At 33.1% G+C, this 72,089-nt stretch overlaps 2 long non-coding RNA genes across 2 annotated transcripts; both read left to right on the top strand.

Annotated features, from left to right (window-relative positions):
- Window positions 1-24,378: 24,378 nt before the first annotated feature.
- On the top strand, window positions 24,379-36,181 carry LOC111055701. The gene is made up of 3 exons (XR_002606392.2): window positions 24,379-24,581; window positions 24,879-24,995; window positions 35,561-36,181. It is a non-coding gene; the product is annotated as an uncharacterized LOC111055701 (long non-coding RNA).
- Window positions 36,182-36,427: 246 nt separating this feature from the next.
- Window positions 36,428-43,673, top strand: LOC120349870. The gene is made up of 2 exons (XR_005570472.1): window positions 36,428-36,847; window positions 42,880-43,673. It is a non-coding gene; the product is annotated as an uncharacterized LOC120349870 (long non-coding RNA).
- Window positions 43,674-72,089: the final 28,416 nt, after the last annotated feature.

Genomic DNA, 72,089 nt, shown 5'->3' with positions numbered 1-72,089 from the left:
CCCAAAAAGTTTCAAATTCTGATTTATACGATAGTCTAAATGTAGCTAGGAATTAAAAATATATAAGACGGAATTCATTTTGGTTTGGAATAGTAGAGAAATGGCAAATAATAGAGCAAGGTTCAGGAATAAAATGATATTCAATATTTTCGTAAATAAAGCCTGCTATTGTAGCAAAAAAAAAAATATGTGGAGCTTTTGATAAGATAATGATACATTTATTTAGGATGATGGATAATGACTTCCAAGTCTCAATAAGATTTGGCAACGTTAAGCAGCTATTAGCCAGAAAATCTATTTTTGAATCAATAATTTATGAATAACATATACAAAGAAAATTTTGTCCATTCCAAGTGAAGAGTTTTATAGTTTGCTCCATCATACTTACTTACTCTTTGTAATAAGAAAGCTCTATACACAGTACTCTACTACTAATGCTGTGTAATACGTACTCGTACAGTATCTGAACCATGACTTGTAGCATAACCACCTCTAATACAGAGGTAGTATTAGATATACAATAGCGTGTAGATATAGATATATAATAAAATATATCTATTATATAGATATATAATAGTGTGCTAGCTGTGTGTTTTGGTTTGAAGAATCGAAGTTTGCGACAACAGTTCAGCATTATTTCCGCACCAAGTACACTAAAGATCCACCTAGTAGGTCACCTCTAATACAGAGGTAGCCACACGTCTAATACATACCACCTCTGTATTAGGGTTGGCTATGCTTGTAGTCGTTGAATAAATAATACGAACGAGAGAAAGTTGTAGACATGGAGATCATGCGCTCTGTTCAACTAGATGCTATATTATTATTCTGGAATGAAATGGAGTGCTTTCCAATTTTCAAGCTTTGAAGCGTGATAGGTGTTTATTTCGACCCTCTTCTAGAAAATGAAGGTAACGCAGTCTTTATACATAGTATACCTCAAAAATGGTGTATTGTAGTCCGCCAATACTTCAAACAGAAACGAAATGGATGACACAAGCTATCACAACTGAAGAGAATTGGCTTTGAATCTCACTTATAATAGGTTCAAATTGCTATTAAAACCCCACTCAACTTTACTGGAAATCCATCTTTCACAGTATAGGAGTCTTCTGAAATTCAAACTTTTTTATGTTCAATGATTGAGTAGTTGATGATCTGAAAGTGGAGAGCTGATTGAAACACTGTCTTGCTATTGGAATACAGTCATTGTCAATCAATCATGATTTCGATTATTGACCGAGCCGAGTGAGGTCTAAGATTCAAGTCGACGGTTTGGCATTTCTCTTAATGTTTAAATGTTTAAATGTTTAAATGTTTGAATGTTTAAATGTTTAAATGTTTAAATGTTTAAATGTTTAAATGTTTAAATGTTTGAATGTTTAAATGTTTAAATGTTTAAATGTTTAAATGTTTAAATGTTTAAATGTTTAAATGTTTAAATGTTTAAATGTTTAAATGTTTAATGTTAAATGTTTAAATGTTTAAATGTTTAAATGTTTAAATGTTTAAATGTTAAATGTTTAAATGTTTAAATTTTAATGTTTAAATGTTTAAATGTTAAATGTTTAAATGTTAAATGTTTAAATGTTTAAATATTTAAATGTTTAAATGTTTAAATGTTTAAATGTTTAAATGTTTAATGTTTAAATGTTTAATGTTAAATGTTTAAATGTTTAAATGTTTAAATGTTTAAATGTATAAATGTTTAAATGTTTAATGTTTGAATGTTTAAATGTTTAAATGTTTAAATGTTTAAATGTAAATGTTTAAATGTTTAATGTTTAAATGTTTAAATGTCAAAATGTTCAAATGTTTAAATGTTTAAATGTTTAAATGTTTAAATGTTTAATGTTTAAATGTTTAATGTTCAAATGTTTAAATGTTTAATGTTTAAATGTTTAAATGTTTAAATGTTTAAATGTTTAAATGTTTAAATGTTCAAATGTTTAAATGTTTAAATTTTAAATGTTTAAATGTTTAAATGTTTAAATGTTTAAATGTTTAAATGTTTAAATGTTTAAATGTTTAAATGTTCAAATGTTTAATGTTTAAATGTTAAATGTTTAAATGTTTAAATGTTTAAATGTTTAAATGTTTAAATGTTTAAATGTTTAAATGTTTAAATGTTTAAATGTTTAAATGTTTAATGTTCAAATGTTTAATGTTTAAATGTTTAAATGTTTAAATGTTTAAATGTTTAAATGTTTAAATTTTAATGTTTAAATGTTCAATGTTTAAATGTTTAATGTTCAAATGTTTAAATGTTTAAATGTTTGAATGTTTGAATGTTTAAATGTTTTAATGTTCAAATGTTTTCATATTTAATTGTTTAAATGTATAAATAATTAAATGTTCAAATGTTCAAATGTTTAAATGTTTAATGTTTAAATGTTTAAATGTTTAATTGTTTAAATGTTTAAATGTATAAATGTTTAAATGTTTAAATGTTTAAATGTTTAAATGTTTAAATGTTTAAATGTTTAAATGTTTAAATGTTTAATGTTCAAATGTTTAATGTTTAAATGTTAAATGTTAAATGTTTAAATGTTTGAATGTTTGAATGTTTAAATGTTTAAATGTTAAATGTTTAATGTTTAAATGTTTAATGTTTAAATGTTTAAATCTTTAAATCTTTAAATGTTAAAATATTTAAATGTTTAAATGTTTAAATCTTTAAATGTTAAAATATTTAAATGTTTAAATGTTTAAATGTTTAAATGTTTAAATGTTTAAATGTTCAAATGTTTAAATGTTTAATGTTTAAATGTTTAAATGTTTAAATGTTTAATGTTTAAATTTTAATGTTTAAATGTTCAAATGTTTAAATTTTAAATGTTCAAATGTTTAAATGTTTAAATGTTTGAATGTTTAAATGTTTAAATGTTTTAAAGTTCAAATGTTTTCATATTTAATTGTTTTAATGTATAAATAATTAAATGTTTAAATGTTCAAATGTTCAATGTTTAAATGTTTAATGTTTAATGTTTAAATGTTTAATGTTAAATGTTTAAATGTTTAAAAATGTTTAAATGTTTGAATGTTTAAAATGTTCAATGTTTAAATGTTCAAATGTTCAAATGTTCAATGTTTAAATGTTTAAATGTTTAAATGTTTAAATGTTTAAATGTTTAAATGTTTAAATGTTTAATGTTTAAATGTTTAAATGTTAAATGTTTAAATGTTTTAATGTTTAAATGTTTAAATGTTCAAATGTTTAAATGTTTAAATGTTTAAATGTTAAATGTTTAAATTTTAATGTTTAAATGTATAAATGTTTAAATGTTTAAATGTCTAAATGTTTAAATGTTTGAATGTTTAAATGTTAAAATATTTGAATGTTTTAATGTTTTAATGTTTTAATGTTTTAATGTTAAAATGTTCATATGTTCATATGTTGCGCATTCACGGCGTAGCGCGGTAATAGATTTCCATTAAATTTGATGGGTATGTTCCTTTTTTAATCGCGCGTTGACGTATATACAAGTTTTTTGGGAATTTTGCATTTCAAGGATAATATAAAGGGGAATCCAGCCTCCTTCATATGCTAATATTATAGTAAAAATCATATAATATAATTATCCATCAGAAATCAGCTAACAAGTGACTACACAGATGTGTGGAGAAGCCAGTCTATTGATGTATTTGTATTGATGTATTAGTAATTGACCAAGCGAAGTAAGGTCTAAGATTCAAGTCGACGGTTTTGCATTTCTCTTTATGTTCAAATGTTTATAATGTTGCGCATTTACGGCGAAACGCGGTTATGGATTTTCATGAAATGTGACAGGTATGTTTCTTTCTAAATTGCACGTCGACGTATATACAAAGTTTTTTGGAAATTTTGCATTTCAAGGATAATATAAAAGGAAAAGGTGCCTCCTTCATACGCCAATATTAGAGTAAGAATCAGACTATAGAATCATTCATCATTAATCAGCTATCGAGTGGATTATGAATTGCATGCAATTCGTTATCTCAATGTAACTTAGTGAAAAATCATCTGCTGTGTGCACTATCAATTGCATGCCTTATTGAATGCAATTTTCATGCAATATGAGATGAACTATTGATTGCATGCAATAACTCATGAAATTAATAACATAGTATTGTCTCTCGACCTTTCTTTGTTTTGAATTCGGGCTGTCCTGTTGCCACTATGTCTTGGAGGAGATTAGCTTTTGATGTTAGCATTTTTGATACACCAACCCCAACAGCCATTAGCCGTTTTCGCCGACACAACATACAGACAGGATTTATCTCTTTTCTGTATAGGGGTACTTTTATAGAAATAGAAAGAAAAATAAAAATCTTAGTACTCTGTCACGTTATTTTTCATATTTAAATAACGATTAGCCTCCTGCTTGGCATCAGTCGGTAGAGCATGAAATATTTTAATAATTACAAAAATTGGGTCGTGGTTTTTCATAGGATACAGTCTCATAAAAATCTTTATAGGCCCAGATATGAGCTTCCACAATAATTCTGATAATTCATTGAAAAATATATATATAATACTTATCCTATAGTATTGAGGAATTAAAATAAATCGCACACCATAAACAATTTGATACATATATTAACAAATATTGCAAAAAATAAATCAGAGCAAAAATATATAGAGCGATAAAAAATATATAATATAAAATAGAACAATAATCGAAATCAATAAAATATCACAGGCTAAATACTATTCTTAAATTCTACAGCACGAAACGTTACCATGTGCTTTCATTTTATGATCATATGCATCTATTTGCATGTAGCTGCAATATCAGCTTGCTAATACCTGTCGACTTGGACAATTCCATTAAAAATAGATTTCTTAAAATCAGTTTGATAAATTGACAACCAATAATCCAAATATATATATTGAATTCTATGGTACCTAATAGATTTCTTTGTAATGAATATATATTTTTATCTCAGGGTGCAAGATTCGGCACCTAAAAGAATAAATAGAGCAATTCATCTAGTGAATCAGAGCTACAACAAACTATCGCAGATTATATTGCAGAAATTAAAGATCATATGAATATGTATTAATAGCCTAGATTTTATACTTCTTTGATTTATAGAACTTCTGATATGTATTGACTCGTTACTTTTCTAATAAAATACCTTTAATACTACATTTACTTGCGCAAGTATTTTTTACTAAATTCTTAATTTATAAGAAAACCCTTCCGACGAGCTAGCTTCGATTCTCATGTAATTTCGAAGCACTGAGGGCGCCCTATCACTATTTCAATAATAATAATTATAATAATAATAATTCAAAAAATCTTTATTGACATCAACCACAACAACAACAAAAAAATATATAATAACTTGATAAATTTTATACAGCAATGGCCTTCAGGCCGTCTGCCAGGAGTTGACTACTATTAGATTCTACAAAAATAATTAATTATGTAATTAAGTCAGGAGAAAGATTGCATTATCAAGTGTTGAACTCCTCAATCAGGTGAGATCGGTACCTCCAGGCTATTCTTATGAATTTTATCAATTTCTCCCAGCTCTCCCCGTTCAATACATCAATAACCTGTCGCTCGTTTAGCTCTCGCATTCCCCATATATTAAATCTGAACTCCGACAAAACTGAACACTTACCCAAGAAATGGATGATATCTTCATTTTGTCCGCTGTTGCACATCGAGCATAGCAGCTGACGACCCTCCCTTCCCACTCCATAATTTAGAGGCCATAGTGCTGCTCTTGACTTGACTATCATGGCTATTTCTGCTCTATTTAGGTTGGCATGAATATAATCGTTGTCTCCCAAATCGTGCTTCAATTTCACATATATGTCATGGATTGTAGCCCTTCCCGCTCTCTCCCAGCATTTATTCCGAAACTCTTGAATCATACATTCCCGGAGCCTCTCCAATTCCGCAGCTCGATCGAGAACACTAATAGGACATACACCCACCTCACATTGGTATCTGTTGTTAAGAATTCTCCATTCCTTGAACCAACCCATGTTTCTTTCAATCATTATTTCCGCCAGAAAACGTGTCAGTCGTAATGTTGGCAGCCCTAATACTTTAAGAATATATTTATAGTGCATCTTGAATGTGTAAAAGAATAGCAGATCCTCCTTGTCTCCAAATACAGAATGTAATTGGGGGTGCTGCGAGGCAGAGAGAATAATCTTTTCATGAAATACCTCTGAAAAATCTCCAACCCCTCAAACATTTCAATACCCCAGACTTGCGCGCTGTAACTAACAACTGTTCGCAGAGCTGCGTCAAAAACCTCCCACTTTGCCTTCACTGGAATTATATTATTAGTAATGACACTACTCCACACAGAATTAAGTCCACATTTAGCGGCTGTCACTCTTTCGGCAATATGTGTTCGGAACTTCATAGTGGACGTAAAAGTCACTCCTAGATATTTGTAAGAGTTGACAACTTCAATTTTCTCTTCTCCCCAATACCACTCCTCGTGCCCCGCCAATCTTCCCCCTTTTCGGAAAACCATGATTTTAGATTTATCCATATTTATATTTATTCCCCATTCTTCACAGTAGCACTTTAGTCTATTCATCATTCTCTGCAAGGATTTGGGCGCATCTGCCAACATCACCAGATCATCCGCATATAGCAATCCTCTAACGTTTCTGTCACGAATCCATAGCCCTTCACCAACATATTCCAACAAATCATTAATAAATAACGAGAAGAGCATGGGTGACAATAAACAAACCTGTCTCAAGCCACAAAATGTCTCAAACTCGCCAGTAAGCCCATTCGATGTGCACACTGCAGATCGCGTACATTTATATAATTCTTGTGTCATCTTGATCAGTTTCGAAGGTACTCCCATTTCATGCAACTTATACCAGAGAGCCCTTCTATCTATAACGTCAAATGCAGATTTGAAATCCACGTACATGCAATACACTCTACTTCTTCTTTTTGCTGTTTTCAATGCGACTATACTTCTCAAGTTGAAAATATTATCTACCGTTGAATACCCCTTTCTAAAACCAGCTTGACTCTCTGTTAATACGCTATTTTGGCTCACCCATTTCTCGAATCGCCTCAGTAATATCCCCGCAAACACTTTTACTCCTGCATCTATGAATGTTATACCTCGATAATTCTGAACTAGCGCAATGTCCCCTTTCTTATGTATAGGGAAAATGATAGCTTTTCCAAAACAGGCTACTATTTCAATATTTCTCACTCACGTGTCGAAATTTTCTTATGAGCTGCTGATGTCGATCCACCTCCTGGTGGTCCTGGACTATTGCAGCCGGAGTCATCTCTTCCAAGGGGTACAAAATTATTTAAAAATAAAAATGACTTTTGCTTTATAAGAGCATCACAAAGTCTTATAAGAAATTTAGTAATTCAATTTAACTTTAAGTTATTACAAGATATAGCAAGGTATTACGCTCTATAATTTTTAGGGACCTCTCATGGTGGCGTTTGGCAGGCGAGTGTTGGTTCTCCTTTCTCAATTTTACAATTCTCATTTCCGATTTCTAAATTTACATAAAATTTGAATATCCTAGTGCTCCGCCATTCAAGGTTCAAATAGATCATACTAAAATATTAAATTATTACTTATGTTGTATATTTAATAATTTCTTTGCCTTCGGGCCATATCCAAAACATAGATTATACAACTATATTATACAAATTCTATTTATTTGTAGAAATATATACAAATATTTTTCAATCGGCTCACTATTGCCGCCTATCAATTGCCATTATGTGATTGGTGCATGCAAATTGTTACAGTATTCATGCGCCTGGTAACCTCCTATTTCCTTGATACATTTAATTATTTTTATTGGGTTTTTTAAATATGCTCTCTACATGCTAGTTAATTTTTTTTATGTTATTATTTGTCTCATGCATCATAACAATTAGCCACGTGAGACCTTTAAGTTCCTCAAATTGCATACCGTTTTGCCACAATAAATTTCTGCCAAGGTGTTTGGTCAGATTCTACGTTGTATGGCTCGGTCGATCGTTAGGTCGCCGATCACTAAATGTTTATGCCTAACCTCAATTTTCAATATTTTATATAATATTATATATTAGCAAAAAGTTATTTCAATTCTTCTTAAGCTGTTGTACAGTTGTTAGCCAGGAGTTCTTAAGCTGTTAGCCAGGACGATCTGATATTATCTAATCTTTATGTTATCTCTTCGGTGATATTAGACAATTACTTCACTTAGACCTATAAATATTTCAGCTAGGCTTCTTATTTATCCATTCGAATTACAATATGTTACAACTCTTAGACAGGATTTACTGTGATGGAAAGTATAAGAGGAGGCTGTTGTTTATAACTGCGCGAGGACTATTGTTCATAGAACTACTATTTTATTAACAAGAAATATACTGTTTAATGAAGTTTTTTTGCTATTCCAAAAGTTTTTGCTATAATGGAACTCTTAAAATATATTGAACTATCCAATCACAACTCAAATCATAGAGTATAGAATTTTACATACTTAAAACATGGAATACTTACTTACTACATTCTCATTTTATTACATACCTATTACATTTTATACTAATTGCTTACTATAGGAAGTTTGCAGCCTTATTCTATTGGATTCGCATTCTATCGAACATAACCTGATTTGTTCAAGATACTGTAAAGCTCCTTGTGGGGGTTTCGATAATATGCCGGAACTTTAGGCGTCAAATCATTTAACAGCCATATACGTCCAGTGCCTCACGTTGTGCTGGCAAATCAGGTACCGTATCGATAATGTTTGAGTAATGCACCAGTTGGAGACGTCACACGTATGAAAAATCTTATACTGAGTCCTCGGTGTTATAATTTGAAATTTGTAAGTGTGTGAATGAACACTATAAGAACACCAGACTGAGTGAGTCAGTTCAAGATTTAATACCATCGTCCAAATCGCAGGAGACATAAACTCTCCCACAACCTTGATTCGTCAAATCACTGATTGTATGAGATAATATTCTTTTGAAAATGTAGGCTAGAGTGTAGCAATTGCTAGACACTGGGTTCGATGATCTTAAACTATTACCTGTGTTGAAAACGGTACATAAAACCAGACAGGTCTAGCAAAAACCTCGATGCACATAATTTGCGGGACTGTGTCTCTAATTAATTCTGAAGGACTAGGATAGGTTCAATAAACCAAATGTCGTTCAGAAAATACTTCGAGACCAGAATCTTTTCAAACTTTATGCTCTACTGCATGGAATTATTACCTCTATCTGCATTTGCTCTGTAGTGGGAGATTTTCTCCTAAGATGAAGTTGGGCACAGATAAAAGCTGATACATTAGCAGGTAAGGACAGAGAATATTCAATCTCGATCTGACTCCACTCAATATTTCCTTTTGCATCTGTTCCTTTATCCAGATTTTGATCAATTATTTCAATGATCGTCCTTGATTGGCTCCTAACAAGTGTGGACGTGCCAGGCACAAACATTGAAGGGCTAAAGAAATAATCGAACTCAGGAAGCAGATAATTAAATTCGAAATATAATGAATTATAATAATAATTTGCAAACAGTGCAGTTTCAGAATTTGATAAACCGGTTTCAAATAACTTAATGTCGACAAAATTAATTGAGCTTGTGCTATGCTGTGCTATCATGCACGTTTTTACAGACTTCAAAAAAATTCTTATGTAGGAAATTAAATTTCTAAAATAATTCAATAAAAGAGATTACAATATTTAAGACTCAATCAAGGTCGTGGTTCAGGCAGATGAGGACAGTTAATCAACCACAAGAAATTAGAATTGTAATCCAGTCTGATTCTTATAACTATAGTAATTCTAATAAGCGCTTGTTGACGTGGCCATTTATCTAACTAAGAAAATTGAAATGATTTCTGCACTTTTTTGAAGCGAAGGGTGGGGCCTCATAAATGAGAAGATAACTCACGTGATATTTCCTGGTGTTGTGGTTTCTTTGAATTAATTTATATAATCGGTGGCTTGTCCTAGCTTTGGTCTTCAGTACGTGGGGAATTTTGAAATGAATTATTCCCTTCACCGATTGAATAATGAACAGTAGAATTTAAATTTCCAGAAAGCAATCAATTGAAAAATAATTAAAAAATGTAATGAATGTATCGCCTCAAGTATTGGCATACAATTGAAATACATCGAATTTAACGTACAAGAATCTCACTGACATTATTGGTAACTTCTAAATAAGGGTCTCCATCGTGAAGGAATCGAAAAGGAAGTGTGTGTCTTGCTCCTTTAAGCCTTTGGCTGAATAGTTCCGTTTTACTCAATTTGCATAGAAATCCTGCTATTGGTAGAACTAGTATGATGTGGACATCACATCACAGACGAGTAAGATAATAGTTCTTGTTTGCAATGAATAAACTTAAATTATCTGCTTTTATTGATAAACTAGCAGGGCACCCGTGCTTCGCTACGGGAATTGATAGATGAGATTTTTTTGTGAAATATTTATAATCTGAATATTCTACAAAAATTGTTATAATCATTTTTTGAGATTAGGCCACAACTTGGCATGAAAATTATTAAGTCAAATCATTTGAATAATTATTGATGTGTTGGAAGTGCTCTGTAGAATAGTAGACTAATTGCTGCAAATTTTGTAGAATATTGGGCGGGGCTCAAGAGTCAACCTTGACTTTATTCATTTCCAATTAATACTTCCCGTTGATAGTTATCAAATTAGCAGTGATCAGGTTATATTTGCTTTTGTTTGATGCAATTGAAAATTAAATTCCAAATTGAGTTCATTTGAATTAGTTTACTCTGGTATCCATAGATCTCTTGCTTATTCTGGAATTTTTTACGTAGCCTATCACTTACCTTTCGTCTCACTTATCTGAAAGTGTCAAATCAGCCAATCCGCTGATTCTTTCTTTCATGGAAGTCCATTCATATACAAAATAGTCCATTCATAATAGTTGAAGTGAAATTTATTGTGGCTGATTTCTTATGTCCTTAACTTTAGCCTACTATCATAAATATTAAAGTGGGATCATTTTAATGTGAAATTGCATAAATATGAATGGAGTTTATTCAATCACTTTGATTATTGACTACCATTCTATGATTTATTTCTTTGATCTTTGCTTGAAACCAAAAGCTTAGTGATGAAAATTTGGATGTAAATTAATATGTAACTCAATTTAATTCCTATCAAAATTGACAACTTTAATATTTACTTGTGATCCATCAATATCAATAGGTTAGTCTTGTGTCATGAAATGACATCATGAAAAGAAATAGAAGCAGCTGAAGGAATATTATGTTTTTATTTCGATTTAGTTTTTAGCTGATTTTGAAACATGTAATTATCAGGCCCAGTTGCACAAAAGCCTGTTCAATTTCAATCATGATCAAATTCCATGACAATTAATCTGAGCAGGGGTTTTTTTGATAGAAGGCCTCTCTGATTGGCTCTAGTGGTATTTAGTCCGGATTGGGAATTAACAGACAGTGCAACTGGCTCTCTCAAGGCTATGACTGCGTACAAACATAGAGCAACAGAGGAACCAATACAACAGAAGCTGAAGAAATTAGTCGCATTTCTATCAATTCACAATGAACATTACATTCAACTAACATAATTATGTTTGGAGAGATTGATTTTAAATTTCTTTTGCTATCATCCGGTCACTTTCTGAACCTTTTCTCCCAGATGTTCCATGAATACTGCGATGTTTTAAAATAAGGTCACCAAATTTGGTAACTCAATTACAGCAATTATAATTATTCTTTTTCATTTGCTCACACTCTCTTACGTTTTCAACAGACTATGGAAAACTTCTTTCTGATCAGCTGCTACTTGAGGGACCGATAATCCTTTCTCAAGGAACTTTAGCGAGTTTTCCACAGAGTTGAGACCTGTTACAAAATAATGTTTCTTGTCGCAAACCCACTATATTCCTGATTCAATCAAAATCGTTAGAACCGTTTTCGAGATCCGACCGACATACATACATATCCACAAACACACATATTCAAACAGAAATAAATTGCTCTCTTGGTATAATTGACTTCAATGCTTATGATTCCATTCAATGAGAGCTTATTTCACATAATAAATATCGGGGAACCGAGCTTCGCTCTGGAGTGTAAATGCATGGAAAATTTCTAACAAAAGATTGAATTCATAGTTTATATATATTTATTCATTTTTTCAGTTGAACAATCATTTTTACAGTTATATGAGAAGGTATAACAGGCTTATGCCCAAAACTGTCTCTTTCCAAATTTATACTATAGTCCAAATCAAAATCCAGGTTGAGCTACTATCACTTATCAAAATAACAATTTATTCAAAAAACAAACACATCATCAATTACAAATAGATATACTATGAATTCGATTTATAATGATGTATGCTACAATATTTGTTAATATAATATGTACTATTCTACACTAACAGCATCTATTTACCATTTAGGACTTTCTGAAGTAAACATGTTTTCTAAAAAAGAGAAATAAACAAAAATGAGTCTCTCTTGCTGGATTATTTTTCTCGTGAGATCAGCTGAGGTATACTCGTTAACTCACTTCCATTACGGTATCGACAGACAACAAAATTACTAGCTGTTTTTCCAAGGACGTATTCATCTCTTCAATGTCCTTCAGCGAGTTATCCCAGGGTTGAGACCTAGTGCAATCAAATTTTCATATCATAAACCTACTTTGTTCCAAATTTCGTGAGAATCGTTAGAGCCGTTGTCGATATCCGGTCTTATACAAATATTTAAACATCCAAACATATAAACAGAAATTGCTCGTTTAATAATATAGGATAACAGCTGGCATGAAAAGCAAAAAATATGTCAAACATGGAATTGAAACAGAAGCGATCATCAACATTAGGTTATCATCTTCATCTGATCTGAAGTAACCAAATTATAGTAAGATTCACACCAATGTGTCAGCATTGTTTGAATAGGGAGCATTGATGCTATTAATGAGGTATACTGACAGTATCAAGTAAATAACACCCTTTCTTTCGCCCAACTTAAATTTTGACCGAATTTCCTCATTCTTTGCAAACATATTCCACAACGGACACTTCTGAAGTTTTAAAAATACCCTCTTTATATCATATCAAATTATTAAAATTTCATCGAAATTTTTTAAGCAGTTTTCGCGATCTGTCGGATATACAAACAAAATTAGTCTTGATAGAATAGGATCAATTATTGATAAAAGCAACTCCCGTCATAAAAGTTTGTTTTATGAAGAATTAAAATTATCTATACTCTCAGGCTCTTACATTAGCTCTGATTGAAGCTCAATTTGTTCTCGAATAATACATTTTAATTAGTTCTTCAACTTGGTGCCAACCTAATAAAGTCAACTCAACTTGATGCTAACCTGACAAAATTATTAATTTAGTTGCTAGTCAACAACTGTTTCGAAGAGGTACTCTCTCTAGATTATAGTTCTATGGTAACATATGATGTGGACATTCCAATAATAATCAAGAGATTGGGAGAAGAAGAATACACATCATGCTAAAAGACGAACTTTAAACCCTTAAAAACCACCCTTCGAGTTGAAATATCGCCAAAACATTTCTTAGTGAGCACCTAGGACTTATAAGGAAGCTATATTCCAAGTTTTGTTGCAATCCATCCAGTAGTTTTCCAGAAATAATGATCAGTAAGTGAGTCAGTGAGTGAGTCAGTGAGATAAGAGTTTTATAAGTATAGATAATTCTTCTTCATTGATATTTCCCCTTATACAGCATACATGTGTTACCCTACATATTATGATAAAACTAGTTTAGTCGCTCATAACGAGTCAGACCACCATGTTTGAATGTCATCCATTTTTGGTGTAATTTTTCTGACTTATGATTGGCTTAGACTGGCCACAGAGATTCATACATCAATCAGTTTTGTTAATTTCACAATAATCATTTGATATTATTGATATTTCACATTGAAGATTCTTATTAATAATCATAAAAACAAAAAATGAATATTACTGCTCTTATCAATGATAATGCTTGTATCATGATCTTGCACATTTTAATTACATTTAAACATGTTATATATTTCCATCAATAAATAATTTTCACAATACTGAATATTATTTTTATTTTTTGAAATTCTCATCCTTTTCACAATAGTTCTTAGTTTCAGAAGTAATTATATTTTTATTTTATCTCAAACGTGAAGTCAGTAGTACAAAGAATCATTTAGCTAATTTTTGACTGCATTCAAAACAGCTGTTCAATAATGTAAACAAAATGGTAACCTCTAAATTTGATGGTTAACTTCATAGAATTTATAAATTATTATTCGCAATGAATCACAATTTTCAATAAATAATTCCTTCAAAATATGCTATATAGAACGGGTGCTCTTATCTCAGTCTCAGCTGTTGATTAGTGAGTTTTATCGCTCAGCAGGTACAGTACATTCGATGCTCTTTCTAACCTTGACAATAACGATACCTCTTGTCTCATCAATATATTTCCTTTCATAGTTTTCAATAAATTTAAAATGTCAAAATACAAAGCCAAAAAAGTGACTGCTCAATCGGTACAGTGATGCCTGATAGCAAGGCTAAAAACCTAACTGATTCATATCTAAATTCGTAGAACTAATCCTGATAGATTTCTACTCACAAGTACATTCATGTTTTACCCTACATTGGAGAATAAAAAATAATGGATCTTAATACAATCTGTTTCTTATTTCCTTTCAGTTGAATGTTGATTTTTAAAATGGATGTTTAAGTGATGAGAGTGAGGATTGAAGGATTATGTAATGCTTCTTTTGTGGGAAAAGTGATCAATAATGCAGAAAGACAGACACAACTCAGGTGAGTTTTTTCTCCGTTAAGCTCTAGTGGAAAAGTAACGTTGCTGCGGTTTGGTCCTTAGCAGATGTTTTACGAAACAAGGAAAGTAGCAGAAAACATATAGAAATCCCTGAAACGTTTTCAATAAGTGATGAGCTTAGAGCACAAAAGTAGACGCGGAAAGCTTCTCAGGCTGGGCAGGTCAGGTGGCTTCAATCGCACGAAGATTTTTACTTGTTGTCATGCAAATATCTGCTTGTTGTATGTTATCGGTCGTACAAATCCTGTCAAAGTGGCAATGCAAGTAAGCTGTGAAATTTTCGGGTCGGGTTTCCTTATCCAGAGGACACCTCAGACATTCTTATTGAAATGGTTTTCAGAAGAACGCAACCATTTTCACAGAAGATTTCTACTATTTTTATGTTCGTTGGAATATAATATTTTTCATATGAGTTCATGTCTCATTAGAAGAAGGACATCTACTCAAGAATTTATCTGGAATGGAACTCAGCTTTATATTATGTAATTCTCATGCAATGTTTTCTACTGGCTACTTGACCTTATTACGTGAAGCACCAAGTTGACCAGTTCAATATTTATGAGCAATGCATTATGTTTGTACTACTATTGTCTCGAGGACTCTCGATGCTTCTCAAATTGGAAAAATTAATTCAAAAGATGTTGCACAAAATTAAAATTTTGATAAGGAAGCCACATAGGCCTAGACCAGCTTGGATTTTAATGAACAAGGTTGTTATCAATGTCTACATCTCCAGAATCACTAGCATCACTAAAAGGGCTTGATAAATATATTTTTTTTATGAAACCTAACATTGACCTACTTACTTTTCATCCGAAACATGAACTGGAATGACCATCAAATATTTTTCTTTGATTACATGGCGTAACGATGACTGCTCATGGACTGGTTGGTTATTCCTTTGAGCGTCAGCTATGCCCTTTCAAACTTTTTTCCCGCTCCATAATGGTAATGGGATTAGCACACTATTATGCACGTTTCCTCTATCTCTCTCAACCTCTCTACCCTCCCTCTCACTCCTTATGCTTTCTTTTGATTCCATTTTCCAGCTCGTTGGTTAGATATGTGGAAACGAAAAAATATAATCTAGATGGCATATATAGTGGAACGCAATGCAATTCTGCTGTGCTATAAGCTCGCTGGATCGTTTATCACCCCATAAAGGAATGCTACTGGTGTTATTCTACGAACAGAACAAGCTTGTATGATATGAATGATTGTTGCTGTTCGCAAATTGGAATATCGCAAAGGTCAAACTCTTTTAAAACGCCATCAATTATCTTTTCAGCGTATGACTGTTCATGAGATTTCAAATTTGATGCTTCCCAATTAGTAACATTTTTTTTTGCTATGATCATCATGTTAAATAATTTTGGTCCATGTGAGTATGGGGATATTTCGAATGTTGCTAATTAGTACAATATTTAGATAAAACGAGACTACAAATGATCCATGAGAGAACTACATATTCAGACGTACATTAGCCGTTGATACTTCAAGCACGACTTGATATTAGTAGGAAAATTCATATTTTTTTGAGGGTTTGCTCCTAAACTGTGTAAAGTATTAAATTTGGGTAGATAAAAATTCCTAACAGAAACAGTAATAGGTCTGAAAATAAAGTAACTGGCTAATATCGCCAAATAGATAATAACTAAGATTAGATAGCATCAGCTTGTTCTGGCTAAATGGTACAAAAACCTAAAAAGGATTTGAAGGAATTTTATTGCTCATAAATAGATTATTATATAAAATATTTGAAGATTGAGGTTATGTACATGTATTCACGGATCGGTGACCTAGAGATCGATCAAACCGAAAAACGTAGAATCTGACCAAAACCCCTTGGCAGAGCTTTATTGCAATCAGATGGTGTGCAATGTGAAAAAACATCTGATCACGTGGCTAATTATTAGGTAGCATGGAATTAATATTAATGTATAGAATATTAGCTAGCATGTAAAGAGCATAAATAAAAAACCAAATAAAAATAATTTAATGTATTCAGGAAATAAGAGGTACCAGGCGCATGAATACCGAATAAAATTTGCATGCACCAATAGTAAAACGGCAGTTAATAGGCGGCAACTGTAGGCCAATTCAAAAATATTTCTATATATTTATATAAATGTACTAGATTTTGTGTTAAAACTTTGTATAGTCTATGTTATCGATATGGCTCGAATGCAAAGAAATTATTAATCATACAATCTAAGCAATATTTTGGCATTTTTTGTAAGATCTATTTGAACCTAATGGCGGAGGACTAAGATATTTAAATTTTATGCTAATTTGAAAGTCGGAAATAGGATCTGTAAAACTTGAGAAAGGAGAACCAGCACTCGCCAACCAAATGCCACCAGGAGAGGACCCCAAATATTTTAGAGTGTAGTACCTTGCTAATGATTTTGTAAAAGTTAAAGTTAAAGTAAATTATTAAATTTCTTAAAGGATTTCGTGATGCTATTATAAAGCAGAAGTCATTTTCATTTTTAAATAAATTTATAACCCCTTGGAGGAGACGATTCCGGCTACCATATTCCCGGACCACATGGAGTTGGATCGACATCGGCGGCTTACAAGAAGATTTTCGACACGTGAGTGATAAATTTGAATTAGTGATGGGCGCCCTAGTGCTTCGAATTAATCTGATGATCAAAGCTAGCTCGCCGAAAGGGTTTTTATTATAAATTAAGAAATTAATAAGAGTAATACTTGCGCAAGTGAAATTATTATTAAAGGTATTTTATTAAAAGAAAAAAGATGGATCAATATTTCAGAAATTTCTATTAAATCAAAGAAGTACAAAATCTAGGCTATTAAAACATATGCATATGATATTTAATTTTTTGCAGTATAATTTGCGATAGTTTATTATAGCTCTAATTCACTAGATGAATGGCTCTACCTATTCCGTCAGGTGCCGAATCTTGCACCCTGAGATAAAAATATATATTCGATATAAAGAAATCTACTAAGTACTAGAGATTTTAATATATATATATTTGGATTATTAGTGGCTAATTTATCAAGCTGATCTTAAAGCACATATTTTTAATTGAATTGTCCAAGTCGACAAGTATTAGCAAGCGCATATCGCAGCTCATGCAACAGAATGCATATGATTTTAAGATAAAGGCACATGGTAATGATTCGTGCCATAAATCTAGAATATAAAGTTTAGCCTGTGATATTTTATTGATTTCAATTATTGTTCTATTTTTATATTATATTTTTTATCGCTCTTTATATATTTCTTGCCTCGATTTATTTTTTGCATTATTTGTGTAATATATGTATGAAACGTTTATGGTGTGCAATTTATTTATTATTCCTCAACACTATTGTATAAGTATCATATTTATATATATTTATTTTTTATTTAATTACAAGAGTTATAGGAGAAGCCCATACCTAGGCCTATCAAGATTTTTTAAGACTGAATACTATTAGAAAACCACGACCTAATTATATAATTATATCAAATCTCATGCTTTACCGACTGATGCCAAGCAGGAGGCTAATCGTTATTTAAATATAAAGAATAACGTGACATAAAAGACATGGCGCCCCAACGTGGGGCTGATGATGAGAGCCAAGCTCATTGAATAATTATTTGAAATTAAGTCAATAACCATATTGAAAATTATAGATAACTTATACGAGTTTTGAGGAAAACTGGCGAAGTGAAATTTGTATTACTTTTTGGGGAATCAATAGCTTTAAATAAAGAGAAATTATATGTTTTAAAGAAAATTTTATATTATTAGTACTGTAAAAAATACATGTTTATAGAGAGAGATTATATTTTATAAGCCTAAACTGCTATTACTTTCTAGTCAAAAATATATTATGTGTTTAAGCCGGTTGGAAAATAAGTCACAGCCTGTAAACTAGCCAAGAATAAATTAAAACAAAACATTGGGGGCGCTAGAGCAGTATAAAAAACTTAAGTATAAATACCTTGTCGTAGGAGTATCCAAACACTTTACACATCACTGTTTCACTGTAAGTCCCGGTTTGTGTCTCTTTTTTAAGCATTTTCGCTTATCATTTTTATCACTGTTTAATTAGCATTTATCATATTTGACATAATGAATCACACTCCCGCAAACTCTGAATTTTCATATATGTACGGCGGTTGCACAGATCCCACTTTGTCGACTCCAAGCACATCAAACCCCACCACGGTAGATGCCAATATGCCACGAGAAAGGGAACCAGGAAGCGTCGGGTCGATAGTCTTCGATCCACAAGGTATGCAACCTCTATCATCCACTCGAATCGACGCCGCTGACACACCATTGAATCAACGGATAGCAGAGATCAACTTTGAAGGGGGCGAGGAGCAGCCTGCAGAACCCGCATCGCCGGAGGCCGAGTCACACCTGAGCAAACAAAGTATATTTTCAATCACAGAGTTGGATCCGCTTCAAAAGGTAATAATGGAACAAACTAGCAGTACTTTCAATATTATGTTACAAAAAACAATGGATAATATGATGCAGGAGATTAAAAAAGAGATTGCTACAGTAAAAGAGGAAAATAAACAAACAGTGGAACAGGGCATGAAAGAGACCGCAGGCGCTATAAAATCAGTAGAACAACGGTTGGATAATATTGAAACTAAAGTAGAGAATCATAGGGAAGAATTAAAAGCAATGATAATTCTACAAAACGAAAGTCAGGATAAAGTTACGGCAGGATTATCCGAAAGGTTGGATACGGTTACATGTGAACTCAATGAAAGGATAGATAACCTAACCACACAAATCACTACACCCATTCAGGATATAACAAATAACATTAAGGCCGATTGCCACCAAGAAATCCACAAACAAATTACCGTTGCCAATCAAACCTTAACAACTACAGTTGACAAAAATATTAACAGTATTAAAGAAATACAAAATAAACAGATTAATATGTACACAAAAATGAACCAACTGCAAGGTAGCATAAATCAAAATACAGAAACCTGTAAAGCTTTAAACGGAACTCTACTAATTCAAAATCCACTCTGACTCAATTAAATCAAGAAATAAACGCAAATAAAATTACACATAATAGTCAATGGCAGATAACACAGGAAAAAATAATAGCATTAGAAAATCATATTCAACAACGACCTCAAGGGATTCAAACAGACACCTCAACGTACATAGTATATTACAAGGACTGGGAAAATTTGATAATACTGATCGCCATTTGCAACCTCAACCATTCATTGATCAGATAAAATTAGTACAACTCTTGCACCTACCTCTTGGAATTTTTGGCGTCTTCGTTTGACTAATTTATTGATTGGCGAACCCCTGATGTTCTTTCGGAGTAGAGCCCATGAATTTACATCATTGGATGAGTTTGTAGCTGTCTTCCTGGAACAGTATTGGAGCAGAAGTAAACAGTTGGACGTGCTAGCGGACATCATATCATGCAATTTCAACCCTAACTTAGACGGTGCATGTACCACTTTCGTCACTGCCCTACAGTTTAAAAATTCTCAATTGAGCGAGCCCATTAACGAATCGGCATTAGCAAGTATTATTTTAAAGAAGCTACCGTATCAAGTTAGAATGGCACTCGCCACACAACCCATCACTGATTGCAAGCAGCTGATAAATCATTTATATGGCATACAGTCTGTGATGGCAATATCAAACCACCGTTCAGACCAGAGATACGCACCAAATCAACATAACTCAAAATTTAATCAGTATAACAGCCAAAATTATGAACCGGTATCATATGATCGCTACCGATCTGCTCCTCAATTTGAACGCCGCTATGAGCACAGGCAAAATGGTAACTGGAATAATGAAAAATTTCAAAATCGCACAACCAACCACTATGCCCAGCAGAGCAATCGTAAGAATCACTATGATGGCCGTGATCGATTAAACTCACATAATAATCACACACAAAACAATTACAACAGAAATTATAAACCGCCACCTCAACAAGTAAGTACAAATTATACATTAGCACATGCAATAGGATTGAATCAACAAAAACCCGGAACCCAGCACCCAACGACCCGCCACCAGATATACAGAAAACTACAGCTAATAAACCATGACTATATGATACCCCCGATACAGCAAGCACAAACTCAAGTGAAACAAACCAAGAAAGGCTGGATATTTCAACATCATACACCACATTCAGAAATGATTTACCGGAGACTTTGTTAGAAGAAACGGAAAAAGAAAGCAGGCTACCAGATATCTAAATGCAAGCGTATATCGATATAGAAATATATGGAATGAAGGTTCAAGCATTAGTAGATAGTGGTTCACAATGTAGCCTCATACAAACAGACATATTTCAACGTCTGAAAGAAAAAACAAAATTAGCTACTCTACCGTTAACCAACGTATATGTATCAGGTATCAGTCCAGGATGGCGAATACATATAACTACTCAATGTTTACTGGAAATAAATCTTCAACAACAACGATTCGCATATACATTTCTTGTATTACCTGTTTCCGGTCCGCACATAATAATAGGTACAGATTTCCTACAACACTTCCAGGCCTGTTTAAATTTCCAAACCTCGAAATTTCATGCATTTACCGAAACCGAAGCATACAAAGTTATAGTACCCCTTGATCTGAAGAAATGCACTGAAGGAATCGCTGAGGTACATTTCGCTCACTACATGGAAGGCGTGCCGAGGGAATGGGGTATCCACGGAATGGAAAATGCTATGGAGTGTATGGAGGTATTAAGCTTAACAACGAAGGACGCTACATATTGTCAAGATACCAACCTGAGATGTTTCGCCGTAAAGAGTGGAGAAAGCATACCATATCCTCCCAACATCCAACCACGAATTCATACTGCCATGTTAACACCTGAAAGAATCCGTATCGCTCAATATGAAGACCCAAGACTGTCCCGGATCCGTGAACTGATGGAAGAAGGAGCTGCCGAACCGCCCGACTACCTGAGACAGTATACCCGCTACAAAGGATTTATGTTTCACCGACCAGCTAAAAATACTTACGACTGGCGCCTAATCATCCCCGCTAATATGGAAACAGATTTGATAAAAGAAGCTCACGAACGCATTGGACATTTTGGAACTACGAAGACCCTCCACCTACTAAAAGAAAGCTGTTATTTTAAAAGCATGCATAAAAAAGTGGCCAAAATAGTGAAAGCTTGCGATATATGCCAGAAAGCCAAATACCCGCGATACCATATCAGGGGTGAAATGAATCCCATTCTCCCCAGCGCACCATTGGAATTGATATCAGCGGATATATATGGTCCCTTGCCCATGGCACAATACGGAAAAAAATACATATTCGTGCTTACATGTGTTTTTTCAAAATATACCATGCTATTTCCCATAGGTAAATTGACCGGAGAAGTTTTGGCCCGATGCATAACGGAAAGATGGACAAGTGAAGTAGGAAAGCCCAACGAGTACTATCAGACAACGCAACCTATTTTTGTAGCAAGCAGTGGAAAGAAATACTTCACCTGGCTAATATTAAATGGTCGAGGACATCTCTTTACAGCCCCAGCGCTAACCCGGTAGAGCAACGTATGGCAGAGATCTCTCGTTTTATGCGGACGTACTGTAATGAAAAACACCAACAATGGGTTAGGTATATACCATTTTTAGAAGAATGCTATAATAATAGCCTAAATGAAAGCACCGGTCGTACGCCTTACGAAATCATATTGGTAAAAGGAATAATACATTTATCGAAAAATTAATTGATTTTCCAAGCTCAGAAGTGAATAAGTTAACAAACCCTAATATCCATCATCTCGTAAGGTTAAAACTAGAGCAGAAGGCAAATAGCAGAAAGAGATTCCACGACCGAGCATATAAAATATTTTCATATAACGTTGGAGATGAAGTCTTAGTAAAGAGCCACAGGTTATCAAATGCTTTGGAGAAAGTAACTCGCAAATTCTTTTAATTTATTCAGGGCCATTCACTATAGTAGCCATATCGCAGCATAACACAGTTCAGTTACAAGAGAGTGAGAACACGCACATTGTTTGGTGGGAAAATGTAGCCAATATTAAGCCATATCACAGAATTTGAAATAAATATGATAAGAAATCAAGGAAAACATTATTATCAAACCGATTACTAACCTTCCTTAATAAATTTAATCTTGGCATAGGACCGCATGGCAACAATCCAGTATTTTAATTCCTTCCAGCCGTTAGAAGCCTGCAATAAGAAAAAGAATAATTTTTAAATGTGTAATTAAATTAGCTACATCCACTAAAAAAGGACACAAGCGGGGATAGTATATTTAAAATTTGTAAATTACCTTTAAAGAGAAAAAATGCAGCAGTTAGGTTAATTATGAAATTCGACAGCAAAAACGTAGAACCAGTGACCAGCTGGGCAAGGCCACCTGAATCAAATATGTAATGCCTGCAAACATATGATTATGAAAAGTATGGTTACCCCAAAATTATTATTTATTATTGTTATTTATTATTGTTATTTATTATATTTATTAATGTCGGTATATTTATTTATATGTTTTATATTTATTACTTTTAATTATGCCACGTTTGTTACCTGAAAAAACCTAAAGTGAATGCAAGCTACCAAAAAACCAAAGAGCCATTAGCAAAAGAAAAGTATTGTACCTGATGTATAGAAAATTATTTATATTAAGACCTAAGGAATACTATAAGATATAAGCCCAGAAGTTTTGTGAATCGAAATTATTGTCTAAAAGGAATCATTTGTGAGAATTATGAAATGTGTGTAGTTAGGTTGGCAGCCCTGCAAGCGGCGAATTTAAAAATTACTATGTTTAAGTGTTGTCAGGAGGAGTGCGTTTAGAAGTTTATATTTATGATATTTTATGTGTGTTGAGGAGAAGAATTTGTTATTGTATTTGATAAAGGTATAAAGGAGATGCAGCAAATATGTCTGCGAACTGTGATAGAAGTATGAGAGTATAATTTATAAATAAAGTATAGTGTATATCGATGTATTGAAGGGTGGGTTTTCATTAAAAACATTATGATTCTCATATATTTTGAATTCAAACCCAGGGGCACGTGTAAAGTATCAAATTTGGGTAGATAAAAATCCCTAACCGAAATAGTAATAGGTCTGAAAATAAAGTAACTGGCTAATATCGCCAAATAGATAATAACTAAGATTAGATTAGATTAACTAAGATTTTTGGTGTAATTTTTCTGACTTATGATTGGCTTAGACTGGCCACAGAGATTCATACATCAATCAGTTTTGTTAATTTCACAATAATCATTTGATATTATTGATATTTCACATTGAAGATTCTTATTAATAATCATAAAAAACAAAAAATGAATATTACTGCTCTTATCAATGATAATGCTTGTATCATGATCTTGCACATTTTAATTACATTTAAACATGTTATATATTTCCATCAATAAATAATTTTCACAATACTGAATATTATTTTTATTTTTTGAAATTCTCATCCTTTTCACAATAGTTCTTAGTTTCAGAAGTAATTATATTTTTATTTTATCTCAAACGTGAAGTCAGTAGTACAAAGAATCATTTAGCTAATTTTTGACTGCATTCAAAACAGCTGTTCAATAATGTAAACAAAATGGTAACCTCTAAATTTGATGGTTAACTTCATAGAATTTATAAATTATTCGCAATGAATCACAATTTTCAATAAATAATTCCTTCAAAATATGCTATATAGAACGGGTGCTCTTATCTCAGTCTCAGCTGTTGATTAGTGAGTTTTATCGCTCAGCAGGTACAGTACATTCGATGCTCTTTCCAACCTTGACAATAACGATACCTCTTGTCTCATCAATATATTTCCTTTCATAGTTTTCAATAAATTAAAATGTCAAAATACAAAGCCAAAAAAGTGACTGCTCAATCGGTACAGTGATGCCTGATAGCAAGGCTAAAAACTAACTGATTCATATCTAAATTCGTAGAACTAATCCTGATAGATTTCTACTCACAAGTACATTCATGTTTTACCCTACATTGGAGAATAAAAAATAATGGATCTTAATACAATCTGTTTCTTATTTCCTTTCAGTTGAATGTTGATTTTTAAAATGGATGTTTAAGTGATGAGAGTGAGGATTGAAGGATTATGTAATGCTTCTTTTGTGGGAAAAGTGATCAATAATGCAGAAAGACAGACACAACTCAGGTGAGTTTTTTCTCCGTTAAGCTCTAGTGGAAAAGTAACGTTGCTGCGGTTTGGTCCTTAGCAGATGTTTTACGAAACAAGGAAAGTAGCAGAAAACATATAGAAATCCCTGAAACGTTTTCAATAAGTGATGAGCTTAGAGCACAAAAGTAGACGCGGAAAGCTTCTCAGGCTGGGCAGGTCAGGTGGCTTCAATCGCACGAAGATTTTTACTTGTTGTCATGCAAATATCTGCTTGTTGTATGTTATCGGTCGTACAAATCCTGTCAAAGTGGCAATGCAAGTAAGCTGTGAAATTTTCGGGTCGGGTTTCCTTATCCAGAGGACACCTCAGACATTCTTATTGAAATGGTTTTCAGAAGAACGCAACCATTTTCACAGAAGATTTCTACTATTTTTATGTTCGTTGGAATATAATATTTTTCATATGAGTTCATGTCTCATTAGAAGAAGGACATCTACTCAAGAATTTATCTGGAATGGAACTCAGCTTTATATTATGTAATTCTCATGCAATGTTTTCTACTGGCTACTTGACCTTATTACGTGAAGCACCAAGTTGACCATTCAATATTTATGAGCAATGCATTATGTTTGTACTACTATTGTCTCGAGGACTCTCGATGCTTCTCAATTGGAAAAATTAATTCAAAAGATGTTGCACAAAATTAAATTTTGATAAGGAAGCCACATAGGCCTAGACCAGCTTGGATTTTAATGAACAAGGTTGTTATCAATGTCTACATCTCCAGAATCACTAGCATCACTAAAAGGGCTTGATAATATATTTTTTTTATGAAACCTAACATTGACCTACTTACTTTTCATCCGAAACATGAACTGGAATGACCATCAAATATTTTTCTTTGATTACATGGCGTAACGATGACTGCTCATGGACTGGTTGGTTATTCCTTTGAGCGTCAGCTATGCCCTTTCAAACTTTTTTCCCGCTCCATAATGGTAATGGGATTAGCACACCATTATGCACGTTTCCTCTATCTCTCTCAACCTCTCTACCCTCCCTCTCACTCCTTATGCTTTCTTTTGATTCCATTTTCCAGCTCGTTGGTTAGATATGTGGAAACGAAAAAATATAATCTAGATGGCATATATAGTGGAACGCAATGCAATTCTGCTGTGCTATAAGCTCGCTGGATCGTTTATCACCCCATAAAGGAATGCTACTGGTGTTATTCTACGAACAGAACAATCTTGTATGATATGAATGATTGTTGCTGTTCGCAAATTGGAATATCGCAAAGGTCAAACTCTTTTAAAACGCCATCAATTATCTTTTCAGCGTATGACTGTTCATGAGATTTCAAATTTGATGCTTCCCAATTAGTAACATTTTTTTTTTGCTATGATCATCATGTTAAATAATTTTGGTCCATGTGAGTATGGGGATATTTCGAATGTTGCTAATTAGTACAATATTTAGATAAAACGAGACTACAAATGATCCATGAGAGAACTACATATTCAGACGTACATTAGCCGTTGATACTTCAAGCACGACTTGATATTAGTAGGAAAATTCATATTTTTTTGAGGGTTTGCTCCTAAACTGTGTAAAGTATTAAATTTGGGTAGATAAAAATTCCTAACAGAAACAGTAATAGGTCTGAAAATAAAGTAACTGGCTAATATCGCCAAATAGATAATAACTAAGATTAGATAGCATCAGCTTGTTCTGGCTAAATGGTACAAAAACCTAAAAAGGATTTGGAGGAATTTTATTGCTCATAAATAGATTATTATATAAAATATTTGAAGATTGAGGTTATGTACATGTATTCACGGATCGGTGACCTAGAGATCGATCAAACCGAAAAACGTAGAATCTGACCAAAACCCCTTGGCAGAGCTTTATTGCAATCAGATGGTGTGCAATGTGAAAAAACATCTGATCACGTGGCTAATTATTAGGTAGCATGGAATTAATATTAATGTATAGATATTAGCTAGCATGTAAAGAGCATAAATAAAAAACCAAATAAAAATAATTTAATGTATTCAGGAAATAAGAGGTACCAGGCGCATGAATACCAAATAAAATTTGCATGCACCAATAGTAAAACGGCAGTTAATAGGCGGCAACTGTAGGCCAATTCAAAATATTTCTATATATTTATATAAATGTACTAGATTTTGTGTTAAAACTTTGTATAGTCTATGTTATCGATATGGCTCGAATGCAAAGAAATTATTAATCATACAATCTAAGCAATATTTTGGCATTTTTTGTAAGATCTATTTGAACCTAATGGCGGAGGACTAAGATATTTAAATTTTATGCTAATTTGAAAGTCGGAATAGGATCTGTAAAACTTGAGAAAGGAGAACCAGCACTCGCCAACCAAATGCCACCAGGAGAGGACCCCAAATATTTTAGAGCGTAGTACCTGCTAATGATTTTGTAAAAGTTAAAGTTAAAGTAAATTATTAAATTTCTTAAAGGATTTCGTGATGCTATTATAAAGCAGAAGTCATTTTCATTTTTAATAAATTTATAACCCCTTGGAGGAGACGATTCCGGCTACCATATTCCCGGATCACATGGAGTTGGATCGACATCGGCGGCTTACAAGAAGATTTTCGACACGTGAGTGATAAATTTGAATTAGTGATGGGCGCCCTAGTGCTTCGAATTAATCTGATGATCAAAGCTAGCTCGCCGAAAGGGTTTTTATTATAAATTAAGAAATTAATAAGAGTAATACTTGCGCAAGTAAAATTATTATTAAAGGTATTTTATTAAAAGAAAAAAAGGGTAGGTCATATGTTGTAAGAAAAAGGTGTAAAGTGGGTCAATCAAGTGAAGCTGTGAACTTTTCGGGTCGGGTTTCCTTATCCAGAGGACACCTCAGACATTCTTATTGAAATGGTTCTTAGAAGAACGCAACCATTTTCACAGAAGATTTCTACTATTTTTATGTTCGTTGGAATATAATATTTTTCATATGAGTTCATGTCTCATTAGAAGAAGGACATCTACTCAAGAATTTATCTGGAATGGAACTCAGCTTTATATTATGTAATTCTCATGCAATGTTTTCTACTGGCTACTTGACCTTATTACGTGAAGCACCAAGTTGACCAGTTCAATATTTATGAGCAATGCATTATGTTTGTACTACTATTGTCTCGAGGACTCTCGATGCTTCTCAAATTGGAAAAATTAATTAAAAAGATGTTGCACAAAATTAAAATTTTGATAAGGAAGCCACATAGGCCTAGACCAGCTTGGATTTTAATGAACGAGGTTGTTATCAATGTCTACATCTCCAGAATCACTAGCATCACTAAAAGGGCTTGATAAATATATTTTTTTTTATGAAACCTAACATTGACCTACTTACTTTTCATCCGAAACATGAACTGGAATGACCATCAAATATTTTTCTTTGATTACATGGCGTAACGATGACTGCTCATGGACTGGTTGGTTATTCCTTTGAGCGTCAGCTATGCCCTTTCAAACTTTTTTCCCGCTCCATAATGGTAATGGGATTAGCACACCATTATGCACGTTCCCTCTATCTCTCTCATCCTCTCTACCCTCCCTCTCACTCCTTATGCTTTCTTTTGATTCCATTTTCCAGCTCGTTGGTTAGATATGTGGAAACGAAAAAATATAATCTAGATGGCATAGTGGAACGCAATGCAATTCTGCTGTGCTATAAGCTCGCTGGATCGTTTATCACCCCATAAAGGAATGCTACTGGTGTTATTCTACGAACAGAACAAGCTTGTATGATATGAATGATTGTTGCTGTTCGCAAATTGGAATATCGCAAAGGTCAAACTCTTTTAAAACGCCATCAATTATCTTTTTAGCGCATGACTGTTCATGAGATTTCAAAGTTGATGCTTCCCAATTAGTAACATTTTTTTTTGCTATGAGCATCATGTTAAATAATTTTGGTCCATGTGAGTATGGGGATATTTCGAATGTTGCTAATTAGTACAATATTTAGATAAAACGAGACTACAAATGATCCATGAGAGAACTACATACTCAGACGTACATTAGCCGTTAATACTTCAAGCACGACTTGATATTAGTAGGAAAATTCATATTTTTTTGAGGGTTTGCTCCTAAACTGTTATAGGAATATCCGTCTTGATACGGATCATGAAGTACAATTACTGAACAGTATGATATTACGGATTGAATTGGATACGAAAATTAGAAAATTCAACTCGTTTGGTTCAAAAACAGATACATTTATGTTAGAAAGGACAAAAACTCTAGATCACACACTGTACACAACTTGCCAGACCTTCTGAAACTCATATGAACTATAAAAATTTACACATCATCTAGGCATGAACTTTCTTTGGGATTAATTTCTATATTATTCATTGAATTTTTGATTAATTGATTATTCTGTAGTTTTCTATTACATCATTGAAGTATCATGGACAATTATTAAGGCCATACTACGAGGAAGGAAGAATATTATACAGACTTGTTTTGTATTGTTTTTTTTTTCAGAATGGACTAGAGTTTTTTCATTTTGGTTATTATATATTTGTTTAATGCCTCAGAACAAGGCACATCTATTCACTTCAGAATAGACGCTAAAGCTAAAATTGTTTTAAAAATTATTTAGTTTCTCATAGAATATTTCTTTTTCTTTCTTTGAAAAGGTTTTTTTTGTTCTCAAAGTACTTTATCTTTTGCTATTTTGTAATTAATGAATCTTGAAGGGATTGAAGATCCAATCATATACGGCAATGATAAGGAAACAATTGAAGTTAACGATTTATTTTCTTAAGACCCATGTAATTATCACGAACAGACGGGTACATTCTTCAACATTAAACACATGAACATACGTAGTATAGACAAAAACTTTGATGAGTTTCTTCATTATATAAGCAACAGTAATGTTGAATTTGATATCATAGTTTTGACAGAGACGTGGGTTCATAGTTCTTCTGCTTTCAACTTCAATATTGATGGCTATTCCGTTGTCAATGAAAACAATAAATTCACGAAATGTGATGGCCTTTGTTTTTTCGTAAATAACGATATTAAATTCAGTAGAATATCACAATAGACTTCACAAACACAATCTGTCTGGATTTTGAATTTGATAGCAAAATGTACAAATTGTTGGCTCTTTATCGATCTCCGTCCTTAGCTGTTAATAGTTTTCTTATCAGTTTGAATTCTTATCTGCAGTCTTTACGGCCAGACAATTCGGTCATCTTGATAGGAGACATAAATATAAATATTCTTGACAATGATAATTCAAGTAATGAATATCTAGGTGTCATGCAGCTAAATGGATTCAAGTCATTTATAAATAAATCCACTCGAGCTCAAAACTATAGCAGCAACTGCATTGATCATATACTTTTCAAAGCAAGAACCGTTAGAGTGATACATTTGCAACTATTATAAAATCTACTATCACTGACCACTACTGTACCTCATTCCATATAAATTGCCTTTCTAATTCTATTCAGAATCCAAATATGATACACTCTGAGTGCATTGATAAATTGGTAGACGTTTTTATTGACAAATTAACCTATTAAATAGATAGACTCACTGATATCATACACATATCACATAAGAAGGCCATTAAAAATGGATTACACAGAGTATGGTGAGTGCAATGAGCAAAAGAGATAGAATGGCCCAAAAACTGAAAAAGCAGCCTTTGAATACAGTTCTGAAAAATCATTATAAAAATTACAGAAACACCTCAAATAACATTGTTAGAAATGCAAAAGTTGGATATTTTAATAATAAGTTTGAATTGGACAAAGGTAACACAAAAAAGACATGGGAAAATATTAGAGAAATTTTAGAAATAGAAAAAACTCAAAGAAAGAACCAAAAATAGATGCTGGAATATTCAATGATTATTTTGTAAATGTTGGGAAAAATATGCATAAGCACTAGATAACAATAGGAATACATCTCTCCTACTATCATTATCCATAACTTCTATAAATAGTCTATATCTACATCCAACAAATGCTGTTGAAACTCACTATAAATTCCCTGAAAATGAAGCTTCATGCACCTGGAGAGGATAAATTCACTGGTCGCTGCCTGAAATAGATCTCCCCTTTTATTGCTGGCCCACTTGAAATAATAATAAATACATGCTTTAGTGAGGGTTACTTTCCAAAACGTTTCAAAATAGCCAAAATGATATTAATCCATAAAATAGGCGATAAGAGCAATCCAGCAAATTATAGACCAATTAGTCTACTTAGCAATTTTGCTAAAATAATAGAAAGACTGATTAAAAAAAGATTGGTTGACTTCCTAAATAAAAAAAATTCAATTGCAAAAAATCAGTATGGTTTCCAGTCTGGTAAATCAACCAAAGATGCTGTTATGGTATTGATTGATTCAGTTAACAGGAATTTCAATAAGAACGTTAAAACACTGGTTTTTTCCTAGACTTGACCAAAGCTTTTGATACTAATACCTCATTCGACATAGATAGATAAAGTCAATGGATGTGGTATCCGTGGAGTGGCAAAAACATTGATTACCAGCTATCTGCAGGACAAACTATGACATTGAACAATAAAACTGATACAAGAATTCTAACATAAGTTTTGGTCTTTCTCAAGGAACGGTCTTATCGCCAATATTATTCTTGATTTATTTGAATGATCTTCTCAAATTAAATATCCCGAATTCCACTAAGATATCTTTTGCTGATGATACAGTATTGTTGTTTACTGGATCATCATGGAGAGGCATATGAAAACGCAAATGAAGGATTAAGCATTGCTAAGCGATGGTTTGACGAGCATACTCTCACATTAAATTCGAATAAGACTAAATTTATTGCTTTTACTCCAACAAAAACTGCTGAATCATCTATTGGATTGGATATAAAAATTCACAACCATGACTCTCATATGGTCTCTAGACCCAATAATTGTATCTGTGGAACAATCGAAAAAGTCAATTTCTGAGAATATCTTGTAATAAAAGTTGACAGTCACTTCAAATGGAACTTTCATTTACAACACATAATATCTCAATTGAAATATCTAATATACATTTTCTATTAAATTAATACTCTGATGGATATCAAAATCATAAGAACCATTTATCATGCATACGCTTACTCCTTGTTCCAATATGGAATAGAATTATGGGGGGGTACCTTTGAAACGCACTTGAATAGAATATTTACCCTGCGAAAGCATTTAATTGGATCCACTCTAAAATGGCCTAGACTGTATCCTAGCAAGAATTTGTTTGTTGAATTTGGGGTTCCAACGCTACGACAGGTCTTTGTAGGGAAAATCATTACACTCATGCCAATAGAAATAAGCAGCATCTTACTTTGAATACACATTTACACAACCTTCGTCTGTCTTTACTCAATCCTTATACTCGAAACTTTATAAGATTAACTATAAATAAACATCAATTCACATACTTCATGGAATACTTTGCTAATATAGTCCAATATCACCTTATAAACAATAGAATAACAAGAAAACTAAGTAGTGGAATAGAAGAGTGGGTGAAAGCTAGAGTTTATTTCAAGATAAGTGTATGAAATGCTAATTTTTTAATAACTCAAGAACATAGTGTATGATCCGTCTGTTATAGTACGTTTTTCTTGATTCTGTACGATAGGTATTATAGTATATATCCACTTTTAGTCTTACGATAGGTATTATAGTATATATCCACTTTTAGTCTTACGATAGGTATTATAGTATATATCCACTTTTAGTCTTGATTTATATTATAATATTTGTGTTTTTCAATCGCACTCACTGCTGGCGAACAAGTTCCACTTATGCCAGTAGTGCCTTTTCATATAAATTTATTTATTTATAATATTGTTAATTTTATTATTGTACTGTATACTTCTAAAATTTTATACTTTTGTTAACTTTATTTTTTTGTGATTATAGATTTATGTCTGTAAAATTATTTGGCAAATAAATCAATTACAGTTTCAATACAAAGATGAACAGATTAACTTAATCTCTCATAAATGTGAACAATTTTAGGTTCAGTCAAAATTATGATGATGATTACCTATCTATATAATACGAGAGAGTAGGGTTGTGTTTGTCCGTGTGTTTGTTTGTTCGTGTGTTCGTTTGTTCGTTTGTTCGCATCAAAACATGTCAACTTGTGGTTTGCAAACCGCAAAAACGGGAATGATTTAGATCTCCAAATTTTGCACATAGATTCTAGAAATATCAATCTCGTGCACCTGGAAGCTCAAATTTCAATTTTCCTTCTAGATTTTTCAGGATTAATGTTCTAACTCCATCAATGGTACATACAGTATCATAAAAAAATAAAAAATCACCAAATCATATGGTCGAAAATAAAAAAAGGACATCTGTTTCTATCATTGCTTTCTACCTGATACCACTTAACCTCAATAATATTGTTTTGATATTTGATAAATATTTTCAATAATAATGATAATATTCTTTTTATAAATAGATATACCGGCAATAATAGTATTGTTTTGATAATTAATAAATATTTTCATTTTCACAAACTCTGTATAATAATATGGTGAATGTGAAACAGCTGCATCAAAAAAATTATCTCGAAAACATCTGTTTAGAAGAAATATAGTTTTGGAACTTCGTTTCCCTGATGCAATGTTGAGGCATAGTACACTTGGCATGAATTTTTAATTTTTCAGCTAGAACAGTTTTTTGAGACAAAGTGCTAAATAAACGTCTACAGTTTCATCAATGCTGTATTGGTAATATGGAAACGCATGCAGTTGATATGTCTCTGAATAAAGGTGTTGATATTTACATGAGTAAAGTATTATCTTACACTTGTATTTAATTGAAATTTCAAAATTATTCGAGCCCTGATTGATTGACTGACAGTCAAAAATTTTTATATTGGATTGAGGGGTATTTTGGCAAGCTGAGCAAAAAATAAGGCCTATGCATCTTTTCGATATTTCTTCGAATGAAAAATGAGTTTTGTGGGTTGTCAAAACTCCCGCTGAAAAGGAAACTTTTCAACTTATCCAATAATTTAGTAAAATAACGATGATCTCTGCGTTGAATAACATGTTTCTTGCCAAAAACAATCAAACTCTTTGTAAACTTAGATATGGCCTACAATGTAGATTTATATAATTCTATTAATTAAACATGGAAATTAAAGTATTTATTTCAGTCAGTTCATGGTTAGTTGATGAAATTTATTATCAATAAAAAAATGATTAAAATTCCATCAGTACAGAATTAGTTGAATGAATTGTCTTAGTACTGAATTCTTGGTCAACAATATTTCAATATTGGTATTTATCCATTCATCCATCTATCTATCATCTTCTAAACTATAATGGAGGGAAGAACTGGCTTAAACACATATACACGTGTAAAGGATAGGGAAATTATGTTTGACGCATCATCACGTCTGAACTACTGGATTGATTTACTTGAAATTTTGCAAATAAATTTCCAATTAACCGAGGATTCTCATAGGCCTATTTTAAATCCATCTAGATCTCCTAACGTCAAGTTTTCAGTTTGTTAAGTTTTAAAATAGACCCTTGCGAAGCACGGGTTACCTGCTAGTAATATAATAATGAAGGAAAGGATTGGCTTGTACACCTACGGAATAGGAAATTCATGAATGACGCATCATCACGTCTGAACTAATTTAACTTGAAATTTCACATATTGATTCTCATATTACCGAGGACGGTTATAGGCCTATTTTTGATTCTGCATGATTTCAGTGAGTAAATTTTCAATTTTTAAGGTTTATTATACTAGTATTATTATAAATTGATAACAAGAAAGGAGAGATTTATTCTAATTATTCATTTAATCATGGATGTGATGATTATCTCTACGGTTTAATATATTATGCTAGCTGAGAATGTATTTATTCCACATTTCTGAATGCAACAAAAACTAAGGGATGTGATAAAAATGCTTGTATTTGGTGAAAAAATATACTTATAAAATGAGAATAGATAATAGATTGAAATTTATTTGTATTCCGGGCTGTGTTCTTTCAAAAAGAGTATTTTATAATAAATAATAGAATTATTGTACAAAAGAGTAATGAACAATAATATACCAGCAGTTATTCAATGCAAGAACTAGTTGAAATCACAAAAAATAATTATTATTGTAAAAAGCGTGTAATATGCTATAACAATTATTTTTATAATATTTATTTTGAGATAAAAGTTCCACCAATGAAAATTTTATTGGATTATATTGTAAAGCTTAAAATCTATTGGATTATAGCAACAACAATAGGTCAACCAAGATAATGGGAAAATGAATTGAATAATTGACACATTATTACAATATCGTGATGATAATATCTCGAATGGAATTTCGAAAGGCGCTTTGGCAGTCTGATGAGGTGGGCGAGAATTTATTGTGAGATCAAAATTTATAAGACTTCACAGGGACGACAGCCTTAATAGTTTGGGCGTGAACGCTGGAAAAATTACTGCTCCGACTGCAAAGGATGAGAGCCATTTTTCCTTTCAATTGTCATCATCCGTCTTGCTTGGCCTGGAATTCACATTTTCACTTCGTTTCAGGTGCGGCTTGATGCGAATCTAACAAATGAAAATCACACGGAACAAGAAATGCAAACTGGATTATGACAATCTCTGGATTCAAGCAATTTTTATTCTACATTTGAAAACATTTGGTTGGAACCAACCATGCTCTAGTGACGGAATTGAGGATGGCAGTGTTATCATTGTTGTTTTATGAAGAAATACAATCAGTATGTATGACAGTACTAGATACTACAATTTCAATGAATTGATACGAGTTCCAAATTATTAGATACTGTAACTGGATCTAGTATTTATCAATGGAAAATATTAGTCGAACTAGATAACTAGTAGTTAGTTCTGTGAACAGTGGAACTCACGCAGTATTCTCATCCACAAGTACCTGATTGAAACTATAGACCTTATAGAAAACAGCAATAGACAGCTTCTCCACACATATGTGTAATCACGTAATCATTGGTGAATAATTATATAGTCTGATTTTTACTCTAATATTAGCGTATGAAGGAGGCTCCTTTTCCCCTTTATATTATCCTTGAAATGCAAAATTCCCAAAAACCTTGTATATACGTCGACGCGCAATTGAAAAAGGAACATACCCGTCAAATTCCATGGGAATCTATTTCCGCGCTTCGCCGTGAATGCCCAACATATAAACATTTAAACATTAAAACATTTGAACATTTGAACATTTGAACATTTGAACACTTGAACATTTGAACATTTGAACATTTGAAACTTGAACATTTGAACATTTGAACATATGAACATTTGAACACTTGAACATTTGAACATTTGAACATTTGAACATTTGAACACTTGAACATTTGAACACTTGAACATTTGAACACTTGACATTTGAACATTTGAACATTTGAAATCCGTGCAGTAATATTTTCTAAATAACGTTGACGTCTCAAAAATGATGCAGCTAAAAAATTATTAAATTCAATTTTAAAGACTGTTGAACAGTGAGTTCGAAAATTATTCGGATGAAATATGAAACCGAGCGCGATTGTTGAACTCTGGAAAGCGGAAGTGTCTTGAGTCAGCAGAACGCGGGCAGCGAACCAGCGAAACGTTGAGGTGGGGATTGGCAGAGGTGTGACGTGGGCTTCCTCCAACTTTTGGGTGTTGGCGAATACGTCACCAGGTTCATCGCTCTTCAGGCTACACGACTCCATAGAGACTGTCGCTGTCATTCTACCAGCTGTTCGGCGGATGACAACTGTAATAACATGGATCTACTACTGGGGCAACGTTTGCGGCATTCTACAATGGAGATGAAGACATCAATTAAATTTGGTGAGCAATTTATACAGCTCTTTCTATATTGAAAATATTATTGTTATTATTTATATATTTATCGAATATTTATGTGGCGTTTATGTTGGAGATAGACTTCCCGATGAATTCATTTTATGATAGGTCTACATTCGTTTATTTAGAGCTCATATCAAATTATTAATGTTATTTATGCTGAATCGATCAGGTCAGATATCAATATTGTTTATTATAAAATAATTTAAGATGAAAAGATTTCAGGAAATTATCTAGGTCACACAAAGCTGATAGATTAAATTTATTGTTTTATGAGAGTTATTTATTTATGCAAATGAAAGGTTAATTATAAAAATTTAAAATGGCTGAGAGAGTTAATTTTGAAGGGCAGGAAGTAGAAGTTCAAGCTGCTTTTGAAGCGCTATCAGCTAGATTAAATCAACTTAGTATCACACTAAACGAAACTGTTAACAGAGACCTAAATAGAACAGATACAAATTTAGTAGATGTAGAACTTGTTACACCCCCTGAGCAAAATGTCAAACCAAATTTCGATCTAGTTAGCAGTATTCCAACATTCGATGGAGAGCAGTCAGATCAAATCCATTCTTTTCTTGACACTGTTGATGGAATCTCTCACTTGTGTGGCTGGTCAGAATTTCAAAAGACACAAATTATCAGATTAAAACTTACCGGAAGTGCATTATTGTTTTTCAAGTCAGATGATAGGTGTAGGAATGCAAAATCTGCAGCTGAAATTAGAGCAGCTTTGGTTGAGCGTTTTGGTGATAGCCTACCAAGTCGCTATTACTATGAGCAATTGGCATCAATCCAACAAAATAAAGGAGAGTCAATTGAAAAATATGCAGACCGAGTCATGAACATTAGTAGGAAGACGATTAGAGTAACAGCAAGTGATGAAGCTAATAAAATACTAAGGGAAGAAGCTGATAGGAGAGCCATGGAGTCATTCCTAAGAGGATTACTTGGCGAAATAGGGAAACAAACTCGAATCAAATTCCCAACATCCTTTAAAGAAGCAGTAACAACAGCCATAGCGATTTCCAACCTAGATAGAAAACCCTTCCAAAATGAACAGGAGCCATCTAGAAAAGTATTTAGCACAATAACTCAAAAAAATTGTTATAACTGTGGGAAGATTGGACACATCGCTAGACATTGTAGGAAGAGAGTTGTACACACTGACACTCAACAAGTGGGCATTAGAGTTTGTAACTTTTGTAAGAAAAAGGGTCATCTAGAAACTGAATGTAGAATGAAACAATATTCCGCAGATAAAATTTGTAACAATTGCAACAAGCGAGGACATCTTGCACACAATTGTTGGGGAAGTGGGAAAAAGATAAATGACAACCGAAAAGATCAAGAGAAGTTGTTAAACGACAACGGGGAGCTCAAGACCGCCGTTGGGAACCCCAAACATTAGTAAATTCAGATCAGTTTTGTAATAGGTCTGGACAGGCGAGACGAAGTAAGCCCAAAATTGTAACTACATTATGCCAAAATAGTGCCGAAGAACTAGTTGTGGATGGTAGTATTGGAGGAGTGGAAGGAAAGATTGTAGTTGATACGGGAGCACAAGTATCCCTTATCACAAGACAAATCGTAACTGGCACAATCACTCCAAGCAACATCCTAATTAGAGGCATCGCTGGAGGCCTTATGCGAGTGCATGGGACAGTGAGGCAAGTTATGAAACTGAATGGGATGGAGGTAAAATGCGACTTAATAGTAGTTGACTTACCAGACACCTATATTGCAATACTGGGATATGATGTTCTCAAAATTAAAAAGTCAGTCATAGACCTTGATCGTAGTATATTATTTATGGAAGGAAGGCAAGTTGCGCGACTTTATGAAAGAAACAGTTCCAATGAAGATTACAAAAAGAGTGGCTATATGAAGGTTGAAGAAGAAAATACTCAATCAAAAACTATAAGTATGAAAAGTGAAGGAAGTACTCAAACAGATTTTACAAATTCAAAGATAGAAGAAAATTATATCCAATCAAAACCGATAACTTCAAAATTACCCTCAGAATCGACAGTTCATGTTAATGCGTATTGTAGAACCAATCTCACAATACCTGCTAGGTCGGAGAGAATAGTACAAATCAAATTGGGAAAAAACAATAAAGAATTGAAAAATGAATTAGAAAACAAAGTAATAATAACAGAGCCTGTAACAGTCAAAGTTCATGGAATTTTAATAGCTCGAAGTCTTTCTAAAGTAATGAATGGTATGTGTTGGACTAAAGTAACAAATGTAACCAATGAAGATTTAACATTATATAAGAACACATTAATTTGTAATGTTGTAGAGTCTCAATCAAGCAATGATGAACACGATGCTAACTATAAAGAAGTGAAGCTAACTAGAAACAGAACAGAGGAGTTTGCAGCTAAATTAGAAGGAAAGTTGAGTCATTTGGATAATGAAGAGAGAATTAAGATGAGAAATATACTTTGCAAATATATTGACATTTTTAGTCTTGAAGGAATTGAGAATTTAGGCTGCACATCAACAGTAGAACACAAAATTAATACTGGTGATCACCCCCCTATTAATAAAAGACCGTACAGGGTACCACATTCACAGAGAGATGTTTTGAAGAAACTTATTCAGGAACAGCTAGACAAAGGAATCATTGTGACCAGTTCATCACCTTGGTCAGCACCAGTTGTCATTGTCCCGAAAAAACCAGGTCCTGATGGTGTTATTACATACAGAATGTGTATTGATTTTAGAGAAATTAACAAAATTACAGTTCCAGAAGTATGGCCTTTACCTGATATCCACGAGACATTAGATTCATTAGGAGGTAGCAAATATTTCACAGCACTTGATATGAATTCTGGATTCTTCCAAATCAAAATGCATCCTGAGAGTCAAGAAAAAACTGCTTCCAGTACTCCTGATGGACATTATGAATATACAAGAATGCCAATGGGACTTATCAATTCACCAGCAGTGTTTCAAAGACTTGTAGATTCTACCTTGTTAGGATTGAAAGGAAAAGCATGCTTACCGTACATGGATGATATTTTAATATTTAGCCCTACAATAGATCAGCACACTAAAGATATTGCCGAAGTATTGGATAGATTTAAAGAAGTCAATTTGAGTGTTCAATTGAAAAAATGTCAAATTGCTAAGCCAGAAATAAGTTTTCTAGGTCACATAGTCAACAGGGATGGAATCAAGCATGTCCTAAGAAAATTGAAGCAATCAAAGCGTTTCCTCGACCTAAAAATGAAAAAGAGATCCGTGGTTTTGTAGGTTTATGCAGTTATTACAGAAGACATGTTCCAAAATTCGCCGAAATCGCCAAACCGCTTACAAAATTAACTAAAAAGAATCAACATTTTGACTGGAATGAAGAATGTGAAACCGCTTTTCAAAAGTTGAAAGAAAAACTAATCACAGAACCGCTACTTATTTATCCAGATTTCTCAAAAGCATTTATTCTTAGCACAGATGCCAGTAATTTCGCAATTGGATCAATTTTAGCTCAGGAAATCAATGGAGTTGAACATGTTATTGCATATGCATCTAGACAACTCAATTCAGCTGAACAAAATTACAGTGTAACAGAGCGAGAGCTATTAGCAGTTGTGTGGGCTGTTAAATATTTTAGATGTTACCTCTATGGTAGATCATTCACTTTATATACTGATCATAGTGCTATCAAGTGGCTTTTATCACTGAAAGATCCATCAAGTAGACTAACCAGATGGGCTTTGAAGTTAGCTGAGTACGATTATAAAGTAATTCACAAGCCTGGTGTTAAACACTCAAATGCAGACTGCTTAAGCAGAGTTATATACAAGAATACAGTTGAGAATCTTCCACTGTTAGACTTGGAAATCATAAGAGAGAAGCAGAGAGCAGACGAAGAGTGTCAGCGCCTTCGAGAGTATCCTAGTTTCAAATTGAGTCCAGAAGGGATCATTCACTTCAAGAAACATGATAAGAAGTTGATTGTTATACCAAGAAGCCTTCGAGAAAAAGTTATTCGTCTCCACCATGATCTTCCTTCTGCCGGTCATGGGGGCATTAAGAAAACAATTGTAAGAATTCAAGAAAAGTTTTATTGGCCTAAAATGAAGAATGATGTAACTAATTTTATAAGAGCGTGTGAAGAATGTAGTAAAAGAACAGATTACGGAAAATCGAAAGCACCCTTAGGAGAATTTAAAGAAGTGACCGAGTTTGGATACAGACTGTCATGTGATATTCTAGGTCCACTTCCGTTATCAAAGTCAAGAAACAGATACATCCTAACAGTAATTGATCATTTTACTAGATATGGGGATTTTATCGCCCTACCGGATCAAACTGCTGAGACTATTGCACAAGCACTAATACAGAGAGTGATAACAAGAATCGGCGTACCAATGGAATTAATTACTGATCAAGGAACTAATTTCACGTCTGATCTGATGAAATCGATGTGCAAACTTCTAGGAATAAGAAAATTACAAACAACAGCTTATCACCCAATGAGTAATGGTAGAACGGAAAGAGTTCACAGAACTATACCAAAAATGTTGAGTCATTATGTCAACAAAAATCAAGATGACTGGGATGAGTTGCTTCCCATGGTGAATATGGCATACAATTCGCAAGAGCACGAATCAATTGGATACACACCTTATGAGATGGTATTCGGAAAGAAAATGAGAACACCGCTTGAAGCTGATCTCACATTAACTGAAGATACAGAGATTTATTCGAATTATATAGAAGATCTTAGAAGTAGACTACAAACTATAAAAGAAATGTCAGTTGAGTGCCAAGAGAAGGCAAGGAAAACGCAGAAGAAGCAGTACGACAAAAAGTCTAAAACAAGTGAATATCGTGTAGGACAAAAAGTTTATCTTTATGTACCACAAATTAGAAGAAAGAGAGTGAAGAAATTGTCAAAGCTATGGAGAGGACCGTATCGAATTGTAGAAATTAAATCGAAACTGAATGTAGTATTGAGAGTAAGAGGAAAGAACGTAGTTGTACATGTAAACAGAATAAAACCAGCGTTGTACTATGAGCAAGCTGCAAATGAAGTTAGAGAAGGAAACGAGCCAGAAGAAGAAGAGGAGGAAGATGAAGAACAATAGAAGTCAATGAGGAAAACGAAGAAGAGCAAGATGAAGACGACGACGATAACAATGACGAAGTAAGAGAAGAGGAAGCATATGATGAAAATGAATCAGATAACGATGCAAACTCGAAACACAAGAGAAAAAGGAAAAACCAAGAAGATATAACGATTATGTAGTGTATTGATTATGTCCATGATTATTGAGATATAAATATATATTGTATATTAAATGTAAAAGAATGACCCCATACGATAGATTATTCATTTATTTATTCAATTATAATATTCAGTAGGAAGTTTATATATGTCGAAGTTTATTTTTATTATGGATATTATTTTGTATTACTTCAAGATGATAACTTTAAATGTTGGTGAGAAAGAATTAAAGCAAGTTTACTTGAGACAGGAACAAAAATAAAGAACTAAAACAAGGTGTGAATGATTAGTATGTTGAGTAAGTATGGAGTGTGAAAGTGATGGCCAGTGAATGTTGATGATTGTGGAAGAATGATTTGTGTGATTGAAACTAATAATAAAAAACTAAACATGTCCATGGGGAAACCAATGAAATGTTGATTCACTAATTTTGTGAATGAAAACGAAATGCATAATATTCTATTATTGAAGAATTTTCATGTCTTGCTTTAATTCACACCAAAGGAACTATGAAAACTTGTAGTATATTTATACCTTATGCTATTATTATATATTAAAATTAATTTAGGAGATGAAAATAGTTTTGAAAGTAAAATATTATAAGTATGAAGAAGCCTACCGTATTCAATAAAGTCATCAGTATTGACTTAGGAAAATCTAATATATAGAAACATGAGAATAATTTATGTTTAGTGTAATAGAAAATTGACAATTTATTGCTGTATTTAATAATAAGTATAAGCTTGATACTGGTCGTAGTTTTTGTGTTGTCTCGCAGGAGTGCCTTTTGCGAACGGACAGAGAGGCCAGAGCAACAGAGCCACAGGCACACCACCATCCGAGTTGAAGGAGGCGGTCACCTCGAGAAGATAATGCAGGAGACAACATTCGGCAACGACACTGCCTAAGAGTCAACTCAACAGTTTCAAAATCGCTGGGTGTTCAAAAGTGACCAATGTGTGGTGGGGACTATAATGATTAGAAATTTAAAACTTTATGTGGGAGAACTTTATGGTAGCCTAATGTGTTAAGATGGACTCTGCTTTGCTCTGTGCCAATAATTTATTGTTTGTAAAATTAGACTAGATTCATCATTCAAATGTATAAGTATGATACTCTCTCTCCTTGAATTTTATTATATAAATTTTTAAAATGTAATGAATATGAAAATGTATTAACTATATTTAACGATATTGTCAAGATTTAAATTTTATTTGATTTCAACTTAGTTTAAAGATGTGCCAGTAATTGTATATGCCACATCTTTTTCATGCGGAGGGGTGATGTAACAATTCAAACACCCCGCTCTCATAGGATATTAATTATTAGAATAGCGGAGTCATCACTCAGGCCACCAAATTGGACTTTTGAACTGGTGAGCTGAGAGAGTGATGACCGCGTAGAGGCGAAACTAGAGGGAGAACGTTCAGAGACGCGCTAGAGGAAGGTTGTGTTTGAGATAGTGAGATGTAGTTTTTAGTAATGTGATTGAGGAGTGATTATGTTTAGAGAGAGAGAGTATAGATGTTTGTTATGGGATTTTTTCAATAGAGTGAGATTGTTTTGGGTGAATTTGCGTATTTATTTAATAATATTATCCTATAAAAGTAGCAGGGCCCAGGACCCTAAAAACCTGGTGGTGGCAGCTCTACTGGAGAGCACTGTCATGCTCGCCACGCACGCCACATAATTTAACTTGAAATTTCACAAATTGATTCTCATATTACAGAGGACGGTTATAGGCCTATTTTTGATTCTGCATGATTTCAGTAAGTAAATTTTCAATTTTTAAGGTTTATTATACTAGTATTATTATAAATTGATAACAAGAAAGGAGAGATTTATTCTAATTATTCATTTAATCATGGATGTGATGATTATCTTTACGGTTTAATATATGCTAGCTGAGAATGTATTTATTCCACATTTCTGAATGCAACAAAAACTAAGGGATGTGATAAAAATGCTTGTATTTGGTGAAAAAATATACTTATAAAATGAGAATAGTTAATAGATTGAAATTTATTTGTATTCCGGGCTGTGTTCTTTCAAAAAGAGTATTTTATAATAAATAATAGAATTATTGTACAAAAGAGTAATGAACAATAATATACCAGCAGTAATTCAATGCAAGAACTAGTTGAAATCACAAAAAATAATTATTATTGTAAAAAGCGTGTAATATGCTATAACAATTATTTTTATAATATTTATTTTGAGATAAAAGTTCCACCAATGAAAATTTTATTGGATTATATTGTAAAGCTTAAAATCTATTGGATTATAGCAACAACAATAGGTCAACCAAGATAATGAGAAAATGAATTGAATAATTGACACATTATTACAATATCGTGATGATAATATCTCGATTGGAATTTCGAAAGGCGCTTTGGCAGTCTGATGAGGTGGGCGAGAATTTATTGTAAGATCAAAATTTATAAGACTTCACAGAGACGACAGCCTTAATAGTTTGGGCGTGAACGCTGGAAAAATTACTGCTCCGACTGCAAAGGATGAGAGCCATTTTTCCTTTCAATTGTCATCATCCGTCTTGCTTGGCCTGGAATTCACATTTTCACTTCGTTTCAGGTGCGGCTTGATGCGAATCTAACGAATGACAATCACACGGAACAAGAAATGCAAACTGGATTATGACAATCTCTGGATTCAAGCAATTTTTATTCTACATTTGAAAACATTTGGTTGGAACCAACCATGCTCTAGTGACGGAATTGAGGATGGCAGTGTTATCATTGTTGTTTTATGAAGAAATACAATCAGTATGTATGACAGTACTAGATACTACAATTTCAATGAATTGATACGAGTTCCAAATTATTAGATACTGTAACTGGATCTAGTATTTATCAATGGAAAATATTAGTCGAACTAGATAACTAGTAGTTAGTTCTGTGAACAGTAGACCTCACGCAGTATTCTCATCCACAAGTACCTGATTGAAACTATAGAACTTATAGAAAACAGCAATAGACAGCTTCTCCACACATATGTGTAATCACGTAATCATTGGTGAATAATTATATAGTCTGATTTTTACTCTAATATTAGCGTATGAAGGAGGCTCCTTTTCCCCTTTATATTATCCTTGAAATGCAAAATTCCCAAAAACCTTGTATATACGTCGACGCGCAATTAAAAAAGGAACATACCCGTCAAATTTCATGGGAATCTATTACGCGCTTCGCCGTGAATGCCCAACATATGAACATTTAAACATTTGAACATTTAAACATTTGAACATTTGAACATTTGAACATTTGAACATTTGAACATTTGAACATTTGAACATTTGAACATTTGAACACTTGAACATTTGAACATTTGAACATTTGAACATTTGAACATTTGAATATTTGAACATTTGAACATTTGAACATTTAAACATTCAAACATTTAAACATTTGAACATTTAAACATTTGAACATTTAAACATTTAAACATTTAACATTTAAACATTTAAACATTTAAACATTAAACATTTAAACATTAAAACATTTGAACATTTGAACATTAAACATTTAAACATTTAAAATTTAAACATTTAAACATTAAACATTAAACATTTAAACATTTAACATTTAAACATTAAACATTTGAACATTTAAACATTTAAACATTTAAACATTTGAACATTTAACATTTAAACATTTAAACTTTAAACATTTAAACATTTAAACTTTAAACATTTAAACATTTAAACATTAAACATTTAAACATTTAACATTTAAACATTTAAACATTAAACATTTAAACATTTGAACATTTGAACATTTAAACATTCAAACATTTGAACATTTGAACACTTGAACATTTGAACATTCAAACATTTAAACATTCAAACATTTAAACATTGAACATTTAAACATTCAAACATTTGAACATTCAAACATTTGAACATTAAACATTTAACATTTGAACATTTAAACATTTGAACATTAAACATTTGAACATTAAACATTTGAACATTAAACATTTAAACATTGAACATTTAAACATTCAAACATTTGAACATTTGAACACTTGAACATTTGAACATTTAAACATTTGAACATTTGAACACTTGAACATTTGAACATTTGAACATTTGAACATTTGAACATTTAAACATTAACATTTAAACATTCCAACATTTAAACATTTGAACATTTGAACACTTGAACATTTGAACATTTGAACATTTGAACATTTAAACATTCAAACATTTGAACATTCAAACATTTAAACATTCAAACATTTGAACATTCAAATTAATTCAATTTAACACTATTTACGCTGTTATATTCAATTCACACACACTATACTCGAACAATTATCTACAAGAAATTCCCGATTGAAATCACATTACAAAATACAAATTCGGTCTTGCTATAAGACAACGGGCTGACAAGAACAACTGAACGACGAAAAGCAAGAATGACTGGCTTTCTTTCCTCGACAAGCCAGAGCAGCTGGACGGTCGGCAGTGGTGCCAACAAACCTGCTATTGGCAGAACTGTAGTCTGGGATTTGGCGCTACAATTCGAATGCTCTGGCCAACCATACCCCCTCCTCTGAAAAACTTTTTTCAGCCAAGTTACAAAACTGAAAAAACCAAAGAAAGGAAAAAATCCAGACATGCCAAAAAGAACAAAAAAAAACAAACACCAAAACACAACACAAGGAAAAAATGCAACAAGCACAACCACTATTGAGTTGGGAGTGGATATAATTTCATTATTACTAGGTCGATCACGGAAACAACGATTACACTTAAAAACACAAATATGAATAATAGAGCGAGCAGACAGTATCCAGAATTTCCGTCTGATCAAGGACAACAATAATGAAGGTCCAGCATGACAGTTCTTCTTGTGATGATAATCAATCAACATCGATACGAAAGCGTCGGATTTAGGTAGGATCATCTGATGACAAGTCTCAAATTCCAGTCCAGCATGAGACAAACGACCGCCGACGCGAATCACACCTTTATCAATGAATGGAGATAGGCGACGTAGGCGCATAGAACAATCTTCTCCCTTTTCCAATTGCACAAATTCAGATGAAAAATGTATCTTCTGTACCACTTTACATAGATACCTCTCAGCAACATCGAAGTCTGATTCTTCTGATTGGGGTAAGATTCGTAAGATTTGAGAACAAGAATTACAATTCTCAAAAGACGACCATAATCCGAACAACGACCAATCAATGAATATACTGCATTGCTGTTACAATCAGGAGATTTTGTGACTGTCAACACTGACGGTTTTTTCGCCTCCGGTGGATCCACTATCTCTTCCATTTGAGTTTGGACGGGCCAATCGCATTCGTCCTCTGCTATCCATGATGGACCTGAGAGCCACAACGGAAAGTTCACAAGCTCAACTGGTGATAAACCTCTAGACAAACAGTCAGCGGGATTTTCAATTCCGGCAACATGCATCCACTCCTGTATACAAGAATCCTGTATTTTTGCGACACGATTATCAACAAAAGTTTGCCATTTCGCGGATGGAGCATTAATCCAACACAAGGTGACTGTCGAATCAGAGAGTGCGACAATATGAGACACATGACAACGTTCACTAATAATAGTGACTACTGAATTCATGAGTTCTGCCAACAAGAGTGCCGCACACAACTCCAAACGAGGTATTGAAACAACTTTAGATGGTGCTACCTTGGACTTTGAACACAATAATACAACTCTTGGCTCCTCGCTCTCCTTCTGCGACTTCACATAGATAACTGCACCATAACCAGACAATGATGCATCACAAAAACCAATCAAACTGATGTGAGAATTCTGAAACAAACCAACATGACGTGGAACAGCAAATTTCAACAATAGAGGCAACTCTTTTTGACAATTCTCCCAAAGAGTGCAGATAGACTCAGGCGGCTTCTCGTCCCAATCCACTCCTAATTTCCACAGTTTCTAGACAAGACATTTCAGAAATAATGTAAACGGTGACAAGAGACCAAGTGGATCATAGATACGAGCCATCACTGACAGAATAGAATGCTTAGGAGCGACGACCTCACCACTCTTGACTGAAAACTGAAACAGATCAGTACTAGGTTGCCAATTCAATCCCAAGATAACCAAGGAGTTGTCTGCTTCGAAATCCTTGTACGAAAACGATTTCTCTTCCTCCGAGAATTTCTCCAACATTGATGGTGAATTTGAAGTCCACTTTGTGAGCGAGAAACCTCCTCCCTCAAACAGCTGCTTGGACTGACGATACAGCTCCGCGGCCTCTGACTCTGTGGCAACAGATGTGACTAAGTCGTCCATGAACATGTCTCTTGGTATTCCCGCCTTGGCTGCTGGAAAACGATTTCCATCCTCCTCTACAAGCTGGTGGACGGTGCGAAGTGCCAATATGGAGAGCTTGAAACACCAAAACAACACAATTGAGCTGATAAATTTTGATTGGATCCTCCGCGAAAATCTCCACAATACATGCTGATAACGACGGCAGGAATCCTCCACTAATATCTGTCGATACATTTGTTTAATGTCGGCAGTTAGTGCGATTGGGAACAAACGAAATTAACTAACAAAACAAAAATGTCAGTCTGCAATTTGGGACCAGCATGAAGAACCTGGTTCAATGACAAACCCGATGATGTTCTGGAACCAGCATCAAATACAATTCGGATGGGCGTGGTAGTGCTGCTTGCTTTCACGATGGCGTGATGCGGTATGTAGTAACCACCTCGGTCTGTCTGATCTGCTACAAACGACATGTGACCCTGACGTAGGTAATCATCAATATTTCATGATATGAAATACGAGTATTGCTGTCATGCTCTAGTCGTCTCTCCAAAGTCAGCAGTCTGCGTTCGGCGACAGCATACGAATCTCCCAAGCTGCTGGGGCTCTCCGCAAATGACAAGGCAACAACAAAACGACCAGAATTCACACGATGTACAGACTTCCGAAAATTTACCTCACACTCCAACTCTTCCGGTTTCAGTTGACAGCTTGGTGTAGGGCACGATTCCAACTCCCAAAAACGTTCCACAAAACTATCCAACGATGGACTACTAACGAATGGACTACAGATGGCTGTAAAACAATTCGACACATTCGTTGTTGAAGTGAGAATCGGCGCTCTCCCCATCAGAATGTGACCAAAGACACTATTAACAGTCATCAATTTGTAATTTTTCAGCTAGAACAGTTTTTGAGACAAAGTGCTAAATAAACGTCTACAGTTTCATCAATGCTGTATTGGTAATATGGAAACGCATGCAGTTGATATGACTCTGAATAAAGGTGTTGATATTTACATGAGTAAAGTATTATCTTACACTTGTATTTAATTGAAATTTCAAAATTATTCGAGCCCTGATTGATTGACTGACAGTCAAAAATTTTTATATTGGATTGAGGGGTATTTGGCAAGCTGAGCAAAAAATAAGGCCTATGCATCTTTTCGATATTTCTTCGAATGAAAAATGAGTTTTGTGGGTTGTCAAAACTCCCGCTGAAAAGGAAACTTTTCAACTTATCCAATAATTTAGTAAAATAACGATGATCTCTGCGTTGAATAACATGTTTCTTGCCAAAAACAATCAAACTCTTTGTAAACTTAGATATGGCCTACAATGTAGATTTATATATTCTATTATTGAACATGGAAATTAAAGTATTTATTTCAGTCAGTTCATGGTTAGTTGATGAATTTATTATCAATAAAAAAATGATTAAAATTCCATCAGTACAGTTGATTATTAATGTTGATTATTAAACAGTATTAGTTGAATGAATTGTCTTAGTACTGAATTCTTGGTCAACAATATTTCAATATTGGTATTTATCCATTCATCCATCTATCTATCATCTTCTAAACTATAATGGAGGAAGAACTGGCTTAAACACATATACACGTGTAAAGGATAGGGAAATTATGTTTGACGCATCATCACGTCTGAACTACTGGATTGATTACTTGAAATTTTGCAAATAAATTTCCAATTAACCGAGGATTCTCATAGGCCTATTTTAAATCCATCTAGATCTCCTAACGTCAAGTTTTCAGTTTGTTAAGTTTAAAATAGACCCTTGCGAAGCACGGGTTACCTGCTAGTAATATAATAATGAAGGAAAGGATTGGCTTGTACACCTACGGAATAGGAAATTCATGAATGACGCATCATCACGTCTGAACTAATTTAACTTGAAATTTCACATATTGATTCTCATATTACCGAGGACGGTTATAGGCTATTTTTGATTCTGCATGATTTCAGTGAGTAAATTTTCAATTTTTAAGGTTTATTATACTAGTATTATTATAAATTGATAACAAGAAAGGAGAGATTTATTCTAATTATTCATTTAATCATGGATGTGATGATTATCTCTACGGTTTAATATATTATGCTAGCTGAGAATGTATTTATTCCACATTCTGAATGCAACAAAAACTAAGGGATGTGATAAAAATGCTTGTATTTGGTGAAAAAATATACTTATAAAATGAGAATAGATAATAGATTGAAATTTATTTGTATTCCGGGCTGTGTTCTTTCAAAAAGAGTATTTTATAATAAATAATAGAATTATTGTACAAAAGAGTAATGAACAATAATATACCAGCAGTTATTCAATGCAAGAACTAGTTGAAATCACAAAAAATAATTATTATTGTAAAAAGCGTGTAATATGCTATAACAATTATTTTTATAATATTTATTTTGAGATAAAAGTTCCACCAATGAAAATTTTATTGGATTATATTGTAAAGCTTAAAATCTATTGGATTATAGCAACAACAATAGGTCAACCAAGATAATGGGAAAATGAATTGAATAATTGACACATTATTACAATATCGTGATGATAATATCTCGATTGGAATTTCGAAAGGCGCTTTGGCAGTCTGATGAGGTGGGCGAGAATTTATTGTGAGATCAAAATTTATAAGACTTCACAGGGACGACAGCCTTAATAGTTTGGGCGTGAACGCTGGAAAAATTACTGCTCCGACTGCAAAGGATGAGAGCCATTTTTCCTTTCAATTGTCATCATCCGTCTTGCTTGGCCTGGAATTCACATTTTCACTTCGTTTCAGGTGCGGCTTGATGCGAATCTAACAAATGAAAATCACACGGAACAAGAAATGCAAACTGGATTATGACAATCTCTGGATTCAAGCAATTTTTATTCTACATTTGAAACATTTGGTTGGAACCAACCATGCTCTAGTGACGGAATTGAGGATGGCAGTGTTATCATTGTTGTTTTATGAAGAAATACAATCAGTATGTATGACAGTACTAGATACTACAATTTCAATGAATTGATACGAGTTCCAAATTATTAGATACTGTAACTGGATCTAGTATTTATCAATGGAAAATATTAGTCGAACTAGATAACTAGTAGTTAGTTCTGTGAACAGTGGAACTCACGCAGTATTCTCATCCACAAGTACCTGATTGAAACTATAGACCTTATAGAAAACAGCAATAGACAGCTTCTCCACACATATGTGTAATCACGTAATCATTGGTGAATAATTATATAGTCTGATTTTTACTCTAATATTAGCGTATGAAGGAGGCTCCTTTTCCCCTTTATATTATCCTTGAAATGCAAAATTCCCAAAAACCTTGTATATACGTCGACGCGCAATTGAAAAAGGAACATACCCGTCAAATTTCATGGGAATCTATTCCGCGCTTCGCCGTGAATGCCCAACATATAAACATTTAAACATTAAACATTTGAACATTTGAACATTTGAACATTTGAACACTTGAACATTTGAACATTTGAACATTTGAACATTAAAACATTTAAACATTTAAACATTAAACATTAAAAAATTTGAACATTTAAACATTTAAACATTCAAACATTTAAACATTTAAACATTTAAACATTTAAACATTTAAACATTTGACCATTTAAACATTTAAAATTTAAACATTTAAACATTGAACATTTAAACATTTAAACATTCAAACATTTAAACATTTAATCATTTAAACATTAAACATTAAAACATTCAAACATTTAAACATTTAACATTTGAACATTTAAACATTAAAACATTTGAACATTCAAACATTTAAACATTTAAACATTTAAACATTTAAACATTTAAACATTAAACATTTAAACATTTAAACATTTAAACATTTAAACATTTAAACATTTAAACATTAACATTTAAACATTCAAACATTTAAACATTTAAACATTAAACATTTAAACATTTAAACATTTAACATTTAAACATTAAACATTTAAACATTTAAACATTTAAACATTTAAACATTTAAACATTTAACATTTAAACATTAAACATTTAAACATTTAAACATTTAATCATTTAAACATTTAAACAATTAAAAAATCAAAAATTCCAAAATTTGAACATTTAAACATTTAACCATTTTAACATTCAAACATTCGAACATTAAGATTAATGCCAAACCGTTGACTTGAATCTTAGACCTCACTTCGCTCGGTCAATAAATCATGAGAAAAGTCTTATTGTTTCAAGTATTCAAATACATTTCAGAGAGATGTTTATAACACAGTTTCAGATTTTCATGGAGCTATATGGCTGGCGTTGTAACCAGTTTCAGTATTGAAAGTTCACCAGATTAATAATTCAATTTTCTCCTCCATAATTCTATTTCGTTTTATACTGTGACTAAAATCGTTATCACAAACTGCTGTTGCATGATGCTCGCAAGTAGTACACGAATGCTATATACATAATAATCATTCTTAATACAAGAAACCATCATCTATATTATAAAAAGTAGTTTCCACTCTGGTCAATAATCAATACAATTCACAGCAGCATATTTTCTGTGTTATGCTATATTACAGCATGGATCAAATTATCACAAAATATGTCATGATCAAATTGAACACCACAAAATATCATTTGTGTGAATGACCTTTAAAAAATAATGCAATATCATTGTATTTGAATTTCATTAGAATTTGACTGTATCAAATTATCAGACCAATTGATAACAAAATAGTTTTCTTGTCAGTTTGTCTTCAGATGAAACTGCAAGAGTTAGATAATTTTTTTCTAGAAAACTTATCATATTTCCAGCATTTGAGAAGGACAATTTGAAACAATATCCCATATCATTGAGATAAAATGAACGAGTTGATAATGAAATTATAGCAGAATTATGCCGTGTCTATAAAAATATGAGTGAAAGGGTTGATTCATTTAGAAAATACAGTAGAATAAAGTAATTTATTATAACAGTTGAGGATAGATGTAACACATCGAAGTCGGGGCAGCAAGCAGACTGAGTGTTGTGAACGACAGTTTGATGGGTTGACACCCGGGTGGTTAAGGGGTGAGAAGAGGGATGACCAAGGGAGGCTCCCTAAGCCTTATTATAAGCCAAAGCGGATTGAAGAGCACCAACACTGCTCTTACATTACGCACCGTCCAATGTCATCTGCTCATCTGTTAAAGCCTCTTCAATCATGTTCAGCATATTCAACGAGACGTATTGACTGAATGACAGATGTTTTCCCCTTTCTTCACCACTATTCTCTACAAGCAGAATTCACATAGCTCTTTAAGTATCAATATTTTCTAAGTTCTAAGATAGCGTCCATTTGTTTAGTTTTAGAAGAAAAGTAACCTCCACTAGTAATCATTCATTGGAAATTGTATTTTAGACTTGAATAGATTTCAGAGAGATGTTTATAACACAGTTTCAGATTTTCATGGAGCTATATGGCTGGCGTTGTAACCAGTTTCAGTATTGAAAGTTCACCAGATTAATAATTCAATTTTCTCCTCCATAATTCTATTTCGTTTTATACTGTGACTAAAATCGTTATCACAAACTGCTGTTGCATGATGCTCGCAAGTAGTACACGAATGCTATATACATAATAATCATTCTTAATACAAGAAACCATCATCTATATTATAAAAAGTAGTTTCCACTCTGGTCAATAATCAATACAATTCACAACAGCATATTTTCTGTGTTATGCTATATTACAGCATGGATCAAATTATCACAAAATATGTCATGATCAAATTGAACACCACAAAATATCATTTGTGTGAATGACCTTCAAAAAATAATGCAATATCATTGTATTTGAATTTCATTAGAATTTGACTGTATCAAATTATCAGACCAATTGATAACAAAATAGTTTTCTTGTCAGTTTGTCTTCAGATGAAACTGCAAGAGTTAGATAATTTTTTTCTAGAAAAATTATCATATTTCCAGCATTTGAGAAGGACAATTTGAAACAATATCCCATATCATTGAGATAGAATGAACGAGTTGATAATGAAATTATAGCAGAATTATGCCGTGTCTATAAAAATATGAGTGAAAGGGTTGATTCATTTAAAAAATACAGTAGAATAAAGTAATTTATTATAACAGTTGAGGATAGATGTAACACATCGAAGTCGGGGCAGCAAGCAGACTGAGTGTTGTGAACGACAGTTTGATGGGTTGACACCCGGGTGGTTAAGGGTGAGAAGAGGGATGACCAAGGGAGGCTCCCTAAGCCTTATTATAAGCCAAAGCGGATTGAAGAGCACCAACACTGCTCTTACATTACGCACCGTCCAATGTCATCTGCTCATCTGTTAAAGCCTCTTCAATCATGTTCAGCATATTCAACGAGACGTATTGACTGAATGACAGATGTTTTCCCCTTTCTTCACCACTATTCTCTACAAGCAGAATTCACATAGCTCTTTAAGTATCAATATTTTCTAAGTTCTAAGATAGCGTCCATTTGTTTAGTTTTAGAAGAAAAGTAACCTCCACTAGTAATCATTCATTGGAAATTGTATTTTAGACTTGAATAGATTTATGCACTTACATAGGTACATGATACAGTCATGATGCATGATGATCTTCCACATGATACATGATGAAGTTAGTAGCTAAGCTCTGAAATCAGTTCCAATTCTACATCCCTTTATCATCTTTCTCTTCATCACCCATGAACATGTGGGTCTTTCATAATATTGTATTATTTTGGTTGCCGTGGAAAAAATTGTAATGTGAAATTTTCAGTTCAATATTATCATCAAAATTTTTATAGTTTTTGCTTTTTAAATGTGATTTTGTGTTTGAAAATAGTTTGCTTGATTTCAAGATTCATAAAATAGGAACTCAGGAAGTGAAAGTGCAAATTTTTAGTGAGAAAAATGAAGAACCCAAGACATAACCTATAAACTTGAGTGTTGATAGGAAATGACATTGGGTAATACGGCAAGGCAGAACATCCGAAAGGATCTCTCTGCCGATAAAAGCCATAAGAGTAAATAAATAAATAAATAATATTGTATGTAGCCTATCAATATAATAAGAGAGAGTAGGATTGTGTTTGTTCGTGTGTTGGTTTGTTTGTGTGTTCGTTTTATCGCATCAAAACATGTCAACTAGTGGATTGCATATCGGAAAAACGGGAATGATTTGAATCTCTAAATTTTGCACATAGAATCTAAAAATATCAATCTCGTGCACCTGGAAGCCCAAATTTTGATTTTCCTTCTAGATTTTTCAGAATTAATGTTCGAAATTCATTAATGGTACTTACCATTTCATAACAAAATGAAGAAATCACCAAATCATATGGTCGAAATTAAAAAAGGAACATCTGTTTCTATTATTGCTTTCTACCTGGTACCACTTTACCTCAATAATATTGTTTTGATATTTGATAAATATTTTTAATAATAATGATAATATTCTTATCATAAATAGATGTAATAATAGTATTGTTTTGATAATTAATAAATATTTTCATTTTCACAAACTCTGTATAATAATATGGTGAATGTGAATCACCTGCATCAAAGAAATTATCTCAAAAACATCTCTTCAGAAAAAACATCGTTTTGAAACTTCGTTTTCCTGAAGCAATGAAATGCATACACATGATATGGATTATTAATTTTCCAGCTTGAACAGCTTTTTGAGACAAAGTGCTAAATAAACGTCTATAGTTCCATCAATGCTGCAATCATTGTTATATCAGCAATATATGAAAACGCATGCAGCTAATAATATGTCTTTGAATAATTGAATGAATGTGTTGATATTTACATAAAGAAATAATTCTCTTCCATTTTTATTAAATTAAAATTCCAAAATTATTCGAGCCCTGATAGAATGACTGACTCAATATTTCAATATTGGAATGAGGGGTATTTTGGCAAGCTGAGCAAAAAAAAGGTCATATTATGCACCTTTTCGTTATATCTTCAAATGGAAAATGAGTTTTGTGGGTTGTCAAAACTCCCTCTGGAAGGGAAACTACTCAACTTATTCTATATTTTAGTAAAATAACAATGATCATCCATCCATCTATCATCTTCTATACTATAATAAAGGAAAGAACTGGATTATACACGTATACAGGTGTAGAGTATAGGAAAAAATTGTATTTGACGCATCATCACGTCTGAACTACTGGACTGATTAACTTGAAATTTTGCATATAGATTCTTGCTGAAACGAGGATGGTTATAGACCTATTTCAAATTCTTCAAGATTTGATTACATAAAGTTTTCAGACTGTCAAGTTTTCAATTATTTGTCATGCTTCCAGCTGTTGTATGGAAGCAGCAGAACATTTCTCTTGAAAGGGAAATTAGAAGATAAGTATGATTGGGTATCCTTTTCGAATGATAAAAGCAGATTCTATCACACACAGGTGCGACGGAAGCACCCAAATTTTTTCCGCCATTTCGGAACCGCCATTTTGACACCACCATTTCGAATCCAACTTTTTTTTTAAATTGAAATGCGGTCATATTCCAATGCAGGATTTCCAGAGAAAAGATATGGTGAAAACCGCACATCGATATCTCAAACCTTTCAAAATTTATTCTCATCAATTTCCTCTATTATAGTATAAAAGATTATAGATAGATGGATATTATCATCCATCTATCTATCATCTTCTATACTATAATAAAGGGAAGAACTGGCTTAGACACGTATACACGTGTAAAGGATAGAGAAATTATGTTTGACGACGTCTGAATTACTGGACTCATTTACTTGAAATGCTGCATATACATGCTTGAAATGCATGCTTAATTAACCGAGGATTCTTATAAGCCTTTTTTCAATTCTTCTAGATTTCATTACGTCGAGTTTTTAGTTTGTCAAGTTTTCAAATAGACCCTAGCGAAGCACGGGTTACCTGCTAGTGTAATAATAAATTGTGACATTGCCTAACTTTACTTGTATTAATTGGCTAATGAGACTACTCTATCCTATTCTATTTTACTATATTCTATTTTCAACAAACATCAAACTCATAATAACAAAAATGGCAATAATGTTTTAGCTTGTGTAACGTTATTCCCTCTATAATGTGTGCCCTGCTTGGCCGCAGTCGGTAGAGCAAAGATTTGGAAAATGTATAATATTTTTTGTGATTCCTGGAAAAGTAATAGTAGGTACCAGTTTCTTACCAGCTCTCCCAGGAGCTCAAACAATTCTCTGCTTTTGCTGTCTGCAAACGTCGACCGCTCTCACAGTTCACAGTTCTTGTGACTGATTTGGTGTACTCCGCAAATATAGATGCAGTAGAGATAGACAGATATAAGGGCTCTGATTATCGTACTAGACAATGCGGTACCGCAACTAATGCCACCCACCACCATTCGCCGAAGTGGTCAGCAATGAAAAACGATACCGATCGGAATCAAAGGCAATACTCTATCAGAATACCTTATAAATTCTATTAATTTATGTTGCTGCAACTTAATACTATGACCTTTGAGATTCTTCAAATCAGATGTGTTGGTACTAGATAATTTGTATAAATCTCGGGAACATATTATTATTTCCAAAGATTTGATAATCAATGCTGTATATCGCTGATTAATCAAACTTATTTGGTGAAGAATACAGTTGGTTGGCAATTTAAATAATATATCAATACTGGTAATAAAATAGACTATAACAAGATTGGTCATGCATGGAGATAGGATAGATAATAAATAAAGGGTACACCATTCAATAAACATAAAAATATAATTACATGAAATATCAACGAGCAATAATAAAAAATAGAGCAACAAGTGTAAAAATAATAGGAGAACAAATATATATATATATATATATATATATATTGAAGAATATCACAGATGTAGCTCACTAATGATTGACTTTGCTTTTTAGCACGGAATATTACCATGTGCTTCAATTATCAGCAAACATATACTTTTAAATTACACAGCTCAATTATCGACCTGTTACTGATTGTCAATAAAATTCATTAATCTGACTTCCAAAAATATGAAAAATATGAATATCATAAAATATCTCAAGGCTAGGGTTTGGCCTCTGGTGGAAATTAGATAAATCAATTTATCCTATGAACATGAGCTTCACAAAAATCTTTATAATTTACTGATAAAAAAGATGGTTAATTGATCATATAATATAATATCAAAAGATTGATAAATATTTCATTTGTGCATACTTAAACATGTAAATCTCATAGATTGTTCTTAATAATATTCCCTTCAAATTTTAAGACTTGCGCAAGTTTGATATTAATTTTAATATTCAAATAATCCTTTGACGAGCTAGCTCTATTTAATTGTGATTCACTCGTAGCACTGAGGGCCCCTTAATAACTTTTCAATTGAACTCACATGTTGAATTTCACAATTATGATGATGATCCAGATTCGTTTCGATGTCCTAGGCCTTTCTGGCGGGCTGCTGTCATCTTCTTCAATGGGAATATTCAAATTCAGTGACCCATGTCCTACTATGACCTCACTGAGTCTCATGAAATTAATTTTTAATTATTCAACTTTAAATTTTTAAAACGTACAATTATTTAAAAAGGGATCTTGTGCTCTATAAATTAGTGGCTGTTCCCGGTGACCTCTGGCAAGCAAGCGGGCTTAGATCTACCCCTATCCTCTCCACGACCATACTTCCGTATTTTTGAATTTGCATATCATTTAAATATCCTAGTCCTCCGCCATTAAAGGCTCAAATAGAACGTACTAAAATATTAAATTATTACTTATGTTGTATGTTTAATAATTTCTTTGCCTTCGGGCCATATCCATAACATAGACTATTCAACAATATTATATAAATCCCAATCATTTGTAGAAATATATATAAATATTTTTGAATTGGCATACCATTGCCGCCCATCAATTGCCATTATGTGATTGGTGCATGCAAATTGTTTCAGCATTCATGCGCTTGGTAACCTCCTATTTCCTGGATACATTTAATTATTCTTATTAGGCTCCTTAAATATGCCCTCTACATGCTAGTTAATTTTCTATACGTTACTATTTGTTTCATGCATCATAACAGTTAGCCACGTGACCCTTTGCTCCTTCAAATTGCACACTGTTCTGCCGCAATAGATTTCTGCCAAGGTGCTTGGTCAGATTCTACGTTGCATGGCTCGGTCGATTGTTAGGTCGCCGATCACTAAATGTTTATGCCCAACCTCAACCTTCAATACTTCATATAATATTATACATTAGCAAAAAAAATATTTCAATTCCTTTTAGGCTGTTGTACAGTTTAGCCAGGACAAGCTGACGTTATCTAATCTTTATGCTATCTCTTTGGCGATATTAGCCAGTTACTTTACTCAGACCTATTAGTATTTCAGCTAGGGATTTTTATATCTACCCAAATTTCAATATGTTACACGCGCCCCCTGGATTTGAATTCAAAATATTTGAGAATCACAATGTTTTTAATGAAAATCCACCCTTCAATACATTGATATATTCCATACTTTGTTTACAAAATATACTCTCAAATTTTTTATTATAGTTCGCAGATCTATCTGCTGCGCCTCCCTTAGACCTCTATCAAATACAATAACAAATTCTCCTTATCAACACAAAAATATCGTAAATATAATCTCCTAGACACATTCCTCCTTATGACACTTGGAACATAGTATTTTTAAATTTGCCGCTCGCTAGGCCGCCAACCTAACTACACACATTTCTTGATTCTCTCATAATTGATTCCTTTCAAACAATAATTTCGATGTACAAATTTTCTGGGGCTTATATTTTATTGTAACTCCTAGGTCTTAATATAAATAATTTTCTATACATCAGGTACAATTCTTTTCTTTTGCTAATGGTTCTTTGGCTTTAGGTAACTAGCATTCATTTTAGGTTTTTTCGGTAACAAACATGGCATAACTAGTGGTAATAAATATAAAACATATGAATAAATATATTAACATTGATAAATATAATAAATAACAGTAATAAATAACATTTTTGGGTTACAATACTTCTTTCATAATCATGTGTTTAACAGACGTTACATTTATTTGATTTGGGTGGCTTTGGCCAGCTGACTACTTGTTCTACATTTCATACTGCTACATCAGAATTTGCTATCGAATCTCATAGTTAACCTAACTGCTACATTTTTTCCTTTTAAAGGTAATTAACAAATTTTAAAAATACTATCCCCGCTTGTGTCCTTTTTTATCTGATGTATATTATTTAATTACATAATTAAAAATTATTCTTTTGCTTGTTGCAGGCTTTGGACAGTTGGAAAGAATCGAAAATCTGATTTGTTGACACGATGTTGCTTCATCAATATTAAATTTATTAAGAAAGGTCAGTAATTGGCTTGATAGTGGTGTTTTCCTTTGACTACTTATCATATTTATTTCAAATTTGATGATATTTCATGTGGAATTGTTGTGGTTTTCCCGTATCTTTTGGCTTCTGCTTGTAGCTATACTGCTGTAGGCCATTCGGTTATCTGCTGTCTGGTTGTTATTCATAGATGAGGCTGTCCTAATGATGATTTATCCTTCATAAATATAAAACCCCGGTATCTGGTGTACCTTTTAAACAATTCCTTGATCTGGTTCTGTTCTCTTCCTTATTATTTCTATTTATTCCGTTGAGTCTTGATATTTTCACTTTCATGGCATTGTTTATAATTTCTAATTACACCAATAAACAACTTTATAATATAAAGCTTGCAATCATCTTCATCCGATACTTTCCACTTAAATTCATTATTAGGCTTCATCATCATAATAAACAATTCAATAATATAACACTTCCAATCAACAATAATAAATTCTTTCAACAATAACATGGTCTTAATTATAACATCAATAGCATCACTTTTCAATATTATCACAGACATGGTAATCCACACAATACAATAAATCAAAACACTAGTCAGTTCTTTAATAATATAATCTTTCCACATATAATAGCCCGGTACTCCCATTTTATTTACATTATTTCTTATTTCTTTCACTCTTCCTAGACACCGTTTATCCTTCATCAAACTCAATACGTAGTCCACTTTATTATTATCATCCACGCATGAATCCATAGTAGTTACATAAGCAGCTCCGTTTTTATCATATTCCTTTGGCCTATTCTTCCCGGTCACACCGCTGATTATCTGCTTTAAAGCGTATGTGCCGCGGATGCATGACGTCGGTCTCCTGTCCTCCATCCTGGTCTCGGTCCGGTATCCTACCCGGGCGTTTAAAACGTGCATGCGGCCTGTATGCGCGCGCGCAGTTCCTCCGTTTCTTTCGCCTGACTTTCCGCCTCCGGGCCTTGCGGTGCTGGTACCTCTTCTCCCAAAATGCCGTCCTCTCTGTCCTGATGTCGGCCGTCCGGTGTCCTCCTCGGGCGTTTGCGTCTCTGGGCCTTGCGGTGCATGCTTCTTTTTCTGTCCTGTAGTCTGTCCTCTCGGTACTGATGTCGGTCGAGTGTCCTTGGGCGCTTCCGTCTCCGGGCCTTGCGGTGGGCGCTCCTTTTGTCCGGTAGACCGTCCTCCCTGGTGTCATCCTCTTGGTCCTCTATCTTGGGGTCCTTGGTCTGCCTCGGTGGGGTCGAATGATGCGCGGGTGCGGTGGTGGTCTCTTCCTGGCAACTGTTTGCATTTGATAGTGATTCTTCGGTGGCGGGTTGCTCTTCGGTGGGGAACAGAATACTTAATAGAGGTTGATGCTTGCTGGATGTTTTAATTGCATGTTTGGCGGCGGTTTTTGGTGGTGATTTATCAGGTATTGGCCTCTGTTCTTCTAATAATATTTTCGGTAAATCATTTCTAAAGGTGGTGTGTGATGTTGAAATATCATGCTTTTCTTTGTTTGTTTCATTGGAGCTTGCAGGCGTTATATCGGGGGTGTCATATATTCATAATTTTTTAGCTGTAGTCTTCTCTGTGTTTGGTGGTGGGTTATCTTGTGTTTTTTGTTGATTTGATCTGGACGCATGCTCTAATGTGTGGTTTGTACATATTTGGGGTAGTGGCGGTTTGTAATTTCTGTTGTAATTATTCTGAGTGTAACCATTATTTGAGTTCAATCGATCACGGCCATCATAATAATTCCTGCGGTTGCTCTGATGGGCGTAATGATTAGTTGTGCGATTTTGAAAATTTTTATTATTCCAGTTACTATTTTGTTTGTGCTCATAGTGGTGTTCAAATTGAGGGGCAGATCGGGAGTGATCATATGATACCGGTTTATAATTTTGGCTGGTATACTGATTACTTTTTGAGTTATGTTGATTCTGTTGGTCTGATCGGTGGTTTGACATTGCCATCACAGACTGTATGCCATATAGATGATTTATTAGCTGTTTGCAATCAGTAATGGGTTGTGTGGCGAGTGCCATTCTAACTTGATACGGTAGTTTCTTTAGAATAATACTTGCTAATGCCGATTTGTTAATGGGCTCGCTCAATTGAGAATTTTTGAACTGTAGGGCAGTGACGAAAGTGGTACATGTAACATCTAAGTTGGGGTTGAAATCGCATGATATGATGTCCGCTAGCACGTCCAACTGTTTACTTCTGCTCCAATACTGTTCCAGGAAGACAGCTACAAACTCATCCAGTGATGTAAATTCATGGGCTCTACTCCGAAAGAACATCAGGGGTTCGCCAATTGATAGACTAGTCAAACAAAGACACCACATGCTCCAAGAGGTAGGTGCAAGAGTTTGTACCAATTTTATCTGATCAATGAATGGTTGAGGTTGCAAATGGCGATCAGTATTATCAAATTTACCCAGTCCTTGCAATATACTATGTGAATTGATGTTATCTGCTTGAATTCCTTGAGGTCATTGTTGGATATAATTTTCTAATACTGTTATTTACTCCTGTGCCATCTGCCATTGACTATTATGTGTAATTTTATTAGCATTTACTTCTTGATCTAATTGAGTCAGAGTGGATTTTTGAATTAGTAGAGTTCCGTTTAAAGCGCTTACAGGTTTCTGTGTTCTGATTGATACTACCTTGTAGTTGGTTCATTTTTGTGGACATATTAATCTGTTTATTTTGTATATCTTTAATACTGTTAATATTTTTATCAACTGTAGTTGTTAAATTTTGATTGGCAACGGTAATTTGTTTGTTGATTTCTTGATGGCAATCGGCCTTAATGTTAGTTGTTGAATCCTGAATAGGTGTAGTGATTTGTGTGGTTAAGTTATCTATCCTTTTGTTTAGTTCACAGGTAACCGTATCCAACCTTTCTGATAATCCTGCCATAACTTTATCCTGACTTTCCCTCTGTAGATTTATCATTGCTTTTAATTCTTCTCTATGATTCTCTACTTTACTCTCAATAGTATCTTATCGCCGTTCTACTGATTGTATGGCGTCTGCTGTCTCCTTCATGCCCTGTTCCACTGTTTGCTTGTTTGCCTCTTTTATTGCCGAATTCTTTTTTTTAATTTCCTGCATCATGTTATCCATTGTGTTTTGTAACATAATGTTGAACATACTGCTAGTTTGTTCCATCATTACCCTTTCAAATGGATCTAGCTCTGTGACTGAAAATATACTTTGTTTGCTCAGATGTGACTCGGCCTCTGGAGATGCAGGTTCTGCAGGCTGCTCCTCGCCCCCTTCGAAGTTGATCTCTGCTATCCGTTGATTCAATGGTATGTCAGCAGCGTCGATTCGAGTGGATGATAGAGGTTGCAGACCTTGTGGATCGAAGACTATCGACCCGACACTTCCTGGTTTCCTCTCTCGTGGTGTATTGGCATCTACCATGGTGGGGTTTGATGTGCTGGGAGTCGACAAAGTGGGATATGTGCAACCGCCGTACATATATGAAACTTCAGAGTTTGCGGGAGTGTGGTTCATTATGTCAAATATGATAAATGCTAATTAAAAAAGTGATGAATAATATGCAAAAATGCTTAAAAAAGAGACATAAACCGGGACTTACAGTGAGACAGTTATGTGCAAAGTGTTTGGATATCCAAAAATAAGGTATTTATACTTAAGTTTTTTATAATGCTCTAGCGCTCCAATATTGAATATTGATTCCTGACTAGTTTACAGACTGTGACTTATTTTCCAACCGGCTTATACATAATATATTCTTGACTAGAAAGTAATAGCAGTTTAGGCTTATAAAATATAATATCTCCCCCTATAAAATATATTTTCTACAATAACAATAATATAAAATTTGCTTTAAAACATATAATTTCTCTTTATTTAAAGCTATTGATTCCCCAAAAAGTAATACAAAGTTTTATTTGCTTGTTTTCCTCAATACCCATATATCTATAGTTTCATTATCCATCCACGACAGATTTTAATATGACTAGACTTGTCTTTAATTATTATCCTCAATATGGGTCTTGACTTAATTTCAAATAATTATTCAATGAGCTCAGCTCTCATCATCAGTCCCACGTTGGTACGGCATGTTTGTGTCATATCCGTGGCCCCACGTTGGGCGCCATGTTTGTGTCACGTTATTTTTTATATTTAAATAACGATTAGCCTCCTGCTTGGCATCAGTCGGTAGAGCATGAAATATTTTGATATAATTATAAGAATTGGGTCGTGGATTTTTAATAGGATACAGTCTCATAAAAATCTTCATAGGCCCAGATATGAGCTTCTCCTATAATTCTGATAATTCATTAAAAAATAAATATATATATATATGGTACTTATCCTATAGTGTTGAGGAATTAAAATAAACTGCACACCATAAACAATTTGATACATATATTAACAAATATTGCAAAAATGGATCAGGGCAAAAAATATAAAGAGAGATAAAAAATATATAATATAAAAATAGAACAATAATCGAAATCAGTAAACTATCACAGGCTAAATACTATTCTCTAAATTTATAGCACAAAACGTTACCATGTGCTTTTATCTTTTAATCATATGCATCCTTTTGTATGTAGCTGCGATATAAGCTTGCTAATACTTGTCGACTTGGACAATTCTATTAAAAATAGGTTCCTTAAAATCAACTTGATAAATTGGCAACCAATAATCCAAAATATCTATTAATTCTCTAGTATCTAATAGATTTCTTTGTAATGAATATATATTCTATCTCAGGGTGCAAGATTCGGCACCTGATGGAATAAGTAGAGCAATTCATCTAGTGAACTACAACAAACTATCGCAAATTATATTGCAAAAATAAAAAATCATATGAACATGTATTAACAGCCTAGATTTTATACTCCTTTGATTTATTAGAATTTCTGAAATGTACTGACTCATTACTCCTCTAATAAAATACCTTTAATACTATATTTACTTGCACAAGTATTTTTTATTAATTTCTTAATTTATAAGAAACCCTTTCGACGAGCTAGCTTTGATTATTATGTAATTTCGAAGCACTGAGGGCGCCCGTCACTAATTCAATATTTCTCACTCACGTGTCGAAATCTTCTTATGAGCCGCTGATGTTGATCCAACTCCTGGTGGTCCTGGACTATGGTAGCCGGAGTCTTCTCTTCCAAGGGGTTACAAAAATTATTTAAAAATGAAAATGACTTCTGCTTTATAAGAGCATCACAAAGTCTTATAAGAAATTTAATAATTCAAACTAACTTTAGCTTTTTACAAGTTATAGCAAGGTATTACGCTCTATAATATTTAGGGACCTCTCATGGTGGCATTTGGCAGGCGAGTGTTCGTTCTCCTTTCTCAATTTTACAATTCTCATTTCCGACTTCAAATTTACAATTATTTGTCATGCTTCCAGCTGTTGTATGGAAGCAGCAGAACATTTCTCTTGAAAGGGAAATTAGAAGATAAGTATGATTGGGTATCCTTTTCGAATGATAAAAGCAGATTCTATCACACACAGGTGCGACGGAAGCACCCAAATTTTTTCCGCCATTTCGGAACCGCCATTTTGACACCACCATTTCGAATCCAACTTTTTTTTTTAAATTGAAATGCGGTCATATTCCAATGCAGGATTTCCAGAGAAAAGATATGGTGAAAACCGCACATCGATATCTCAAACCTTTCAAAATTTATTCTCATCAATTTCCTCTATTATAGTATAAAAGATTATAGATAGATGGATATTATCATCCATCTATCTATCATCTTCTATACTATAATAAAGGAAAGAACTGGATTATACACGTATACAGGTGTAGAGTATAGGAAAAAATTGTATTTGACGCATCATCACGTCTGAACTACTGGACTGATTAACTTGAAATTTTGCATATAGATTCTTGCTGAAACGAGGATGGTTATAGACCTATTTCAAATTCTTCAAGATTTGATTACATAAAGTTTTCAGACTGTCAAGTTTTCAATTATTTGTCATGCTTCCAGCTGTTGTATGGAAGCAGCAGAACATTTCTCTTGAAAGGGAAATTAGAAGATAAGTATGATTGGGTATCCTTTTCGAATGATAAAAGCAGATTCTATCACACACAGGTGCGACGGAAGCACCCAAATTTTTTCCGCCATTTCGGAACCGCCATTTTGACACCACCATTTCGAATCCAACTTTTTTTTTAAATTGAAATGCGGTCATATTCCAATGCAGGATTTCCAGAGAAAAGATATGGTGAAAACCGCACATCGATATCTCAAACCTTTCAAAATTTATTCTCATCAATTTCCTCTATTATAGTATAAAAGATTATAGATAGATGGATATTATCATCCATCTATCTATCATCTTCTATACTATAATAAAGGAAAGAACTGGATTATACACGTATACAGGTGTAGAGTATAGGAAAAAATTGTATTTGACGCATCATCACGTCTGAACTACTGGACTGATTAACTTGAAATTTTGCATATAGATTCTTGCTGAAACGAGGATGGTTATAGACCTATTTCAAATTCTTCAAGATTTGATTACATAAAGTTTTCAGACTGTCAAGTTTTCAATTATTTGTCATGCTTCCAGCTGTTGTATGGAAGCAGCAGAACATTTCTCTTGAAAGGGAAATTAGAAGATAAGTATGATTGGGTATCCTTTTCGAATGATAAAAGCAGATTCTATCACACACAGGTGCGACGGAAGCACCCAAATGATTGACTTTGCTTTTTAGCACGGAATATTACCATGTGCTTCAATTATCAGCAAACATATACTTTTAAATTACACAGCTCAATTATCGACCTGTTACTGATTGTCAATAAAATTCATTAATCTGACTTCCAAAAATATGAAAAATATGAATATCATAAAATATCTCAAGGCTAGGGTTTGGCCTCTGGTGGAAATTAGATAAATCAATTTATCCTATGAACATGAGCTTCACAAAAATCTTTATAATTTACTGATAAAAAAGATGGTTAATTGATCATATAATATAATATCAAAAGATTGATAAATATTTCATTTGTGCATACTTAAACATGTAAATCTCATAGATTGTTCTTAATAATATTTCCTTCAAATTTTAAGACTTGCGCAAGTTTGATATTAATTTTAATATTCAAATAATCCTTTGACGAGCTAGCTCTATTTAATTGTGATTCACTCGTAGCACTGAGGGCCCCTTAATAACTTTTCAATTGAACTCACATGTTGAATTTCACAATTATGATGATGATCCAGATTCGTTTCGATGTCCTAGGCCTTTCTGGCGGGCTGCTGTCATCTTCTTCAATGGGAATATTCAAATTCAGTGACCCATGTCCTACTATGACCTCACTGAGTCTCATGAAATTAATTTTTAATTATTCAACTTTAAATTTTTAAAACGTACAATTATTTAAAAAGGGATCTTGTGCTCTATAAATTAGTGGCTGTTCCCGGTGACCTCTGGCAAGCAAGCGGGCTTAGATCTACCCCTATCCTCTCCACGACCATACTTCCGTATTTTTGAATTTGCATATCATTTAAATATCCACTCTGATTGGAGCTGTCACTAGCCTCACTACTATGCAATAATATGATTCAATATAGTCCGTGCTAATCTGCTAGGTTACCACATAAAGAGCAAATATTATAGTTTTAAATATTAATTTTTATCTGTTCCATAAATTGGGTACTGTATAGTTCACAAATTCTTATCATTTATATAATAAATGATGTATATTTTTGAATTAACTTGCTTTTACCACCAGTTAGTTGCTGTATTTTGATTGGCTTATTCTAAAATTACAAATGTATTCATGTGCTGAGTAGGATATATCACATTTCCTTCAATATTTTTATTCATTTTATACATTTTGTCCATGCTCGTATGACATAATAAATATTTTTGTATTTCTAAAACGTTTTTTCTTTTACACTGACATGCCATGCTTGTTACTAATCCTCTGATCACATTTTAAGCAAATGCTATTTGTATGCAACTGAATTCGCCATAGGTGTCTGCCTAGTTCTCAATTTATACGGTATAACTAATTATCTTATATAGCAAGCAAAATCGCTAAATGGAAAGATTTATTGGTTTTTAGCAAACAGCTGCTCTGTTATCACAGGGTGCGATATCAACAAGTAAGAGATTAGATAATAACGGGTATCCTGGCTACAATTTGAACAGCCAAATAGAAAGAATTTTATTTGCTATTTATTGAATAATATAAAATATTGGAATTTTGAGGTTAGGCTATAATACTTACTGGTTGGAAACCTAAATAATCGATCAAGCCATATAATTTGAAATTTGGCCAGACACCTTTGGCAAACTTTTGTTGTAGACAAATAGCATTCAACTAGAGGATTTGGTAACCACATGGCATGCTATTGTAAATGGAAAACAACTTAATAAGCTTATAAAAATTTATTGTATAAAATGAGCATGTACAAAATACATTAAATAAATAAAAATATTGAGGAAGTATGTATATTCTATCAGGCGCATGGATACATTTGAAATTTTTAGATGAGCCAATCAAATTATTGCAGTGGTTGATTGGTGGTAATAACGAGTTGATTCAAAAGATTCGGTTCATATATCGGATGCAATCTGAGTAATTATAAAATGTAATACCTAAGATATAGGTAATAGCCTAGCAGATTGGCACAGACTATTTGATTATATGATGGCGTAGTAGTTGGATATTTAAATTATATGCAAATTTGGAAGACGGAAGTATGATCGTGGAGAATAGGGGTAGATCAGAGCCCACTCGCTTGCCAGACGCCACCATGGAACACCACTAAATTTATAGAGCACAAGTCCCTTTTTGTTAAATTGTACATTTGAAAGATTAAGTTTGAATTCATTAATTAATTTTCATAAGACCTAGTGATGCCGTATTAAGGCGTAAGTCATCCAGATATTATTTATTCCCTTGGAGAAGACGACTTCGGCCACCAGAAAACCCAAGACGACAGGAAACTCGGATCGCCACAATCATCTTGTGAATTTCAGCATGTGAGTGATAATTAATGAGAAATATATAAATCTAGGGCGCCCTCAGTGCTTCGTGTGGAACAAGATTTAAAAAGCTAGCTCATCGAAATGTTATATAAATATTGAAATTAATATAGAACTTGTGCAAGTCTTGAAAAGTACAAAAACGTATTTTACTGGTTAAGAACTATATCAGATTTACATGTCTAAGGATGCACAGATAAAAAATATATTCAAATTTAATGTTGTAATATATATATATATATGCTCACTCGATCATTAATTTTATTAGCAAATTATAAAGATATAAATGAAGCTCATGTTCACTGGATAAATTGATTTATCTAATTTCCATCAGAGGCCGAACCTTTAGCCTGAGATATATACTGATATATATATATATATATATATAGATATATATATATATATATATATATTTGAGATTTATAATTTATCAATTGATTATTTTCATTAATTTGGAAGAAATATATATATATGAGATTTCAATCGACAAGCCACAGCAAGTCGATAACTGAGCTGCATAATCTAAATGCATATGATTGATGATTTAAGAAGCACATGGTAACTTTTCGTACTAAAAAACTAAAACCTAATAAGTGAGCTAATCTGTGATACTTTTTAAGATATATATTTTACTTTCCTTGCCCTATTACCATAGGTAAGGAAAGTATTGCTTTCCGAAAAAAATTAAGGTACCCCAATTTCTAAATTTCTATACGTTTTATATTTATTTTATTTTATTTTATTTTATTGATTCTTTGTTTTAAGGTCCCCTGAGTCCAAAAAAGTGGTTTTTGAGTATTGGTCTGTATGTGTGTGTGTGTGTGTGTGTGTGTGTGTGTGTGTGTGTGTGTGTGTGTGTGTGTGTGTGTGTGTGTGTGTGTGTGTGTACACGATATCTCATCTCCCAATTAACGGAATGACTTGAAATATGGAACTTAAGGTCCTTACACTATAAGGATCAGACACGAACAATTTCGATCAAATACGATTCAAGATGGCGGCTAAAATGGCGAAAATGTTGTCAAGAACAGGGTTTTTCGCGATTTTCTCGAAAATGGCTCCAACGGTTTTGATCAAATTTATACCTAAAAAAGTCATTGATAAGCTCTATCAACTGCCACAAGTCCTATATCTGTTTCCCTATCTCCATGCATGACCAATCTCGTTATAATCTATCTAGTTACCAGTATTGAAATATTAATAAGATTACCATCCGACTATATTCTTTACCGAATAAGTTGGTTAAGACAGCGATATACAGCATTGATTATCAAATCTTTGGAAATAATACGTTCCAGATATTTATATAAATTAAATCTCAAAAGCATAGCATTAATTTGCAGCAGCGCAAATTCTCGCATCTATACTTGCGGATTTCGACAAACCAGTCACAGAAATTGTGAACTGTTGGAGCAGCCGACGTCAGTAACCAGCAAGAGCAGAGAACTGCGGGAGCTCCTGGGCGAGCCAGTAAGAAATTGGTATTATATATATATATTCTAAGAACCACAATGAGGGTTATATATTTTATTATTCATGCTCTACCGACTGCAGCCAAGCAGGGCAACCCGTTATTGACAAAAATAACGTGACAACGGCTTGACCAATTATTTAGGTTGTCGACCAGTGAGTACCAAAGAACCTAACCTCAAAAATTATTATTTTATATTATTAAATAAATAGCAATAATATTTTCCTTTTCATTTGGCTGTTCAAAACTGTAGCCTAGATACCCATTATTATCTAATCTCGAGTTTGTTGACATCGTATCATACAGCTGTTTGCTTGAGACCTATAAATTCTTTCCATTTAGTGATTTTGATAACTTATTCAAAAAATCTCTTACACTTGTTTTTGAATAATTAGATCAGATTGAGAATTAAACTCAAGCTAAACAATATTACAGAGATTCTTCAATACTTTTTGGTATCATAGTATTAGTGACTGAACAACGACAGCTTTCAAGTTGAGTACATTATGATTATAGTAACATACAAGAGTAGCTTATATAATCTACTAATATACTGTAACAATAAAACTGCATTACAGTACATTGGCCCACATTCGCTACTGCGTAAGTGTCATACGGTAATAATATTTTGGTAAGATGAGAGAAAATAGGTAGGCCTAATCATTATGCCCGTTCTGAGAAACGTGGTAAATTTTCCATTTTACCCGGTAAAAAATTCCGCGTCCCATAGGAACTATTTCGACAGATTCTGTACCAGAAACTAGTTCCAGTAACAAATTCCTGCCCCTCAGTCAAAGTCTGGTAAATTGTGACAGTTCACATTTTTTGAAGAGCTCTCATTGGT

Source organism: Nilaparvata lugens, chromosome 2, assembly GCF_014356525.2.
Source record: "Nilaparvata lugens isolate BPH chromosome 2, ASM1435652v1, whole genome shotgun sequence".
Classification (NCBI taxonomy): domain Eukaryota; kingdom Metazoa; phylum Arthropoda; class Insecta; order Hemiptera; family Delphacidae; genus Nilaparvata; species Nilaparvata lugens.
Note: the sequence above shows the minus strand (reverse complement) of the source record. Positions and strands in the feature narration are given on the sequence as shown.